The following is a 72,089-nucleotide window of genomic DNA, read 5'->3' as shown; positions in this document are numbered from 1 at the left end:
GCAAGGCATAAACAATAATCATAACCCAACATGAACAATCCCCAATATAAGTCCCATAGTCACATCCCCCAAGACACTCATAATCACAACTCATCCATATCACAACACGTAACACACTTTGTTGGCGCCACAGGACCAATCGCATGCCCATACATGAGGGTCAGCGCATATAGCTCTGACACGGCCCCGCAGCACCCTACCCCGTATCGCAACACGGAGGGGTCGATCGCAACCGACCGATGAACCGCAGCTCATCATAGTGTTTGATCGCAACCAAACAGTGGACCGCAGCCCAAGAGAATGTCATCTGACCGCAGCCAGGAAAAAGGACGAACCGCAGCTCGTATAGAAACGTTTGATCGCAACCAAACAGTGGACCGCAGCCCAAGAGAATGTCATCTGACCGCAGCCAGGAAAAAGGACGAACCGCAGCTCGTATAGAAACGTTTGATCGCAACCAAACGGTGGACCGCAGCCCAAGAGAATCAATCTGACCGCAGCCAGCTTCTGAACCGCAGCTCAGGATAACCAATCCGATCGCAACCGAATTGGGGTAGCACACACACATAACACATAGCAAGCACATGCAACCCACGTTACACATCGGGAAGGGGGATAAAGCGTATAACAAACCTATGCGTGATCGATCACATACTAAGAATAGTCCTAAGGGGTTCATACTTCTTTCACCTAGGTCAACGGGATACCAATTCAACTAGCATGCAATATAATAGACTCATAACCTGCGAACGGTACCCGAAACATCAAACTAGACATGGGCACGACAAACGGGGTCCGTTGGGACACCACGGGGATCGGGGAAACATCAAACGGGGAAGCCGGGGTCCCGGGTGGGACGACTTTCCAGCGGGTAGCCGGTGGGTGGTGGGCCACCCGCCGGTGGGTGGTGGGCCACCCGCCGGCTGCCCGCCGGTCCCTACTGTTCCGGGCAGCAGGTCGCCGGCGGGCAACTGCCCGCCCGCCGGCCACCCGCTGCCAGGCGGTGGTTTACGGCTATGGGTAGGTGGCGGGTCCCCTACCCCCCACTGACTCCTTTCACACACTTTACGCCCCGGGAACCGTTATGGAACCCGGAACCATACTTAGACACTTTACAACACAATTAACGACAACCCGTAGACAATTAACGAATCAAATACGAGGAACGAACGGCACATAACCTATCATGCTTTTCTAAGTATAATCAACACCCAAACATGCGATTTCCCCACCCGATAATCCAAGAATAAGATCATACGATACAACCTAGGGTTCTAATCACTTTTATATCAACAAGAATACGGTTCGTCTTCTAATTGCAAGATTCGGTAAGAATAACACATAATCATCAAGATCATCACCCAATTATCAAGAACAACACATAATCATCAGGAACTCCATATAATCATCAAGAATATCATAATTATCAAGAATCTCTCAATATCAAGATTATCAAGATCCCTCATGGGATCATCACATCAATCATCAACAATAATTATCACAAGTCATTAATACACAATAATATGGGGAAACCCTAAGGGGGAAATCATAGCTATGAAAATAGGTTTTGTTGAGACATGGGTTACCTCTTAGCCTTAATTAATTCCTTGGCTATGAAGGGTCTTTCTTTAAGCTTTCTTGCTTTCTTGATTTCTTCTAAGGAGATTCTTGGAGCACTTTGGGGTGGTGGAACGTTTATTGTGGTGGGGGGTTCTAGGTGCCTCTTAAGTCCCTTATTTATATATTTAGGAGTCCTGGTTAGGAACTAATATTATAGGCTTGCTAATTCTATTCCTTTTGGAACTAAGGATTGGGTTTAGGGATAAGGATCCATGGTCCATAGTGGACCATATCAATTAATTAAAGGGAATCCTAATCGTAGTCTGAATAGTAAAAGGCCTACTTCCTTTATTCCTAATAGATAACTAGGTCTAGGATTCCTAATTAGAATCTGAATAGTAAAGGGTTTACTTTCTTTATTCCTAATAGGCTTAGGACTCTAATTTAGGCAAGGGTCCACGGTTCATGGTGGACCTTTATTAATTAATTAAAGGAAACCTAACCGAATTAAATCATATTTAATTATTATTAACGGGATTAATTTAATAATTAATCCGGGATTGAAGGCCGTAACACGGGGTGTTACACTACAGGGTTAACGAGTCAAGAGAAGAACCGTGGTCCTATAGAGAAGGTATTCCACGGGGAAATTGTATACTTGCACGCCTATGTGTGTTGGGTTTTTGGGAGCGATTAGGTTTTACAGGGTTAAGAGAGCGGGTTTCAAACTTGAGGACACGGTGAATTCAGGAATTAGGATCAAGTTTTCGAGATTGCAACTTAGGTTGTGAGGTTGCCACTTGTATGGAATCGTTAAAACATGGGATTGAGAATGGGGTCTGAAGGGTAGAAAGGGTTTTGAAATAAGGAAGGGGCCGATTTTCCGAGGGAGGGAAAGGAATTCGGCTAGGATGGGTTAAGGTTTCTCGATCCCAAGTGAATAATCTGGTTAGATGCTTTGATCACGATGTGCCGACGAGCTGATGATCCTCCTTCCTTGGTGTTGGTGCTTGCTTGACTTTAAGATCCTTGTTAGACCTTGCTTCCCAGGCTAAGGTTTCATCCTTCTCTTCTTTCTTGAGGGAATTTCCCGTGGTGATTCAACACTTACTTCTTTAATGCGCCCAAGGTCTTGACCGAGTTGGGTCAACCAAGCCAATCTCTTAGGGTGCATTTCCCAAATTCTTCCCAAAGTCTCTTGGGAGTCGATGGATTTTGGGTTGAATTTCTCTTCTTATTGAATTTCATCTCCTCTTTAGTGGATGAAATTCTTAGTAAGACTTCATGTCTTACCCGAGGTTCAGCATTGTTGTGCCCTGTTTGTGTTATTCTTAATGATGAAGGTGTCCTTGCGTGCCCTTTTTCTTTTAAAGCGCAGTCGGTTACCAAATCTCGTTGTGGGATGACTCGGCGAATTTACGAGTCACCTCATCTCCTTGTAGGTCCTTAATGACCCTTGAAGTCTTGGCGCGAAATGTGTTCTTCACCCTTTTGCTTAGCACCATGGGATACGTAGTTCTTGATTCCATATAACTTGTAAGGAGTCCTCTAATTTGCTCGAACGATGTCCATGGTTTGGAGGAGTCCCGGTCCCTCCTTAGCATTTTGACTTTTAAGGTTTTCGTGGGTTCTTAGTACGAGTTCCCAACTCGTCTCCTTGGTTTGCGCAATCCTTTACGCCAAACATCCCTAGTCGGTTGTATCGTAGGATCCGATTTCAATTACTCGTGCAATGTAATTGATTGTGATTTCCTGATGGTGTCTCGTGCGTCAAGGTCTTTTACGTAGGACACTATGTTTAGGTGGTCCATGGTTCCTTACCCAAGACTCACATTCCTCAATCGAGGCACACAAGTGCGCCACAAATCAATAAAATGAGGGGTTAAGAAATCAGCACATTGTACCAGTGGGCGCGAGGTGGGCGGTCGTCCGCCTGCCAAGCTCCTGCCAAGGACCCGCCAAGGTCCCGTCAAGGACCCGTTGGGGACCCGCGGGAAAGTGACTAGGAATAGTCAATTCCTTCGGGAAAGACCCTAAAAAATGCACAGATTCATGTCCTGACAAGTCCCATGCCCTTGTGCACAATAAAAGGGACTTGGATACATAGGATGACCCATCGTACAATGTTCATTGATCCTTAAGCACGAGTTCTAGAGGTAGATATACATATATATATATATATCTATGTTTTCTTGGTCTGGGTTTAAAGGGGTGTAAGGAGTGCAAGGGCTAGGTTTCAAAGTCGAGGGGCGGATAGGGTCGATGTCTCAAGGTCGTAATACAGGAAGGAAGGTTGCCACCTTGTACGGGTTCGTCTGTAATGAGGGATCAAGAGCGAGGTTTGGAGTGATAGGACGGATTCTTTAACGAAATGGTACTTGATTGGCAAGGGGAGGGAAAGGGGCTAAGGACTCTTGGCTTTGAGTGATTATGCCTGTTTGGGGCTTGGTTTTGGCGTGCAGTCGAACTGGTGATCCCTTTTCCTTGGCTTTGTTTGATTCTAAGATTTTCGTTTGATCTTCTCTTCCCGTGTCGAAGTCCCCTTCGTTTCTATGGCTTCCAGGGGAATTCTCGTGATGGTTTCCGTGCACGTTCCCCTCGGATGTCCAGAAGTCTGGACCCAGTCGGTTTAGTGGGTCAAACCCCTAGGTCTTGACTCCTAATCCTTGCCGAGGGTTTTAGGGGTAAGGGGGGTTTCGGGTTAGTCTTTCTTGTTCTATTGGGTTTCATCCCTTCCTTGGTGGATGAAATTCTTAGCAAGGATTTATGTCCTCCTCGAGGTTCGGCCTGTTGCACCTATTTGACGATGTTTTCTGTAGCGAGGGCCCCTGACACATTGAACGTATTTGTTTGCCCGCTCTTGTCAACGCATGGCGTTCTTCGGTGGCGTACGTACAGGCTATGGTTTCTCGTGAAGCCTTCACGGTTTTCGTGCAAGGGTGGGGTGATACGTATTCGTAACCTCCACCTACTTTGCCGATTCCTATCTAACAACTTATTTTAATATTGAATCAATGAATGTCGGTTCTTCACGCCCCTGGGCAGGGTACGGGCCTTATGCTGCTCTACGTTTTTAACAGGGTTTCCAAACGGAGTGGGGATATGAACTTAGAGTAAGGGCAATAACAATTTAGGGTTTCCGAGGGTTTGGGTTAAGCGCAACAAAGGGTGAGCAAGGTCATGACGGTTGCGAATTTTCTCTTAAGGTAATTAAGGATTCGGGGTGGGTGTTTTCAACAAATAGGGGTATCAAGATGCTGGGGTTTCAGGGTGGATGATATTTTAAATTGGGGTGGTGGGGTCGCAAGGTGTCGCGATGTACTTACCTTGCACCCAAGGATTCGACTAATGGTGTCGTTCCTTTGCTACTTTAATAGGTGTCCTAGTTCTCCTTCCTGTTTGTTGTAGCCGCAACCCGGGTTCGCCGAGATAAGGCAACTTGTCGGAAGGTGCATGTCATTTGTCTGACTCGGGGGTTATCGTGGTTACCCTGGGTTGGTGCGTATTGCAGTCCGTCCCTTTTAGCAGTCCTGACTGTAATGCCTCTTCTTAGTAGTCATCCAAATCTTCCTTTTCTTTGGTCAGGGTCCTTGTCAAGTCTTTTGACGGGAGTTAGGACGAGGCGATTTATCGGGTAAGTGTACGTTACCCAGTTATGGAAGTAAACTTATCTATTCGCACCCTTACCTGGTGTGGTAAGCGTAGGGGGAGGTTCCTTTAAGTTAGAGAGGGATGAAGTGAGGGGAGGTTATGTGTAGGTTTCACAATCTCACTGCTCGTCCTAAGATTCCTGGATCCTATGTTCCTAAGTACCTAGAGTTCAAGCCTAGTGTCCTAAAGTCCGGTCTTAAGAGTCTTATCCTAGGGTCAAACTTAGGCTCTGATACCAACTGTAACACCCCAGATTTTCAAGACATTTAAAACTTATAATAAAGGTAGAATCTTATTAAATCCCAAGATATAAATACAAGCGTTCGGGGTGCTATGCCACACCTGGGCTAGAGAACCCAAGTGCACAGGCTAACTAACTAATATCCTCAAAGCGTAAATACGTAAATGTGGCACGCAGGCCAAAAGGGAAACTATCTACTTCTAAGTTCTAGCGCACTCCAGTGACTTAATCTTCTGTGCCTGAAAGCCAAATATATCTGTTCAGCGAGAGATGCTGGTAACCCACTCCAACGCGTTGAAATACAATTCATATAGAGATATATATAGATATACGAAAACCATTTTGAGCATGAAGATATATCCTACGAACTCTAGATTTAAAACCGAGAATGACTCGATAGATAAGGCCAGACACAAGCAACAGTTATAACGAGCATATGCAGTTCACCATAGATAAGACAGATAAGGCAAGGCATAAACAATAATCATAACCCAACATGAACAATCCCCAATATAAGTCCCATAGTCACATCCCCCAAGACACTCATAATCACAACTCATCCATATCACAACACGTAACACACTTTGTTGGCGCCACAGGACCAATCGCATGCCCATACATGAGGGTCAGCGCATATAGCTCTGACACGGCCCCGCAGCACCCTGCCCCGTATCGCAACACGGAGGGGTCGATCGCAACCGACCGATGAACCGCAGCTCATCATAGTGTTTGATCGCAACCAAACAGTGGACCGCAGCCCAAGAGAATGTCATCTGACCGCAGCCAGGAAAAAGGACGAACCGCAGCTCGTATAGAAACGTTTGATCGTAACCAAACAGTGGACCGCAGCCCAAGAGAATGTCATCTGACCGCAGCCAGGAAAAAGGACGAACCGCAGCTCATATAGAAACGTTTGATCGCAACCAAACGGTGGATCGCAGCCCAAGAGTATCAATCTGACCGCAGCCAGCTTCTGAACCGCAGCTCAGGATAACCAATCCGATCGCAAACGAATTGGGGTAGCACACACACATAACACATAGCAAGCACATGCAACCCACGTTACACATCGGGAAGGGGGATAAAGCGTATAACAAACCTATGCGTGATCCATCACATACTAAGAATAGTCCTAAGGGGTTCATACTTCTTTCACCTAGGTCAACGGGATACCAATTCAACTAGCATGCAATATAATAGACTCATAACCTGCGAACGGTACCCGAAACATCAAACTAGACATGGGCACGACAAACGGGGTCCGTTGGGACACCACGGGGATCGGGGAAACATCAAACGGGGAAGCCGGGGTCCCGGGTGGGACGACTTTCCAGCGGGTAGCCGGTGGGTGGTGGGCCACCCGCCGGCTGCCCGCCGGTCCCTACTGTTCAGGGCAGCGGGTCGCCGGCGGGCAACTGCCCGCCCGCCGGCCACCCGCTGCCAGGCGGTGGTTTACGGCTATGGGTAGGTGGCGGGTCCCCTACCCCCCACTGACTCCTTTCACACACTTTACGCCCCGGGAACCGTTATGGAACCCGGAACCATACTTAGACACTTTACAACACAATTAACGACAACCCGTAGACAATTAACGAATCAAATACGAGGAACGAACGGCACATAACCTATCATGCTTTTCTAAGTATAATCAACACCCAAACATGCGATTTCCCCACCCGATAATCCAAGAATAAGATCATACGATACAACCTAGGGTTCTAATCACTTTTATATCAACAAGAATACGGTTCGTCTTCTAATTGCAAGATTCGGTAAGAATAACACATAATCATCAAGATCATCACCCAATTATCAAGAACAACACATAATCATCAGGAACTCCATATAATCATCAAGAATATCATAATTATCAAGAATCTCTCAATATCAAGATTATCAAGATCCCTCATGGGATCACCACATCAATCATCAACAATAATTATCACAAGTCATTAATACACAATAATATGGGGAAACCCTAAGGGGGAAATCATAGCTATGAAAATAGGTTTTGTTGAGACATGGGTTACCTCTTAGCCTTAATTAATTCCTTGGCTATGAAGGGTCTTTCTTTAAGCTTTCTTGCTTTCTTGATTTCTTCTAAGGGGATTCTTGGAGCACTTTGGGGTGGTGGAACGTTTATTGTGGTGGGGGGTTCTAGGTGCCTCTTAAGTCCCCTATTTATATATTTAGGAGTCCTGGTTAGGAACTAATATTATAGGCTTGCTAATTCTATTCCTTTTGGAACTAAGGATTGGGTTTAGGGATAAGGGTCCATGGTCCATAGTGGACCATATCAATTAATTAAAGGGAATCCTAATCGTAGTCTGAATAGTAAAAGGCCTACTTCCTTTATTCCTAATAGATAACTAGGTCTAGGATTCCTAATTAGAATCTGAATAGTAAAGGGTTTACTTTCTTTATTCCTAATAGGCTTAGGACTCTAATTTAGGCAAGGGTCCACGGTTCATGGTGGACCTTTATTAATTAATTAAAGGAAACCTAACCGAATTAAATCATATTTAATTATTATTAACGGGATTAATTTAATAATTAATCCGGGATTGAAGGCCGTAACACGGGGTGTTACAACTACCACAACCAATACCATCATCTCCACCAGGACTGTTCCAATAAAAATTCAGGGCCTATACAATGTCTTAAATTGGGCCCCTTTTTTCAAGTAATTTGTATATATAAATAATAGTTGTTCATAAAGTTGTGTCTATTAGGACTCTATGTATATGAGTCTGTTTAGAACTTCTTATCCTTGTCACACTGTGACTCTCTACTTCTTATCTTTGTCACACTGTGACTCTCTATTGTATATATTCACATCATCTGATCTCATTGTAATCAAGTTCAGTAAATACAATACAATCAGTTCTCATCTGGTATCAGTAAGCTAGGGTTTTTTCTTTGTTTCTCGTCCCTATGGCTGACGGATCTGTTAATTCCTCCGAATGGACCGTGTCTGATGCTGTTATGTCGTCAAGTTCGTCGTCAATTGTGTCGCTATCCACCGCACATCACTTCATCAGTACCAAGTTAACGTACAAGAATTATTTGTTCTGGCGTACGCAAGTCGTCCCGTTTCTTCACAGGCATGACCTAATGGGGTTTGTTGATGGTACCAAACCCTCACCAGCTGTTCTTCTTGCTGCCGACGCCGACACCGCTGACGCCATGCCACGGCCGAACCCCGCCTATGCCGTTTGGATGCGTCAAGATCAAGCATTGTTGTCCATGCTTGTCTCATCCCTCTCCGACGAGGTCATGCCAATCGCCGTCGGACGTCGCACGAGTCGTGCCCTTTGGGAGGCCATTATTCAGACGTTGTCGTCTTCCTCCCGCGCCCGCGCGTTAAACCTTCTCGGCCAGTTGCAGGGACTGGACCAGGGTGATTCGTCGGTTGCAGATTACATCGGGCGAGCTCAGGTGATTGTTGAAGACCTCACCCTCGCCGGCCGCGTCGTCTCCCTCGACGATCAGAATCTCTTTGTTTTTCGCGGCTTGAGACCGGAATTCCGTGCCCTCACCGCGTCTCTCGCCGTCCGTGGGCTGCCGGTCACGCTCCAGGAGTTGGCGGCCTTCCTCGGCGCCCAGGAATTTATCGCCAGCCGTGGTTACGGTGGTGCTCCGGCGGCTCTTGCTGTTCAGTGCGGTGGCGGCCGATCGGGTCGCGGAGGTCAGAACCGTGGCGGCAGTCAACGAGCAAGCGGTGGCAACGGCGGGTCCAATCATGGTGGTGGCGGTAGACAGCAAGGTGGCCGTGGGCGTGGTGGCCGCGATCGCGGACGCAACAGTGGTGGCAATCAGGTTCAGTGCCAGATATGTAGGCGAACTGGTCACGAGGCTCATGTATGCTATAACCGGTATGATTCCCCACCTCAGGCCAATCTAACATATCAAGATAATTCAGATGTTGGTACTCCTCAGACATGGATCCCGAATACAGGGGCAACTAATCATGTTACTCCGGACATTGCTGCTTTAACCACCTCATAAGAATATGTTGGCAATGACACCTTGCGTGTCGGTGACGGTATGGGTTTATCTTTTAGTTATGTTGGCCATGCTTCTTTTAATACCCCTTCTAGATCATTCACATTGTCTGATATACTTCACGTTCCATGTTTGTCTAATTCTTTATTATCTGTTCAGAAGTTTGCATCCGATAATAAAGTCTTTTTTGAGTTTCACCCTTATTTCTTTGTTGTGAAGGATATCAATACCAAGGAAATACTTCTTCGGGGCAATAGTTCTGGGGGACTATACACACTTCCATTACCTAGTTCGTCTCCATCAACGTTTCTTTCCGCTCGTGCCTCGGCTTCCACTTGGCACAATCGTCTAGGTCATCCTCATAACCGTGTTCTTTGCCATATACTTTGATCTTGTTTAGTTAGTGGATCTCGTGATAATATTCGTTGTACTAATCCTTTATGCAATGCGTGTCAATTAGGCAAATCTGCCTGTTTTCCCCTCCCTCGTGTTACTTCCTCTAGTTCTCATGTACTAGATCTTATTTACACAGACGTTTGGGGTCATGCGCCCACTTTATCTACATTTGGCTTCCGTTACTTTGTGATCTTTGTGGATGACTATTCCCGTTATACATGGTTCTTCCCTATGAAATTAAAGTCTGATCTTTATGTCATCTTTGATAAATTTCGTACTCTTGTTGAACGGTCCTTTAATTGCAAAATAAAGGCCATTCAGTCTGATTTAGGTGCTGAGTACAAAAAGTTGCATTCTTTGTTTGTTCAATTAGGAATTCAACATAGACAATCATGTGCATATACACATGAACAGAATGGTCGTGTTGAACGAAAACATCGTCACATTGTTGAAACTGGTCGGCTCTTCTTGCTCATGCCTCTGTTCCTTTGAAATTTTGGGATTTTTCCTTTGAGACTGCTGTCTATTTAATTAACAGAATGCCATCTTCTATATTAAATAACTCTAGTCCTCATCTCCTGTTACATAAATCCCCTCCTTCCTATCTTTTTCTTCGTGTCTTTGGGTGTTTATGCTACCCTTATCTTCGACCATATTATCGTCATAAAATGTCATACAGGTCTTCTCCATGTGTCTTCCTAGGTTATCCTGAGTCCTTTAGGGGGTACAGATGCATGGACTTACATACTAATAAGATTTAAACATGCAGGCATGTCAGATTTGATGAAGAAGTTTTCCCCTTTGCTACTAAAACTTCTTTGCAGGATCTATCTACTCCGTTATCTAGACCTTGGGCGGAATCTGTTCTCAGTCACAGCACACCTATTCCTACTGTGTCCAATGATGAGCCGCCAGAACCGCCGCTACCAGCTTCATTCGAACCAGCCGTGGATCCCGGACAGGCTGCCTCGTCGGGTGATCCTGTGGAGCCTGTTGCTCGCCGGCGAGGCCGTCCACGTGGGCGGTCCATCAGGCCCAATGTTCGTACTCACTCTATGGCCACTCGCAGCAACGCAAATGCTCCTCTTTTTGCTCTAGCAGCTCAGTTGCATCCCACGGAACCCACATGTCACTCTCAAGCTGTCAAATATCCTGAGTGGCGTGAAGCCATGAACCAAGAATTCAATGCTCTCCTGCATAACCACAAATGGTCTCTAGTTCCACCCATTGCAGGTATGAATATTATTGGCTGTAAATGGGTGTTTCGTACGAAGAGAAAGGCTGATGGTGCTATTGAAAGGTATAAAGCCAGGCTGGTTGCGAAAGGTTTTAATCAGGTTCCAGGCCAGGACTTCTTCGACAGTGGTAAAGCCTACGACTGTAAGACTCCTTCTATCTCTAGCTTTATCATCTGGGTGGTCTATCAAACAGCTAGATGTTCATAATGCTTTTCTGAATGGTAATCTGGTTGAAACAGTTTATATGAAGCAACCCCCTAGTTATATTGATGCTAACTTCCCGAATCATGTTTGTTTGTTAAAAAGATCTTTGTATGGGTTAAAACAAACTCCCAGAGCTTGGTTTAATCGACTACATACGTTCTTATTATCAGTTGGTTTTCAAGCATCCAAGACAGATGTCTCTCTGTTCTATTACTCTAAAGACTCTGCTTTGGCTTATCTATTGGTGTACGTGGATGACATTCTTGTAATGGGAAGTGATCAGGGTATTATGTCTCAGCTCTTGTCCAAACTGTCTGCTACATTCAAAATCAGAGATCTTGGTGAACCAAATTTCTTTCTGGGTATTGACACAGTTAAGAGTGACAATGGGATTATTTTATGTCAACAATGGTATATGAATGATATTTTAAAATGGGCTGGAATGTCTGAATGCAAACCCCTTTCTACACCTATCTCTATCTCGAAAACTGTCCCCTTCAATTCAGATCTATATGATGATCCCACACAGTACAGTAGTCTAGCTGGAGCGTTACAATATCTCACTGTCACACTGTAACACTCCGTGTTACGGCCTTTAATCCCGAATTAAATATTTAATTAATTCCATTAATAATAATTTAAAAGGATTTAATTTGATTAGAAATCCCTTTAATTAATTAATGTGGTCCACCACAGATCATGGACCCTCGCCTAAACTAGAGTCATAAGCCTATTAGAAATAAAGAAAGTATACCTTTACTATTCAGATTATGGTTAGGATTCTCTTTAATTAATAAATATGGTCCACCATGGACCATGGACCCTTATCCCTAAAACAAGTCCTTAGTCCTATAAGCAATAGAATTAGTAAACCCATACCATTCAGACCCTAATTAGGACTTCTAAATATATATATATATATATATATATATATATATATATATATATATATATATATATATATATATATATATATATATATATATATATATATATATATATATATATATATATATATATATATATATATATATAAGGACATAGGAGGCACCTAGAAGTCACACCACAATAGATATCACTACACAAGAATTCCCAAGGGACGCCCCACCACCAAGCCTAGGGAGATCAAAACGGATGAAAATCTTAGGGAAGAACCTTAATAGCAAAGGGATGATTAATTAAGGCTAAGAGGTAACCCATGTCTTAACAAAACCTATTTTCTTTGTTATAATCTCCTTCCTTGGCTCCTTCTCAATGCTTGTGTCTCAAAGAATCGTTTATGGTATTGATGTTATGATCTTGATAATTGGTGAGATGATTTTATGTGGGATCTTGAGGATCCTGATGATGATAAGAGGTTCTTGATAATTATGTGATGTTCTAGATAAATCTTGATGTTTCTTGATGTTAAAAGATGAACTATGATCTTGATGATTTAAATATGATTAGAGCCCTAGGATGAATCGTGAAATTCGTATTGTGATATTCTTGATATAATTGGGTGGGAATTCGCATGTTCGGGGGTTGATTATACTTAGAAATCATGATAGGATGTGTGTTATATGATTCTTGCTTTTGATCCGTTAATTGTCTACGTGGTGTCACCAATTACGTTTAAAAGCGTCTAAGCATGGTTTCGGGTTCCACGAAGGTTCCCGGGACGTTTATTTTATTTTGATAAAGAGTCAGTGGGGGGTAGGGGGATCCGCCACCTACCCGCTGCCCGAAATACAACGCCACCGGCAGCGGGCAGACGACTGCCCGCCGGGCACCCGCTTCCCGGAGGTTTATCGCCGGCGGGTGATCCTCCACCCACCGGTTGCCCGCTGGAACTTGCCCAACTTGGGACTTCGGCTTCCCCGTTTGATGTTTCCCCGACCCTCGTGGTGTCCCGATGGACTCCATTTATCGTGCCTAAGTCTAGTTGATATTTCGGGTACCGTTCGTAGGATAAATAAGTCTTATATATCGCATGCTAATCGAATTGGTATCCGGTTGGCCTAGGTGGAAGAAGTATGAACCCCTTAGGATTAATCCAAGTATGTGGATGACCACGCATAGGTTTCATTATACGTTTTTCTTCATTTCCCCAATGTGTTAATGTGAGGTTGCATGTGCTTACTATGTGTTATGTGTGCATGATACCCCAATTTGGTTGCGATCAAATTGGTTATTCCTGAGCTGCGGTTCAGAAGCTGGTTGCGGTCAGAATTACACTCTTGGGCTGCGGTCCACCGTTTGGTTGCGATCAAATGTTTTACATGAGTTGCGGTTCATATTCCTGGCTGCGGTCAGATGATCACTCTTGGGCTGCGGTCCATAGTTTGGTTGCGATCAAACATTATGATGAGCTGCGGTTCATCGGTTGGTTGCGATCGACCCCTTCGGGTTGCGATATGAGGTAGGGTGCTGCGGGGCCGTGTCAGAGCTATATGCGCTGACCCTCATGTATGGGCATGCGATTGGTCCTGTGGCGCCACCAAAGTGTGCTTGTGTGATGAAATGCGAATTGAATGATGATATGAATGAGATAAAGTGAATCTGTGACCGTAGGATATATGCTAGTATCTTTATATGCTTGGTTATAACTGTTGAATGTGTTTATCCCTATCTGTCGAGTCTATTCCGGTTTTGAAACTAGAGTTTCCTAGGATATATCTTCCTGCTTTAAAATGGCTTTCTTATATATATATATATATATATATATATATATATATATATATATATATATATATATATATATATATATATATATACGCACTCAGGTGCGAATAAGTGCCTAGGAAGGAAATGCGAACGAATCAGCACGCGACACGTGTCCAGATCTAATAACTTAAAAAAAACGCGGTGGCATTTTCGTAAATAATTGAACATCGAAGTGCAAGTAAAATCTCTTATAAGTGCACCTATTTTCACCTATAAGTGCATGTAATTTTGCCTTGTTAGCATTCACTTTCCGCAACCATTCATGCACCTGGGTGTGCTTATAACTATATGTGCAACTATTTATAACTATAGGTGCAACTACTTATAACTATATGTGCAACTACTTTCACCTATAAGTGCATGTAATTTTGCCTTGTTAACATTCATTGATCTGAGTTCAGCGGGTAGTAATACTCCTGAAAACCACTCGCAAACATTCATACACCTAGATGCAACTACTTATACCTATGTGTGCAACTACTTAGAACTATAGGTGCAACTACTTAGAACTATAAGTGCAACTAAGTATTGATGCTCGGTGTAAATTTTTACTTGCACCTATAATACATTTTACATGCACTTGTAATACATTTTACTTGCACTTCGATGTTCAATTATTTACGAAAATGCCACCGCATTTTTTAAAAATATCAGTGTTTCTCATCCATTAGATCTGGACACGTGGACGAACAGAATCCATTCCTATTTCGCGCCTGGGCGAGCCGTTCGCACCCGAGTGCAAGTCTATATATATATATATATATATATATATATATATATATATATATATATATATATATATATATATATATATATATATATACTTATACGGTATTTCAACGCATTAGAGTGGGTTACCAGCATTATTCGCTGAATAGATATATTTGGCTTTCAGGCACAGACGATTAGCTCCGAAGCGCGCTAGAGAACCCATGGCTTAGATAGATAGTTTCATATTCGGCCTGCGTTCCATAATGATGTAATGATGTTGTTTAAGGATAACTAGATAGTTTAGCCAGTGCATCTGAGTTCTCCAGTTCAGATGTGGCATAACACCCCGTATTCTTATATTTAGTACTGCTCTGCTTGGGATTTAATGAGAATTTACCTTTATTATATAAGTTTTAAAAGTCTTGAAAATCTGGGGTGTTACAGTTGGTATCAGAGCCTAAGTCTGACCCTAGGATAAGACTCTTAAGACCAGACTTTATGACATTAGGCTTGAACTCTAGGTATTTAGGAACATAAGATTCAGGAATCTTAGGACGCGTGGTGAGATTCTGAACCTACCTATCGTCACCTAATCTCCCCTCAATTTACCCCACATTAATTTAAAGAATTTCCCCCTTCTCTTATCACATCAAGGTAAGGGTAAAACACACTAACTCTTCATTCCACATACTGGCCCTAGGAATTGGTGATGTCCTTGCATACTTTTACCTGCCTTGTTACTTATCACTCTTTGATTATCATACTTGTTTATTTGCTTAAGCATAAGTTCCTAATTGATTTTAGGCCATGTTAGGAAGTGCATATTATTGCTTAACTATTTGATCAAACAAGCGTTATTTGGATATCTGTAACTTGATAAAGTATTTTGGGAACTTACAATTAGTAACTTTATTCAACTTATAAGGGCTCAATTGTCCTAATTATAATTGACCAATATGGTTAACTCACTAAATAGCCCGATAAGTACTTACACGAGTTGCATGAAGGGAAATTTTGGGGAACATAGCTTTAACTAAGAAGGGGAAGAATGGGGCATGGGATCCTTATGATATTTAGTTGAAGCCTCCCATATTCCTTATTAATAACGTGATCCCTTGAGTTTTTTCCATGTATTCAAACCCCTTTCGTTGTTCACATAAGTATGGAATTCCTTGAACTTAAAATTGTGCATTCTCGGGGCTTTTCCCGAAGTGATTCCTCCTTCACAGTCACGTTTCAGTGGGGCCTTGGCAGGAGGTCGACCGCCCACCACGTGCCCACTGCCACATCCCAGTGGGGACTTGACAGGCGGTCGACCGCCCACCTCGCGCCCACTGGTCTGGTATGTTTTCTCGACTTCTCGTTTTTATTGATCCATTATGCCTTTGTGTGTCTCCCTTGATACTTCCTATGTGTTTAACATGATAACAATCTAATGCTTGAACATGAAATTCGAATTACCTTCCTAATTAATTTGTTTATATGTCACATAGAAATTATAGGGACTAATTCTATTTCTAGAAATCTAAACCCTCGGATACATTTGCGTATTAAGTTTCGACCTGAAAGTCAATATGAGTGAGACCGGTAGAAACCTAAAACAAGTGGTCATCTAGAAATTATCCTTGGAAAAATATATTTCGTCCCCAAACTATCTTAAAACTATCCCTCTAGACTTTGGTCCATGTTGCATAATAGACCACAAGCTTCCAATACCTTGTTTAGAACCTTTTTACCACTAAGATAAGGACCCCCTACACAAACATTTATACATAAATAGGTATATCACTACTATTCTAAATATGTTCCCCTAAAACTTCTATTTTATATATATATATATATATATATATATATATATATATATATATATATATATATATATATATATATATATATATATACATTCCTAAATGTATGTAGCAAATCCCCATTTACATTCATATGCTACACTTACACCAAAAATTATTATTATTATTATTATTATTATTATTATTATTATTATCATTATTATTATTATTATTATTATTATTATTATTATTATTATTATTATTATTATTATTATTATTATTATTATTATTATTATTATTATTATTATTATTACACCCTAACCCTAATCACCTTGCTTAAATCTTAAACCTTTCATGGCTGCACCATACACGGTACGTCCCTACATGCTTTATATATATATATATATATATATATATATATATATATATAGTAAACTTATGAGCCTATAGAACATCCTCCCTTATTCATACGTATCCATATAAATTGTTACAGTCATATTACATACAACAATATCCCTAGCCCAAACCATACACATGTACCCTAGCTACGATAATCTTATATACATCTATGGGTTTGCCTTAGCGTATCCTAACCCTGAAATATCATTCCGTACAAATTACATCGCTCTTATATATATACATACACATATCCTGAGATAACCATAAAATCTACTTTTCCCCCTCGCATGACCTCCCTGTTACCACTCCTACCTCCCCTAAATAATTAAAAACTTTTACCTCATCATCAGGTCATCAATTAATTTAGGAATTAGAAATTAAGGGTCTTCAACTCTAAAGTTGTTCAGATATTCTAGGCTTCTAGAGGTAAAAAGTACGCCTACTTAAAACCTAATTACCACCGAGAGAAAACTAATTTTCCTAAGTGCTTGTGTGCTTAAATTCTGTCAAGATTTCTCAAGATAAAACCTTTAGTACTCGTGAACCTAGGCTATCTTACTCGTACTTATTAAAGAATATTTGTATGCAAATTGCATGGTCCAATTATAGGTGGAAACTTATATTTTTCATATGTATTGCATGTCAAATCATATAGCTCGCATGTTTATGTCAAAACACACATTTACACACAGTCATGTACATATACACGCATGCTAGACAAAAACGGTATGTTATAAGGCATTCCACTATGCATATGTACAATATTATTAATTACAAGCAATCTGCATATAAGTGCCAATACTTGTTATGTGATCATCCGCCGTTATCCATGGAATACAAAATAAAGATCCTAATTCTATTGTCTCCCCAGAATTTATTTACCCCATAAAAAGCAAGAGTCTTCCTCCTAATTACTTACAATCTTTTCCTCATAATCTAATTTTCACTATTTAACTAATTATTATATGATTTATGACATTCCTGAATTTATATAGTTCGATTATGCCACGATATTAAGTACGTGAAATTAATTGTTAATCATGCACTAGACTAACATGTGGAATAATACATATGTGTGCTTTATGATTTCCATTGGACTAGTTATTATTTAAGACTTAAAATAGGGTCACATGCCTTCACACTCCATTCCCATAGACTTATGAAATTGGATGTTTAGCATAATTACGATTGAACACATATAGGCATGCCAACTTGCAGGTTTCGCATATAACATAAATAGTTAATTATCGTACATGTTACGCTTGTTGTTTTGTAACTGTGAATATTTGGTATAATCTGCTAAGCACAAAGATTAGACATAGATCCTACATATATGGCATCTAGGCTCACAATATACTACACTACATATTAAACGTCTGCATCGACTCATAAATGAGGTTCGCCTGTGTTGATATATGTGCATATATACTTTATAATAATTATGTGGCTATCCGAGTCTGCACCCGCATAGTATTTGCCTCTCATTTAGGAACATAAATAATTATACGATCGGCACAACTTGTGATCCTATATGTTAAATCATTATAAAATAATTAAATAAAGATCATGCCATGTGTAAAACTTCTATGTTATGTACTAGTCACCCATAAAACTTACATATTGTGTGTTGCATATTCGTGACCTTGTTATTTGGTGCATTTTGCCAGCACAATAGTCAGGCACAAACCCAGTGGATCTATATGTGTATGTGTATATACTTCCCATATAATACTTTCCTTATAAACTACTATATAAATTCGGGCTCTTTACCCCAAAAAGATTTCCATGCTTCGGGGACGAAGCTTCTTGTAGAGGGGGAGAGTGTAACACCCCGTGTTACGGCCTTTAATCCCGTATTAATTATTTAATTAATTCCATTAATAATAATTACAAAGGATTTAATTTGATTAGAAATCCCTTTAATTAATTAATGTGGTCCACCACAGATCGTGGACCCTCGCCTAAACTAGAGTCATAAGCCTTTTTTTTTTTTTAAGAGAAATAATTTTATTAGTTATATTTTCTTTATTTTAAAAATTCTTTTTTTTTTAAAAAAAAAAAAAAACTTTATTAATAAAATGGCCGAAGCCAATACAAAGAGGGCTTAGGCCCCACATGGCCTAAACCCTAAAACTAAACTAAGAAATGTAAAGTAGAATAAAATAAGATTACATAAAGAGGCCCCGGGGCTCTAGTATGCATGCCCCAAGTCCTATGCTAGCTATCACTAACTAAACGTAGGCAGGAATATGATTAAACAAATAAATAGACTGAGAAGCTGCTCCAAATACGCGCAGCCCAACTGCCTCACAGCCCATCATGTAGTACCAAAGCTCAAATAGCGAGGATAGATGCCTTGCGTGTGACAAACATGGCCCCTCCCAGCCAGTTGCACTACAGCGACTACACACCATAATGCCGCCTAGCCGGGCTGCACCACAATTGTAACACCTCCCGGAGCGCCATTGGCTGCCCTGTAGAACCAGACATGCCATACAACAGATAGTACCAATAGCACGCTGGTCTAAGTCAAGATATACAGCTAACAATGGCACGCAGGCCTAAGTCAAGATACAAAGCTTAGTGGCACGCAGGCCTAAGACAAAGGTACAAGGTAGATCCCAGGCCAAAATCGATCAACGCAGCGCAAGGCAGCCAATAGCAGAACCCCCGATCAGCACCAGCACGAACCAGAACCAACCCTAACGGGATTAGCTACTATGGGCCAGCAGCAAGCCTGGACTACCGCCAACGGATTTGAAAAACACCTACCCGGCCACCGTTCAGCCCGGGCTACGATGTAATTTTTACCGCTTGCATCGGCGTTGAGACCTGGTCTTTCCCAAAGATGCCTGCAAAGGCGAAACCAAAACAGCCCAGGACCAGTTCATGCCTCCGAGGCCAAAGAAACAGCACCTGCAAAAATAGAAACAAGATAGAACAACCAAGCATCCTGTTCCCATGACCCAACTTAATTCTACCTCGGGTGAGTGTTTAAGGTTATAATAGGCTGACGCGAACAAAAAATAAACCATAGCCCGTCCCCCCCGGAGTCCAGAAGGAACTCAGCTACTATTGGCCAGCAGCAAGCCTGACCAGGTCAACGGATTTGAAAATCCTGCCCGGCACACCGTTCAGCCCGGACTAGGGTGCCCTGTTGTATCGCCAGCACCTTACGTTGAGACTCAGCGCTGCAAGCAGGGCCTCACGGCCTCCCAAGAACCTCACACACTCACTATTTTGAGCTCCCATCCACTCTTTCTTTTCCTTTCCAACTCTCATTTTCTTTCCCTCCAATTCTTTTACACTCCAATTCTTTTCACTCTATTTCTTTTCAATCGTTTCTCATTTTCTCAAATCCATTTTCTTTTTTCTTTTCATTTTCTTTTCCTTTTCATTTTTCCATCTCTCTTTCTCTCTTTTTTTTTTCTTATTTTCCCTTCTTTCTTTTTCTTCTTTCTCTTTTTTCTGTTTTTCCTTTTTTCCATATTTCCATCTGAACGAGCAAAAGTACAAGTACAATCAGGGGGGATCATCAATATCAAAAAACACATAGGGCACATCATCATGTATCAGCAAGGCACGGACCCTACGTGGCAGATCATTGAGGCTCCGAAAGATGGCCTCCCCCGGCCTATCCATCGCCCAGTCAACTAGTGCCTGTGCAGGCATATTGGCCCTAGACGGGCACACAGCAGCAGTAACCACTCCACGGGAACACAAGAAACGGAGTCTGGTCACCACATCATCTAGAAGCCACGGCGGACGAGCAGAGATGTCAACGTAGCTGGCCAACTCCGCCCAAGTGGACTCTATATCAATCAAAGTAGTTCCCCCGGCCATGCACCATTCCAGGCAAGAGAAAAGGACCCGGAACATGCCCCGGGCGTGCTCCCCGTGGCCAGACCACGCAACCCCGTAACAAAAGCCACCCTCCTGGTTGCGCACCACTGCCGCAGCCCCCTCAGCCGCCGAAGAGCGAGAAAGATTGATCTTTAACGCCCCGGCAACCAGGGGAGACCACCTGACCGTCCTAATAACACGCCTCGGCACATGTGCCTCCAAGTATGCCACAATAGTCCTCCAGTTAGAGGGCAGGATATGCTGCATGGGCCAACGCCTAAACAGACATTCCGCCACCCCCTTTGCCACCCCATGCATCACCCGTGCAACGCTGGGTGTGTCTCGGCCGTACATGCACCCATTACGGTGCTTCCACAGCTCCCACAACACCAGATACGGCAACCTGCTAACAACAAAAGACAAAAGAGGGTTACGCGCCCCCGCCCGACCCCATCCTGCAATCAAAATCCTAAGACTCCGGTGTCGCAAGTAGAGGCCGAGGGACGCCAAAACATATTTCCAAACAGCTCTTGCTGTTTCCCCAGAATAAAAGATGTGATCAATAGACTCGGGGACCGGGGCTGGACAACACCGACACCTCGAGACGATCGCATGACCGAAACGGGCCAAAATGTCATCCGTGGGAAGCCGCCCTCAGAACACCCTCAAAGCTAGGAAGGACACTTTAAAAGGAAGGTGCTTGCGCCAACACTTAGCTAAGAGCGGGTCCGGTGCAGTGGGCAAAGCAGGCCTAAGAAAGGCCTTAGCAGAGGAATAAGAAAACATACCGTCGGACGCCACGGTCCAGAGTGGGATATCACGCGGGCCCTGCCCCAAGCGGGACAGGTCCGCCCTAATCCCTGCATATACCAAGTCATCGTGGTCTGTCAAATCAAGCTCGCCATCCCGCACATAGTCTAGAAGTAACTCCCTGGAGTAGGATACCCCCCGGTGTGGATAAAGCCTGCCAAGTGGGCCCAGCCCCGACCAGTTGTCCCACCAGAGATTAACCCGGCCTTGGAACAACCGCCAAGTGAGAACCCCCTCAACCTCATCACGCACCGCCAGCATCCTCTTCCAGGTGTGCGAATCTCTATTAGAAATAAAGAAAGTATACCTTTACTATTCAGATTATGGTTAGGATTCTCTTTAATTAATAAATATGGTCCACCATCGACCATGGACCCTTATCCCTAAAACAAGTCCTTAATCCTATAAGGAATAGAATTAGTAAACCCATACCATTCAGACCCTAATAAGGAATAGAATTAGTAAACCCATACCATATATATATATATATATATATATATATATATATATATATATATATATATATATATATATATATATATATATATATATATAAGGACATAGGAGGCACCTAGAAGTCACACCACAATAGATATCACTACACAAGAATTCCCAAGGGACGCCCCACCACCAAGCTTAGGGAGATCAAAACGAATGAAAATCTTAGGGAAGAACCTTAATAGCCAAGGGATGATTAATTAAGGCTAAGAGGTAACCCATGTCTTAACAAAACCTATTTTCTTTGCTATAATCTCCTTCCTTGGCTCCTTCTCTATGCTTGTGTCTCGATGAATCATTTATGGTATTGATGTTATGATCTTGATAATTGGTGAGATGATTTTATGTGGGATCTTGATGATCCTGATGATGATAAGAGGTTCTTGATAATTTTGTGATGTTCTTGATAAATCTTGATGTTTCTAGATGTTAAAAGATGAACAATGATCTTGATGATTTAAATATGATTAGAGCCCTAGGATGAATCGTGAAATTCGTATTGTGATATTCTTGATATAATTGGGTGGGAATTCGCATGTTCGGGGGTTGATTATACTTAGAAATCATGATAGGATGTGTGTTATATGATTCTTACTTTTGATCCGTTAATTGTCTACGTGGTGTCACCAATTACGTTTAAAAGCGTCTAAGCATGGTTTCGGGTTCCACGAAGGATCCCGGGACGTTTATTTTGATAAAGAGTCAGTGGGGGGTAGGTGGGGGTAGGGGACCCGCCACCTACCCGCTGCCCGAAATACGACGCCACCGACAGCGGGCAGACGACTGCCCACCGGGCACCTGCTGCCCGGAGGTTTATCGCCGGCGGGCAGCCGGCGGGTGATCCTCCACCCACCGGCTACCCACTGGAACTTACCCCACTTGGGTCTTCGACTTCCCCGTTTGATGTTTTCCCGGCCCTCGTGGTGTCCCGATGGACTCCGTTTATCGTGCCTAAGTCTAGTTGATGTTTCGGGTACCGTTCGTAGGATAAATAAGTCTTATATATCGCATGCTAGTCGAATTGGTATCTGGTTGGCCTAGGTGGAAGAAGTATGAACCCCTTAGGATTAATCCTCGTATGTGGATGACCACGCATAGGTTTCATTATACGTTTTTCTCCCTTTCCCCAATGTGTTAATGTGAGGTTGCATGTGCTTGCTATGTGTTATGTGTGCATGATACCCCAATTTGGTTGCGATCAAATTGGTTATTCCTGAGCTGCGGTTCAGAAGCTGGCTGCGGTCAGAATTACACTCTTGGGCTGCGGTCCACCGTTTGGTTGCGATCAAACGTTTTACATGAGCTGCGGTTCATATTCCTGGCTGCGGTCAGATGATCACTCTTGGGCTGCGGTCCACAGTTTGGTTGCGATCAAACATTATGATGAGCTGCGGTTCATCGGTCGGTTTCGATCGACCCCTTCGGGTTGCGATACAAGGTAGGGTGCTGCGGGGCCGTGTCAGAGCTATATGCGCTGACCCTCATGTATGGGCATGCGATTGGTCCTGTGGCACCACCAAAGTGTGCTTGTGTGATGAGATGCGAATTGAATGATGATATGAATGAGATAAAGTGAATCTGTGACCGTAGGATATATGCTAGTATCTTTATATGCTTGGTTATAACTGTTGAATGTGCTTATCCCTATCTGTCGAGTCTATTCCTATTTTGAAACTAGAGTTTCCTAGGATATATCTTCCTGCTTCAAAATGACTTTTCTTATATATACCTAATTTAGTTCTCGATTATAGTATTTTTTTTTCTTTCTTTTAATTTAGTACTAAACAACTTTTTGTGCTTAATTAGGTACTCCACTTTGATGATTTTACACAATTGAATCATCTGTTAAAATAGAGCACATTATTGTAAAATGAAATTGTAGTATAATTAAAATGATACTTTAGTATTGCTAAAATGAAACCAGTGTGCTTGAAAAAATGAAACTAAAATCCAGAATCATACAATAACATATATTGTCAAATGACCTGAAGTCCATTTAAAATAATACATCAATATTATTGTAATTAAACTAGTGTGTGTGGAAAATTAAACAAAAAATAGAGATCAAGCAATAATGTATATTATCAAATGAAACTATTGTATAATTAAAATGATACTTTATTATTGCTATAATGAAATTAGTGTGGAGGAAAAATGAAACTAAAAAACATATCAATAATATTGTCAAATGAAACTGAAGTGTAATTAAAAGAGTTAATACCCAGTTTGGTCCTCCAACTATTAGCTAATACTCGATTTAGTCCCAAAGTATTAAAAGTACCCAATTTAGTTCTCTTACTTTTAAAATCGCATCCAATGTGGGTCCTCCGTTAGAATTTCCGTCTATCCACTGTTATTTTGATGGCATAAGCGTCATTTTAGTTGAGGCCAAACCCGTTTCTTCCTTTGCTTGCCGCTGCTCAGCTGCCGAACGACCACCTGCTGCGCCGGAGCACGTCGGAGATGTATATGTTTCTAGAAACGGTAGAAAGAGAACAAAAATTGGGAAAAATCGTAATTGAAGACGTAGGGGCGATGATCGGCGTAGTCGCAACCGTAGACGAGGTCAAATGTCAACTGTTACGAAATCTATGGTTGTCATTGGCCCTCCCGAAATCTGTAAGCTTTTTCGATCCATTTTTGCATAACAACGACGGCATAGTTGAGCTCTAAGATTTCACCGGAACTCTAATGTCGCCGGTGAGTACCATATGCGGCGGCATGCTTTTCTAGTTCCATTACCAATTAGGGCTAGCACGGACTAACGGACTCAAGCAAAACGTCCTCCCTGAGACGTTCCGTTGTATTCTGGATTTTCCACCGCTTCTCCAACTAAGAGCATCCCTGGCAATGCACGTCTCCCTCCGCATCAAACATTCCTCGATCGCAATGGCGGCATGCTCTCCGCCTCCCTCCAATCGTTGATTCTTCTACAGAAAATGTACAGTTTTTCTTCTTCCGACGACTGGTGAGAATTGAGGAAAACCACGACCAAGACGAAGATGACGTCACCATACAAGGGTCACCGGAATTACATACTATAGGATCCGAATCCGGCTTCTCCAATTAGGATCTAAATAGATTGTAAAACATAGAAAATTTGTAATTCTTCTTCTTGCTATACTCGTTCCCCTCAACTATCTTCCGGTTAGGGCCGACATGCGGAGTAAAGTAGAATCTCTGGTCTGAAAAACCGCTCTGGTCAGACGTAACCAGCGGCACCAGCAGATCGACAAGCAGGCGACAGGGGCGTGTTCCGGTGCCCCTCTCTATAACGGTGGATGGATGGAAATTGTAACGGAAGACCAAATTGGGTATGATTTTACAAGTCAGAGGACTTAATTAGGTACTTTTAATAGTATGGGACTAAATTAGGCATTACCTAAGAGTCGAGGGACCAAAATAGCTCTAAAAAGGGTGATTAACTCACCTTTATGCTTCACTAATTTTGAGAATATAATTCAATGTGAAAAGGCTTTCAAATATTAACACTCATTCTACAGATTATTATATTGGTGTTTTTTGAAGAAGTGATCTCGCTGGAATAGACAGACTGGATCAAGGTCAATAGTTTTAGTATATGAAGTAGAATATGGCATGCACGTTCCAATCCTAAGGGAGATGTTTTGAAGGTTGTAGTTAGTTGTAGTGGCTAGTGGCCGTGTGTATACAAACTCCCTGTAAAACCTTGGTGAACATCTAGTGGATTGGGCTGATGTGAGTTGCCCCGCAGACGTAGGAGGTTTTGCTCCGAACTGCGTCATCAATATCTGCGTACCTGGTTTTTATTTCTTGTCTTCAATTTGTTGTTTCATTCTTCGAAATGACATAATTAATTGGTACGGTAGTTCATATTTTTAAAACCAAGTAGAACTTTAAGACATAACTTGCATTCAAGATTCACGACGTTATTTCAGCAATCCATCCTAGAGAAACAGTTTACAATGAGAAAATAAAAATGAAAGACATAAGAATGAAGGATTTTAATTTCCTAAAAAAAACAAACAGAATCCATAGAATATAATAGAGGACTAAGACCAATATTTCAATATGAAGGAATGGTAATAGGACATCATCACAAATAACAAGTCTGCTTCCATACATCACTTTATATTCTTGGATAGATTTTCTTTGCAGATTCCACGAGGGAAGAATAACAATTTTCTAGCACTATTAGTTGCAGTGTATAGATATTTTCAACCTTCAAAAAAAAAAGTATAGATATTTTCAAAATCACCTGGAATTTTTTTTTTGGGGTATACCTAGAGTTCTACCGTCGGACACAGTGACTAATTCCCTCGCTTGTTTCAAGTCCTAGCAAACTTTTAGGATTAGGCACTATAGGACTGGGAAATTTTCATGAGTTGCTTTCCAGTATTGTAGATTTGAGTCTGCAATAAGCAAGAACTTTAAACACCCAAACTTGCTGCCATCTTCAAGTTTCCACATTGGACTGCTAAAGGCAAATTTTGTTAGCTTGAGATCCTCGAGGTTTGGCAACCTTTCAATAATGTACATCAGTACATGTCCTCCCATGGAAGAAAAGTCCCACTAAGTGTCAACCTTTTGAGATTTTTTGGAAGATCAGTTGGTAAATAAAAGCAGACACTGACCACTTTAAATTTTAACTTAATTTCTAGAGTGAATCCAGATGGATAAGGCTGTCAAAAGCATTACTTGGCAGCTCATTGTCAATGAGAACCCATAGTTTCTTCAACTTTGGAATTGTTGTAAAGTCTATTGTTGTTGGGTCTTGGCCTTTAACTGTTGACCTTCTTTCATGCACAAGACATGAAAAAGATCATTAAGCTTACATGACTTGATTTTGCCATCATAGTTTTGATTGCTAACTTGTACTAGATTTCAATCAACAAGATTGTACAAACAACTCTCTGCCACTTCTTCCAAACTTTTATCCTCCTCTTCCATTAAAAATCCCTCGGTAACCCATAAATTTATCAATTTATTCACAGGAATATCAATGCCCATTGGAAAAACTCCCAAATCAGTGAAACAAACATTCAAGTGACTTAGCAAATGGTTGTTTTTCTTCAAAGAAAGCATACTTAAAAGCTCATTATCATGGTCGAATGAGCTGATTATCTTTTCAAAATCACTAAGCCACAATTGCAATGACTTGTTGACATGGACGCTTTTCGTTTACGGTTCTCTTTTATGTAGCGTCGTCAAAAGATTAAGATGTGCATGGGTCGTGTATGGAAAGAGGTAGAAAGAGTTAAAACGGGGAGTGAGAACCACCCCGAGTGTCGTACTCAAGGAGTTCTAAATTGGAAGTGTTGAGTGAGTGATTTGGTAGGGATTTTTGAGCTTGTAGGTTCTTGGGTCAAGGAGTTGCATTATCAAGAGGGTTGGTCACGAAAATTAAGCAATAAAACATTAACAAAGATGAAATGAAAGAGAAAACCGGGTTCGAATTGTGTGCGAAGAATATTGTGTGTTCGACTAAGCTAAAGGTGAAGTGGTAGGTTGATGGTGCGGCTCTAGTCAACAGAGACGGGTGTTAATGCGTAGCCTTACCGGTCTAAACGCCTCCTGCAGATAGAGATGCCACCCAGGTGTGCACTTCTTTTATGAGGCAAATAAGCAAACATCTTGCCTACACCCCTTTCCGGGCCACCATCCTACCGGATTTAGGGCGGGAAATGGAAGAGAAAGGATGCTAGGGTTGTGTCTCAATCTCTTGACAACACCACTCTTCCTAGATCTACAAGCATGTGGTGCGCACGCACATACAAGAGTCATTACAAGCATTCCTCTTCCAACAAGACATACAAGCCACAAATTCAACCACCACAACAATCACAAATCAAAACAAGTCAAACATCACAAATACAATCTACACAACAATCCTCACCCCTAGGAATTTAGCCAAGAATTGTAAAGATCAAGATCAAGCAAATAAGAGATAGATGAAACGTAAGATTAAGCAATAAAGAGTAGAGATTAGATTTCACCAAATCCAAGCAAGATTTCATCAATAGAGTGTAGGAAATGTAGATCCAAGCTATCATTCACTTGAATTCTTCCAACCTCCTTACAAATCTAATTAAATATTGGTTATTCTTCCAACCTCCTTACAAATCTAATTAAATATTGGTTAAACCCTAGAAAGAAAAATAGAAATGAACTACCTAGATCTAAAACTACCCTAAGAAAACTTCTCTCTAAAAATTGGTCTCTTCCAACGAATCTCATTTTTTTGCCTTAAATACTAACTTTTGGTTCGGCACCCTATTCACGCACGGCGTCACGCCGTGACGCCGGCGTGAATAAGGAATAATCCCTTCCGCCCAATGCTTTGTCCGGCTTCTCTATTTCTGGTTTACTTGGTCTTCACGCCGTGAGGGGGGGGGGGATGGGAAGTAATTCCCATTCTGTCCTTCTCTCGTGCGTAGTCCTTGTGTGTTCGGTCCTCGTTCGCGCCCCTTTCTCGGCCATGATCATTTTATCATTCTCTACCACTTTTTCTGTGCACAAATACCTGAAAACATATAAAATAAAATCGGGAAGGTATTTCCATACTAAATTGCATTTTAAGGATTTTCTACTCCAAAGCACAAGACTCTTATATGAAAATACGCACAAAACTCCTATAAAAGGCTCCTAAAAACTAGCATATTTTGAGGCATATCACAAGTTTCCACACTTTAGTTTGCTTGTCCTAAGCAATTTCACAATTAAGAACTGATAATCTCAAGATTTGCTTTTGAAACAAAAACTTTTGGTGCACCACATGCCTCTTTTAAAGAACACGTGCTAGACAAGCATAAGAATAGAATCCCTTGAATAATTTCAAAAATGTGTAAATCATGTACCCGTCAACAACTCTTGGAATATTTGACAAAATTTTCCCCTTAAGAAGGTAAAAACATTTAAACAAAACAAGGTGACTCACTTTATACACCACTAGTCAAGCATGCAATCCAAGGTGGGGAATTCACCTCTCATTTTACAAAGGCCTATAGCCGAGCCACACTAGTGGGAACGATGTGCACAACCCAACTGCCGTCCAACCTTATATCGCCAAGGTCCTGTACAAAAGTTAAGTGAAAGGTTTGGTATAGACCGCTCACCGACTTTAAGCCAATGTCCAGTCTCCTCCGGCACAGAGCTCTGTGTTTTAACCCGGGGAGACTTTTCATGGTCCCGACTTAAGCGTTGGTTCTCACCTGCCTCCACCCTTATGCCAAAGATTGATTCCCCGCGACATAGATCTCTATGTTTTAGCCTGGAGGAATCTTTCGTGATCCCGACATAAGCAATGGCTCCCTCTTTTCACTCATATATTTTTTCCTCTTTTTTTTCGTTGGGCAGCCATTTTTGGTCTTGCCTTTTTCTCTTGTAATCCCCTTCTTCTTTCACTCATACTTTTTCATTTGGAATTTTTTTCAATTTTAACCACAAGGCTCACCTTTTGCTCCATACCTCACCAAAAGATTAATCATTTCCGACCTTGCATTATTATCTTTAATTTCTACGGTTGGAAGGTGCACACTCCCACTTCGAGGGATCGTTTACTACGGTCTAAACAAAATATGAGGTGAACTATCAAATAAGCATGCAACAAATGTAACCCTAGTTGGGTTCTATACAATCCTTAAGGTGTAAGAGAAGTAATTTTCAAAGATATTCCAAAAATTTAGCTGAATAAGGAATCATAAAACACATTTCCAAAATAATGCAACCAATTCTACTCTTTTCTAGTCATATGCACTATCTAATGATCAACACATGGTATGCCAAAAATTTTCAAATTTAAGCACAACGTGCGTCCTTTCCACACATTAGAACAACATCGTCCTCGATGTTCATTACTGTGGATGCAAGGGTGGGAACTAGAACGGGCAGGTAAAACATAGTTTCCCTTTCCACACTTTAGAAACGTAGTGTGGGATGTCCTTGATTGTTCACAAACCCAAAAACTAAGCCTAAGGAGATTGTCCCTTTCCACACTTTAGGAATAGGCAATGGGACTCAAGGGACAACAAAGCGTGCAAAAGATTAAGTCTAGCTACTAGCACAGGAAAGTACTTTTCCACACTTTAAAAACAAAAACTGGGGTAAAGATAAAGGATTAGAGAAAAGAAACCTCCTTCATTGTAGGAGATATTCCTCAATCTTGTCATTAAGAGTCTTTGCGCCAGCCTTGCTATGGACAACACAAATTGGCAATGAAAGCGTTAGTGGCAAATGTTCAAAGCGGCTAAATAAACTGTAAGAATAGCACAACATTCTTACTGTTCCTGTTAAACACAATAGCTGGGCATACAGATAGATAGGCAAAAATGATTGATAAGAGGAAGTTCAAAATAATCATTTAGAGATAGTTAAGCTAATAAACTGAAAATAGAAATGTAGTTAAACGTGAAAAAGCAAGAAAGTAAAAGTACTCAAGTCGGCACCCCACGCATAGGGTACCTAAAGTTCTAAAATCCGAGAACCACAGTCAGATCAAGAATTCCAGAGTCAAATAAGCTCATGAACACAAGGAAACCCTTCAGACATTTGGAGGATCATTGCTCGGGTCCTGGGGTAGCTGGGGAAAATAGGCGATGAAGCGTGAATCCACATAGGTCTAGAAGCTGTCAAAGCGCGCATCAATATGGGACTGGAGACTGTCGAACCTGGTATCCACATGGGTCTGGAGGGCATCCCAACGAGCATCATTCCTCTTCGTCTGCTCAATACGTAGGTTGTACTGGAAACGGCGTAGTGTCGCCCAATCAACAACCTCCCCATATTGTTCTGGGATGTCATCATCGGCACCTGGTTCTTACGGTGCCTCCTCCTTGACTTGGACTCCCTGGTGTGCTACTACCCCAGCGTGCTCGAGATCAAGTCTCGTTAGAGGTTCCATTTTTGCCTTTACCAACTCGCGCCCTAGTGTTTTGTCCAATCCTAGTCCCTGACATAATTAGGTGAGGAATGGGCCAATGAAAATATTCACTGATTTGGTATGACTCTACGTCGCTAACCATTTTCTAGCAGCTAAACCCATATTGATATACTCCCCACGGTCCATGCTTCACAGAAAGAACAGATTAGTGCGATCGGAATCTCGCTCGGGATGTCTGCCCAGAGAAACGGCGGCACATGTTCGGGAGATGGTTTATCTAGATTATAGATGGAGTTGCGCACTCGTCGATCAGATTGGAGTTGGAAGAGTCAGGTCTGCCATCGCCCGCTTAGCGAGCCCTTAACTATTATGAGCGGTAATCGGATACATGTATGGCGATGCTCTGGAATTATTACGTGATGAATGTCTAAAACTAATGATTTTTCCTTGTGCATTTTAATATTTTTGCTTGTTACTCATTATATTATAGAGTCATTTTGGTCACTTATGAATTTATTGCGTGTGTTAGGTGATTTGAAAAAGAAATGGTTTTTTGAAGCATTCTATGAAGTATTTGAACAAGTTTTTGGTGTCACCTTAACACGAGGATACTTTTGGTTAACCAAAGTGATGATGTTTAGAGTTTAACACGTTTTGGGATGGATCATGGCGTGACCTGAGGCAGAGGATAGCACTTAAGTGATCACCGACACAATCGAAGGCGTACCCGGCTAGCCGCGTCGTGTCCACACCCGTAGTTACCAGGCAAAATTCACTGCATGGCCGTGGCCACGGCTGTGATCGCCAGGCAGTGTATTCTGCCTGGTGGCTACGGTTGTGGTCACCAGGCAGTGTATTCTGCCTGGTGGCCACAGGTGTGGCCACAGCCGTGGCCACTGGGTAGATGTTTCTGCCTTGTGACCACGGGTGTGGCCAAATCCCTGTTTTTTCTTGCAGCGCGATTTGGCTCTTTTTAAAGGGAACTTTTCCACCCTTTAAGAAACTTTTCATTTCTCTTTCACTCTATAACTAGGGTTAACTTTAGAATAGCTTAGATAGGTGTAGATTGGTTGTTTCTTTCCATTTCCAAGCTCAAGAACGTTGCAAATCTTGGATTTCAAGGCATTAATAGAGAAGTGTTCTTTTTATCTCTTCTCATTACTTTTAATCTATGCTTTCAATTTCTCTTTTAATATTGTGTTTCTATTGTTATATTATGAGTAGTTAAGTGTTTTGGGACTAGGATTTGGTTTGATTTCTTGCTATTGATGCCTATTTGAGTTGTATTGCATAAAGGGGATTATTTGGGTGCTCTAGGGTTAGTTGTGTGATTTGGGTTTGTTGTGAATTTGTGTATAATTGTTGGATCTCAATTATATGCTTGATTTGGAGTGTGTTTGTTGCTACGAGAGTAGAGCTTGTACACTAGCCACACATTCACACACTTATTGCCCCATACGAGAGTATTTCGGGTATTAAGGAGAGTTTATGCCTTGTGTTCTTGCTTGGGCAACCTTGGGTTGAATTGCCACGACAGTGGAGTTTAAGGTGAGGTTGCAAGTCCAAATAGCTACGAGAGTGGTATTTGGACACTTTTGTGCATCTCACTTACCGTATGCCTTGATTTAATTCCCTAATCTTTAGTATAATATTTGGCATCTTAGCTTGAATCAACCAAGTCCCGGTCCTTTGTTTTACTTGTCCTTTTTTTATTAACCTAATCATATCAAACCATCTCCTTATCGATAGGTCTAGCTTCTAAAAGAATAGTTTTAGCTTGTGCTTAACTCCGCTTTGCATCAATTCCTAACATTACAAGAGCCATCTCCAATGGAACGATATCTTAACACTGTACTATAATTTGATACTTGATGGATGCGTGGAAAATGTCCTCATCAAATTTGGCGCCGTTGCCGGGGATGGCTTGGTTTTGATTGTTTTGTGGTAGTTAACATTAGTGAATGACTATTCTAGGAGACTAGACCATTTTTTTTCTTTGTTTTAATTTTATTTTACTTTTCTTACCTTTTGCTCTAGTTTTCTTTGCTTGAAGGGGCATCTTTGAACTTATATGCACACAAGATCCAAAGGAGTTGGAGGTTTGCAACCACTTGACTTGGAAATTGAGAGAGGTGTCAAGCAAAGGAGAAAAGAACATCGTGCCATTCTTCAACAACAAAGAGTAGCCATGGAGAGCACAAGCCAAGGAGTTACATGTGATACTCCTGAACAAGAAGGGGAACACCATGTTCCAAATCCTCAAAATGATCCTAGGAGGGTTCCGATTCAAAATGACTATCAACAAGTCCCTATTGAAGAACATGCTCGTATTCCTTCTCAAGTGCCTAGTCCTCGACATCAAGGGATGCCTCAACAAGGCTTTCAACCTCATGAAATTCCACCTCTCGGAGATGCACCACAAGGGAATCATCCTCATGCTCCACCGCCATACCATTATCCATATCCACCTCCCCCTCCTTATCACTATGGATACTATTATCCACCGAGACCACCACCACAACCTCAAGTGCCCCCGAGCTCAAATGCCACAACCTAGAGGTCCCCAACAAAGGAGGAGATTGCTTGATTATGTTGCGGGGGATATTGATGAGGAGGATGGTATCTACTATCCGGGAGTGGAAGCGAATAACTTTGAAATAGCCGGCAATGATTTCCTTGTTTTCTAATAATCAATTTGGAGGCTCAAAGAGTGAAGATCCTACAAGTCACATGAGGCAATTTCTAAGGTTTTGCAAGACCTTGAAGATTAATGGAGTTTCAGTTGATGCCATCCGATTGAAGTTGTTCCCATTCTCACTTAGAGATGATGCACAAGTGTGGCTTGATTCTCATCCTGCCGATCATTTCCAAACTTGGGACCAACTTCATCATGAGTTTATGAGAGATTTTTATCCACCATCAAAAGCTTCAAGGTTGAAGAAACAAATCCAACAGTTTAGACAAATGCCTTCTGAGTCTTTGTATGAAGCATGGAAGAGATACAAAGATCTACAAAGACAATGCCCTCATCATAATATGTCTACTAGGGATTTGATTGTTTCTTCCTATGAGGGTCTTTCTGATAACTCTAAGGTCATTGTGGATTCTTCTTCAAATGGTACTTTCATGGAGCTAGAGCCCGATGATGCCAAAAATTTGCTTGACAAGATTTGCTCTAATACTGCTTATTGGTATAATGAGAGGTCTAATCAAAAGCTTGGAGCCGGGATTTATGAGATTGATCAAAGTTCTGCTTTGGCTGCCAAGTTAGATTCTGTTGTGCACATGGTTCAGAAGATTGCTCAGAATCAAACTCAACCACCGGTAGTTACCACCCCTCCGGTTCCTACTCATGTGCCAGTTTCTACCTCCACACTATCACCGGTATCACCTTATCACACTTATGCTTCTACTATATGTTGTGAGATATGTGGGGGTGGTCATGCTTTAGTTGATTGCTATATTCTTGAGACCGGTTCACAGAGCTCACAGGGTTCACATGGTACTATGATGGAGCATGTTGATCATGTTGGCTATGGGAGATCTTCAGGGCCCTATCAAAGGAATTTCCAACATCAAGGCAACACTCATCCTGGTTTTTCTTGGAGCAACCCATCAGGGGCTACTAATCCTGCGGGTGTTGCTAGAGGGTCACTGTAACACCCCGTGTTACGACCCCTAAAACCAATTAATCATTTAATCATTTACCCAAAAGAAAGAATTAAATTCCAGTAATTAATTAAGAAAGGTCCACCATGGTCCATGGGCCCTTATCCCTAAAACCAATCCCCTAGTCCTATAGGAAATAGAATTAGCAAACCCATACCACTTGGACCCTAATTAGGAATCTTAAATATATAAATAGGGGGCCTAGGAGGCACTTAGAACCCACACCACAATAATCTCTCACCACACAAGAAGTTCCAAGAAATCCCCTAGGAGAAATCAAGAAAGAAGGAATCTTAAAGAAAGACCCTTCATAGCCAAGGAAATTAATTAAGGCTAAGAGGTAACCCATGTCTCAACAAAACCTATTTTCTTTGCTATAATCTCCTTCCTTGGCTTCTTCTCTATGCTTGTGTCTCGATGAATCGTTTATGGTAGTGATGATATGATCTTGATAATTGGTGAGATGATTTTATGTGGGATCTTGATGATCTTGATGATGATAAGAGGTTCTTGATGATTATGTGATGTTCTTGATAAATCTTGATGTTTCTTGATGTTAAAAGATGAACTATGATCTCGTTGATTTAAATATGATTAGAGCCCTAGGATGAATCGTGAAACTCATATTGTGTTATTCTTGATATATTTGGGTGGGAATTCGCATGTTCGGGTGTTGATTATGCTTAGAAGTCATGATAGGATATGTGCTATATGATTCTTACTGTTGATCCGTTAATTGTCTACGTGGTGTCATCAATTGTGTTTAAAAGTGTCCAAGCATGGTTTCGGGTTCCACAAAGGATCCCGTGACGTTTATTTTGATAAAGAGTCAGTGGGGGGTAGGTGGGGGTAGGGGGACCCGCCACCAACCCGCTGCCCGAAAAGGACGCTGCCGGCAGCGGGCAGGCGACTGCCCGCCGGGCACCCGCTGCCCGGAGGCTTGTCGCCGGTGGGTTGTCCTCCAACCACCGGCTACCCGCTGGAATTTACCCACCTTGGGTCTTCGGCTTCCCCGTTTGATGTTTCCCCGATCCTCGTGGTGTCCCAACGGACTCTGTTTATCGTGCCTAAGTCTAGTTTGATGTTTCGGGTACCGTTCGTAGGATAAATGAGTCTTATATATCGCATGCTAGTTGAATTGGTATCCCGTTGGCCTAGGTGAAAGAAATATGAAACCCATAGGATTATTCCTAGTATGTGGATGACCACGCATAGGTTTCGTTATACGTTTCCTCCCCTTTCCCAATGTGATAATGTAGGTTGCATGTGCTTGCTATGTGTTATGCACTACACCAAATCAGGCATTTAGCGACGGTTTTTTTTGCGTTTAGCGGCGGTTTCAAACCGCCACTAGTATGTTTAGTGGCGGTTATTCAACCGTGTCTAAATAGTGTGTCGCGAAGCATTTAGCGGCGGTTTTCAACAACCGCGGGAATTAATGGAAAACTCATTTAGCGGCGGTTTTGAGTGCATTTAGCGGCGGTTACAAAACCGCCGCTAAATATATATATTTATTTCAAAAAATTTAACGGCGGTTTTGTAACCGCCACTAAATATATTTATTTATTTGAATAAATTTTAGCGGCGGTTTTGTAACCGCCGCTAAATATATATATTTGTCATTGTAAAACAACTTGGAGAGTATTTTCCATTTTCATTAGGCCAAAGGTCATCTCTTATACCCATTGACACTAAATCCATTCGAGCATTTAGATTATCTTTTGATCTTGCAGGGTCATTTAGCAAAGTAAACAACACATTGTCAAAAACATTTTTTTCAATATGCATGACATCAAGGTTGTGGCGCAACAAATTGAATTCCCAATAAGGGAGTTGGAAAAATATACTTCTCTTCTTCCATTGTTGCGTATCACCATCTTCAACTCTTCTCACTCGTGATCTTTTCCCCTTCTCAGTCATTTCTAGGTTTTTCCCAAATGTAATATTGATATCTGCAAGCTGATTCAAAACATCTGAACCTGACAACATCTTTGGCGGACTTCTCAAATCTTTGGTTCCATCAAATTTAGAGTTGTGATGTCTATACCGATGAGAAGACCCTAAGAACCGATGATGACCCATAAAACACCACTTCCTACTATGTGGAAGGCGATTTGGCAAAAAATCAAAGTTGCATGAGGGGCATGCTAGCCCTGTATGTGTATTCCACCCAGATAAGTTACCTAGCCCAGGAAAATCACTAATGGTCCACATTAGAGCTGCATGTAGTTTAAAAAACTGACCCTGTGAAGCATCAAATGTTTCTATTCCAAAACTCCACAACTCATTTAACTCTTTAATCAATGGTTGCATGTAAATATCTATATCATTCCCTGGCATCTTTTTCCCAGGAATAATCATAGACAAAATAAATGAGGTTTGTTTCATACATATCCATGGAGGCAAATTATAAGGAATTAAAATCACAGGCCAAAGTGCTATGTGTAGAACTTTGATGTCCAAATGGATTGAAACCATCCGCAGCTAATCCAAGTCTAACATTTCGTGGGTCAGCAGCAAATTCTACATGGACTTCATTAAATCGCTTCCATGATTCAGAGTCTCTAGGATGTCGCATCAACCCATCTTTGTTACTATTCATAGCATGCCATCTCATATATTCAGCAGTTTTAGAAGACATAAACAACCGTTGCAACCTAGGCTTAAGAGGGAAGTAACGCAACACTTTAGAAGGTTTCTTTTTAAACTTGCTACCACAACGCACATCACCACCATTCTTCCCGTTTGGTTGTTTCCATCTTGAAGTATGACATACTTTGCATGTTTCTGCAACTTTATCATCTCCCCAGTATAGCATGCAATCATTTGGACATGCATGAATGCTAACATAATTAAGACTAAGTCTATTGATGGTTTTTTTTGCCTCATAGAAAGAATCAGGAAGCCTTGCTTGTTCAAAAGCATCTTTTAACAATTCAAAAATCATAGACATTGCTTTATTGCTTATTCCACCCAAGCACTTGATGTGGTACAACTTCAACAAAAATGATAATTTTGAGTACTTGCTACACCCTTCATACAACTCTTGATTTCCATCTTTGAGCAATTCATAAAATATTTTACTGTCTTCACTATCCTCTCTAGGTAATACTCCATCCCCAAGTAGTGTTTGTTGTGATGTTGAAGGTTCATTTATACCATGTGAAATATGTGCAAAAGCATCATGAATGATATTTACTTCAGGATTCTCAATTTGCACATTAGGAGTGCTACTAGAAGTGTCTAAAGATCCCCCTTCACCATGCCAAATCCAATTAACATATCCAGGTACAATCCCATCACAAATTAAATGTTCTTTCACGTCAAATTTATATAACTAATACCTAAATTTACACTTCACGCAAGGACACAATATTCTTCCTTCAATACATCTATGCCCCAATTGCAAAATCAATTAATTTGTTTACCCCTTCTATATATTCCAAAGTATTTCGCTGCAAATTAACCCAAGATTTATCCATGCATAATCTCTATATGAAGGATTTTTCAAACTTTAGTAGTTTATCATACAAGATTTACAAAGAGAAAGAAAGATGAATTGTCATATGTATAGAATGATAAGACCACATAAATATATGCATATAGGGAGAGAAAGCGGAGGATATATAGAAAGATTAATTTTAGGGATGCATCCTGTTTTCTAATGTGAATTGCTTTATATGTTGTGTTGTGTTGTTCCAACATTGAGATGTGGGTGAAAAGATGGAATAACCCTAAAAATAAATTAACTTATGATTTAAGATGGTTAAAGAAAACAGCTGGTAAAATGGTTACTAGCATTTTATCTTATGATTTAAGTTTCGTTGTTAAAATAGCGGCGGTTAGTATAACTGCCACTAAATAAATATTTAATGGCAGTTTTATCGAACCGCCGCTAACTAAACGTAGCTAAATGTCTAGTTTTTTGTAGTGATACTTGCTACACATAGAAACCAGAATTAGGTTAACAATCAGAGGAGAAATAAAACCATGTATCAAGATAAATGAAGAACATGCAGAGAGAATTTACTTCAAAGAATCACAAATAATTAAAAGGAACAATTGCTAAAAAATGGACTACTAACTTGAACAAGGCAACAGATTCATGCTTATATATATATACAGAATTTTGATGCAAAAAAGGGAAGGAAACTCACTCAAGAATGTATTCAGGTTCATGCATAAAGTTTTTCAACCCTGCTTCAAACACATTACGTGCCACCTGCAGGAATACACAAAAATTATAAAATACACAAAGGGGCCAAAACATAAAAAGAACCAAAAAAAGTTTCAAACCTCATTTAAAACTTAGACACACTAGAATTGAGAATTTGAGGAATTAGTTCACCTTAGCATATATCCTTGTTAAGACAGAATTCAACAGTAATAAAAGAACAGATAATCTTACCATATAACCTTAGTCTGTACTCTGTAGAACAAACACAGATAACTAAAAATGAAACAGATAAGAAGATAACTTGAGAAGTGGCAATAAAGATGCAATCTTGGATAACTTTTGTATTCCAAGTCTATAAGCAGTAAAAAACATTAATAAACCCCAAAGAAGGAATAATTCAACAGTAAGATTAACAACTATAAGTCTTGTTTAAATCACAATGATTTTTTCCATTAAAAAAAAAAAAAAAAAAAAAAAAAAAAAAAAAAAAGGAATGTAATAATGAAAATTTATGAACCAGAAAACGAAATAAATAGAGAGAATTTCTACAACTAAAATCACAATCAAATATTCAATTGAATCCTTGAGCTTATTAAAATTGTGCAATTAACATATTCAATGTCATTTCTATGACAACCAACTGCAATTTTAGCCTCTCGAAATGCTAGTACAACTCACCATTAATAACAAACACAAATTATTCAAAACACAATCAAACTTCAGCTCAAAAACAATATGACAAACACCTTGAGTGCAATTTCTACAAAAGACTAATCTATGAACAATCCTGAAAACTAGCAGAAGAATTCAAGTTCCAATCGAGAGAATCAATCAAATTGCAAAAAACATTCAAAAAGAAATTCACAATAATCCTCAAAAATTAAAAATAATTGATATAAATTCACAACATTTAGAATAATATAAGCAACATCAAAAACTAAATTCATAAATTCATACAGACACACTGTTTGAGAACAAAATCAGTGAGAAATTCACAGGAGTCTACAAACCTTACAATGGACTAATCCCCTTTTTCTGCAGTCATAGACTTGGTCAGAAGTCTTAACGGACGGCTTTACAGAGGTCGAGCAGTACCCATTTGGTCAGTGGCGGTGGAGACGGAGGTCGTAGGAGATGCCAACTGCCGAACTCGGGGAGTAATGGAGGCTGTAGTGGTGGAGCGATTAACACGTCAACTAATCGCTGCTGCAGTGGAGCCGTGCCTCTGTGGAGCACACACTTTAGAGAGACTGGTGGAGACCGGAAACTGGAGCGGTGGTCCGTTGGAGGTCGGAGGAGATGCCGTCGAGCAAACGGAGGAGACGTCATGGAGCAAACAAAGGAGACGCCGACACGGATGTCGCCAGGTCGGAGCAGACGGAGTTGCCGAACGCAGGTGAGGGCTAGGGGTTTCAGATTAGGAATTCTAGATTTTATAAATAATTTGTTGATTTTTAGCTACGATTAAGATCATCTTTGTTAGAATATACATTTATTTTAGCTGAGTTTTAGTGGCGGTTAAAAGAACTGCCACTAAAATATACAATAAATTAAAAATAAATTAACATTTCTTAAGTTTAAGTACAAAATTAGTGGCGGTTTTTATAACCGCCTCAAAATAGTTATTTAGAGGCGGTTATAAATAACCGCCGCTAACTATATGTCACTAAAAAGCTGATTTGTTGTAGTGATGTGTGCATGATACCCCAATTTGGTTGCGATCAAATTGGTTATTCCTGAGCTGCGGTTCAGAAGCTGGCTGCGGTCAGAATTACACTCTCGGGCTGCGGTCCACCGTTTGGTTTCGATCAAACGTCTTACATGAGCTGCGGTTCATATTCCTGGCTGCGATAAGATGATCACTCTTGGGCTGCGGTCCACTATTTGGTTGCGATCAAACATTATGATGAGCTGCGGTTCATCGGTCGGTTGCGATCGACCCCTTCGTGTTGCGATACGAGGCAGGGTGCTGCGGGGTTGTGTCAGAGCTATATACGCTGACCCTCATGTATGGGCATGCGATTGGTCCTGTGGCGCCAACAAAGTGTGCTTGTGTGATGAGATGAATGATGATATAAATGAGATGAAGTGAATCTATAACCATAGGACATATGCTAGTATCTTTACATGTTTGGTTATAACTGTTGAATGTGATTATCCCATAGGATATATGCTAGTATCTTTACATGTTTGGTTATATCTGTTGAATGTGCTTATCCATATCTGTCGAGTCTATTCCGATTTTGAAACTAGAGTTTCCTAGGATATATCTCCCTGCTTCGAAATGACTTTTCTTATATCTATATGTATATATACTTATAATGTATTTCAACGCGTTGGAGTGGGTTACCAGCATCTCTCGCTGAACAGATATATTTGGCTTTCAGGCACAGACGAGTAGATCCCAGAGCGCGCTAGAAGATCGTGGATTAGATAGATAGTCTTTCATTTCGGCCTGCGTGCCATAATGATGTATTGAGGATATTAGTTAGTTTAGCCTGTGCATCTGAGTTCTCCAGCTCAGATGTGGCATAGCACCCCGTACACTTGTGATTAGTATTACTCTGTTTGGGATTTTATGAGAAATTATCTTTATTATATAAGCTTTAAAAGTTTCAAAATTTCGGGGTGTTATAGTCACCTCCCAGGTTTCAAGGTCAACAAGGTTACAAAGGGAATTATCAAGGGACTCAGCAACAGTGGAGACCGAATCAAGGATATCATGGTCAAGCAAGTTATCAAGGCCATCAAGGAGGGCCTAGTCAATTTGGGTATCATGGAAATCAACCTCATCCACCAAGACCAACAACTGAGGCACCTAAGGGGCGAAGTTTGGAGGATTTGTTTCAAGCTATTCAAAATTTGAATGCCAAAGTTGATCAAGTGGTTGCTCATAACAAAATGCTTGAAAACCAAATTGCAAACCAAGCTTCACCATCAAGAAACAAGGTTATTGGAAAGTTACCGGCATATTCTGAAAATCCCAAGGATCAAGTGAATGCCATTACAACTAGGAGTGGAAAACAACTTCAAGATCCACCCTTAGTACTTGAGAAGAAACTAGAAGAAGTGGTGGAGGAAAGAGAGCCCGAGGAGAAAGTGCTAGAGGATGCTCAAGATTTAGAAGGTGAAACACTTCAAATGGGAAATGGAAACAAGAATAAGGAGGTTGAGAAGTACACTCCCCCTCTACCATTTCCTCAACGCTTGAGAAGAGTCAATCTTGATGAAAGGAAAATCAAATTCTTTAATTTGATTAAGCAACTTGACATCTCCATCCCCCTTCTTGATGTCGTGACTCAAATTCCTTCATATGCTAAATTCTTGAAGGAGATTCTATCCAATAGAAGGAAGTTTGAAGGGCAAGCCACCATAGCCATGAGTGAGGAATCAAGTGCCATAATTCAAAGCAAGCTACCTCCAAAGTTAAAAGATCCGGGAAGTTTCTCAATCCCTTGTGTGATTGGAGGTGCGGTAGTGAGTAGGGCATTGTGTGACTTGGGGGCTAGTGTTAGCCTCATTCCTTATTCACTATGTAAGAGGTTAAAGTTGGGCGATCCCAATAGCACTTCCATGACTATACAATTGGCGGATCATTCAGTCAAGCACCCCGTTGGAATCCTAGAAGATATACCGGTAAAAATTGACAAGTATTTCATTCCGGGAGACTTTGTGGTCTTGGAGATGGAGGAGGATGATAGGATTCCAATCATTCTAGGGAGACCTTTCTTAGCTACGGCGGGTGCAATGATTGATGTGAAGAGCGGCACTTTGGTTATTGAGGTTGGGGATGACAAAGTGGAATTCAATATCTTCAAGATGGCTAAAAATCCTTCTTGTGCTGATGAGTGTTTTAGAATGGATATTATTGAAGATTGTGTACAAGAGTTTGTAAACAAACATGTCAAAGATCCTCTTGAAAAATTCATTTGGTGATGCCATAGAGGAAAGTCATGAGATGGAGGAGATCAATGAAAGTGTGAAATTCCTGGATGATGATACTACTTTGACACCACATGAAGGCCCGATCATTGAAGAACTCGCTTTTGAAGTAGGGAAAATTTTGCTTAAGAAGAAGGATGCTCCAAAGGTTGAGCTCAAGGCATTACCATCAAATTTAAAGTATGCCTTCCTTGGTGAAAATTCTACTTACCCCGTAATTGTCAATGCAAGTTTGGATGATGAGAAACTTGACAAATTGTTTCTTGTTTTGAGAAAGCATAAAAGTGTGATCGGGTATACTATTGATGATATTATTGGGATTAATGCCTCTTATTGTATGCATCGGATTTATCTTGAAGAGGGGCACAAACCTTCGGTTGAGCATCAAAGAAGGTTGAATCCTAATATGAAGGATGTGGTGAAAAAGGAGATCATTAAGTTGCTTGATTCGGAAATCATCTATCCGATCTCCGACAGTAAATGGGTGAGCCCGGTTCATGTGGTGCCTAAAAAGGGGGGCTTCACCGTTGTGCCAAATGAGAACAATGAGCTCATTCCTACACGTTTGGTCACGGGGTGGCGCATTTGTGTGGATTATAGGAAACTCGACAAAGCCACGAGAAAAGATCATTTCCCCTTGCCTTTCATTGATCAATTGTTGGAGAAAATGGCTAAGCATAACTACTTTTGCTTCTTGGATGGTTTCTCGGGATACTTTCAAATCATGATTCATCTGGAAGATAAAGAAAAGACACATTCACATGCTCTTATGGTACATTTGCTTTTAGAAGGATGTCTTTTGGGTTATGTAATGCACCGGGCACTTTTCAACGGTGCATGATGGCTATATTTTTGGATCTTGTTGAAGAAATCATGGAAGTCTTCATGGATGATTTCTCGGTTTATGGCGCTACATTTGATGGTTGTTTGGCTAATTTGAATAAAGTATTGGAGAGATGCCAAGAGGCCAATCTTATTCTTAATTGGGAGAAATGCCACTTCATGGTGACCGAGGGAATTGTCTTGGGGCACAAAATCTCCGACAAGGGTATAGAGGTTGATCCGGCAAAAATTGAAGTTATTGAGAAGTTGCCACCACCCACCACTGTTAAGGGTATTAGAAGCATTTTTGGGGCATGCTGGTTTCTACCGCCGGTTTATACAAGACTTTGCAAAAATTGCTAAGCCCCTCACTCACCTTCTTGCTAAAGATGTTGAATTTTATTTCGATGATGCTTGTCTTGATTCTTTTTGTAGGATAAAAAGGCTCTATGTGAAGCACCGGTTATTCAACCACCTGATTGGAGCTTACCCTTTGAACTCATGTGTGATGCAAGTGACTATGCGGTGGGGGCAATACTCGGGCAAAAGCAAGGCAAGGTGTTGCATGTCATTTATTATGCAAGCCACACCTTAGATGATGCTCAACTAAATTATGCAACCACCGAGAAGGAGCTCCTTGCGGTTGTCTTTGCCATTGAGAAATTTCGGTCCTACTTGGTTGGAAGCAAGTTCATTGTTCATACGGACCATGCCGCATTGAAGTTTTTATTTGCTAAGAAGGAGGCCAAACCTAGGTTGATCCGGTGGATTTTGCTTTTACAAGAGTTTGATATTGAGATCCGGGATAAGAAAGGTTCCCAAAATGTCATTGCGGATCACTTGTCAAGACTTGAGTCGGGACAAGACAAGAAACATCATGCTAAGGAATTACCTATCAATGATTCATTCATCGGGGAGTATTTATATGCCGCTCAGAAATTTTCTCCATGGTATGCCGACAAGGTGAACTACTTGGTTAGTGGCTATGTTCCCCCGGAGTTCTCATATGATCAAAAGAAAAGGTTCATTCACAATGCAAATTCTTATTGTTGGGATGAGCCTTTGTTGTTTAAAAGATGTGCCGATGGTGTTGTGAGAAGATGTATACCGGAAGATGAGTTTGAAAGTGTTCTTTATCATTGTCATTCCTCACGTATGGAGGCCATTTTGGAGCTAATAGGACCGTGGGGAAGGTGCTTCAAGCAGGATTTTATTGGCCTACTCTCTTCAAGGATGCTCAAATGTTTGTGAAGAAGTGTGATAGGTGCCAACGCACGGGTTCTATGGGGCAAAGACATGAAATGCCACACCCCGGTATTCTTGAGGTTGAACTATTTGACGTTTGGGGTTTGGACTTCATGGGGCCTTTCCCAAGCTCATATAGCAATACCTATATTCTCTTGGTCGGTGAACTATGTGTCAAAATCGATTGAAGCAATAGCTAGCCCCACCAATGATGCTAAAGTGGTGATCAAGTTTGTCAAGAAATTTATTTTCTCAAGGTTTGGAGTTCCGAGGGCATTTATCACCGACAATGGTACTCACTTTTGTAACAAACCACTTGAAATGGTCTTGCTCAAATATGGGATTCACCACAAGGTGTCCACACCATACCATGCTCAAACTTGTGGTCAAGTGGAACTCTCAAATAGGGAAATAAAGTCAATCTTGGAGAAAATGGTGAACCCGTCAAGGAAAGATTGGGCAGTGAAGTTAGATGATGCATTGTGGGCCTACCGAACGGCATACAAGACTCCAATTGGTACATCTCCATTCAAGCTTGTTTACGGGAAATCATGTCATTTGCCCATAGAGATTGAACATAAAGCTTATTGGGCCATTCAAAGTCTCAATTTTGACCAAAAGCTTGTGGGTGAGAAGCACCTCCTTCAATTGAATGAACTTGAAGAGTTCCGGTTAGATGCATATGAGAATGCCAAGATTTACAAAGAAAGAACAAAAAAATGGCATGATCGGAGAATTTTAAGAAGGGAGTTTGCACCGGGAGATGGTGTCCTTCTTTTCAATTCACGCCTCAAACTCTTCCCGGGCAAATTAAAGTCAAGATGGTTTGGACCATTCAAGGTTGTGGAAGCTTATCCATCGGGAGCGGTGATTCTTACATCAAATGATGGAAAACAATTTACGGTTAATGGACAAAGTTTAAAGAGGTACTTTGAAGGTGATGTGATAGAGGCTAGTGCAAATTTGAGCCTCGATGAGCCATCGGTGACTTGACCACTTGAGGTATCGTCGGGCATACGACGTTAAAAATAGCGCTACTTGGGAGGCACCCCAAGGGCTTGCATATCATATTTTCTCTTATTTTATTGCATATCACGTTTAGTTTTCCTTGTGTTTTATTTTTGTTTTTAAATTTTAAGTGCTTGATTAGTTTTTATGCTTAACGTTATTTTAGTCTCTTATCTCAAAAAAAAAAAAAAAAAAATTATTTTTTTTATTCTCTTTTCTTCCCCAATCTCTCAACCCTCTTATTTCCCTCTTCTCCCAAAACCTAATTTCTTTCCCTCATCTCCCAACTTCTACTCTTTCTTCTTCTTCCTTTTCTTGAAATTTATGTGGGTGTTCAAATTTCTTCATTTTTCCTCCATCTTTGGGCAAGATTAAGTCTTGGGTGTGGTTGCTTGTTGCTATTTGCTTCATTTGTCAACATATTTCGAATTTCTATTCTCCACCAAGCTTAGGTACGAATTTCTTTTTTTTTTTTAAGCTTTAATCCTTAAATAGCTTAGGTCTTGATGACCATTTGTATATATTTATGCTCTATTGTGCTTAAATTGTTGAATTTTTTGGACTCTAATGTTTATATTTTTGGGACCCTCTTGCAAAATCCGAATTTTCTTTTTTATTTTTGATATTCTTATGATTTTTCATGCTCTTTAGCTTTTGGAACTAGTGTGTATAGCTCTTTGGTGCTTAATTCTTTAATTGTTAAAGCTTAGACTTTGTCTCTTGATACACACTTCGGCTTTACTTGCATTTTTGGCTAACATGATGATGAATGGTTTTTAATTCACATATATTTTGATGAATGGATTTTGGTGATTTTATTTTTCTTTGAATATTGAATACTTGTGCATAATGAATTCTCTCTTTTTCAAAGTTCCAATTTTTGTTTATGCTTAAATGCTTAACTTCTTTTGAAATTGATTGCATTTGGAATTTGGTGGTATTGCTTTTCTTTATATGATGTCTTTGTAGAAAAAAAAATGCCATCAAAGAAGAAGTCTGCTCCCCCTAACAAAAAGAAAAGGCCAAGAATTGACACGGGGGAGTCTAGTAAAGTAAAAGAGGGGGAGCACATATATTCAAGCCCGAGAGGAGGAATCCCCACATTTTGACAATAAGGAGTTAGAAGAAAAGTATGAAAACTGGAAGAAGAAAGGTTTTGGAGAAGTAAGATATTTGCATCCGCCCGTGCTTGTTCAGTTTGGCATTAAGGACAAGGTATTTGAGCTCGTTGAAGGCCTACCAGAGTGGGAGTATTTTTTCCTCCATTTCCGTGAGCCCACTTATGCCTTACCCACTTTGGAAATCCTTGCAACACTTTCTTGTCCAAGAGAGGCTCATAAACCAAGTAAGAAGGACATCAAATTCACGGTATTTGGGAAGGAATTCCAACTTAGTGCAGATGACTTGGCTATCCACTTGGGTTTTTACACGAGAGAGGAGTTCGACGAGCATAACTCCATGAAATCATTGACCGATGTCCCCAATCCTCCAGACCGGCAAGCATTTTCGAACCAAATTTCTCTTCAAGGCTATGAGTATGATCCGGGTATTAGCAAGCAAAGTGAACTTCCACCAGAGTTGAGGATCATCCACAATATTTTTGCCCACTCATTCACAGGCCGAAAGTCTTCTCTAGGGGTAGTGAGCAAAATTGATCTTTTATGTCTCTACAGCATTGTCAACAAGGTTCCAATCCATTTGGGTGTTGTTATGGCTAGCATGTTCCACAAACACACAAACAAGGATCTAGCAATACCGTACATTGGACCTTTTGTTACGAAGCTACTAAAGAGCTTGGGTTTTGAGAAAAAATTGGAGGAATTGCAGCCCATTGCACATATCATCCCTCAATCCGAGCGCTGCCTCTTGAATTTAAAAATCTCACGCCCAGTACCTGACCGTGTGCATGAGCAAGAAGTCTCAGCTCCCCCCCCCCCCCCCCCCCCCCCGAAGCCGACCCATTCATGTGGCGGACTCTTGTGAGCAAATGCAAGCATTTCAGCAACAGTTGTTTGATGGCCTTAAAGCGGACATGAATTTTAGATTTGATGGCTTCCAATCCACAGTGCTCTAGGAACTACAGTCCTTACGCGCTTCCGTGGGAAATCTTGAGACTCAAGTCACAGAAATGTGGACCCAGTGGCAGGACTTCAGAGCACATCACTACCCCACTCAAGGGCCTCCGGAGCACTGACTCCCTTCTCTTTTATTTTAAATTTGCTTTACTGCACTTTTATTTTATTTTATGCTTTCTTTAGTTGGATTTACTTAACACATTTTGAGCCCACGTAGGTTGCATGAACCCCCTCCTACTCCCAATGAATCATTTCAGGGAACTAGCACTTTCCATCATCTTCATCCTCGCTTTTGGATTATTTTTTGTGAATTGTTCATGCTAGAAGGATGGATTTTTTTTGTCATTTTTGTGAATACTTTTGTTTCTTGGTGTTACATTCCTTTTGATTATTGTTTCTAACTTCTCTAACACCGGGGACGATGTTTTTGTCTAAGTGTGGAGGGTTCACTTTGGGCTTTATTTTTGCTTATTCTTGCTCTTGAGCCTTGGAAGAAAATTGTTCTTTTTAGAATTTAGTTTTCTTTAGGTTGTTCTCCTTGCATTTAGTTTCCTCTAATAGTAGTTGTTGAAATCTCCCTTTTTGCTAAAATCATTTAGGATTTCACCTTGTAGCTTCTTGTAGTTGTGATTACTCCGCTTTGTTGGTTTGTGGTTTGGCTTGGTGGAACTTGTTACAACTCAACTTGTGATTGAGAGTCAAAGTGTAGCGCATGATTGATCTATTCTCTTGCCAATGACCTTGTTAACTCCTTAATAATTGAATAAATTCTTGATCTTGTGTGTTGTGCATTGCTAGTGAAGGCTTATGTGAGATTCCGGTAATGGTTGTTTTGCTAGAACTTGCCTCATTACTCTCCAAGTGAAATCTAAGGTTTGCATGTTTTGAAATGATTTAGGCCATTTTTGTTTAGCCCAAGCCTTTAAACTTACCCTTATACATATTTGTTTACCCCTAGTTGTCTCAGTTGAGCCTTTTGTGTTTGTTCAATAAGTGCTAAGCACTTAATCCCCTTTGTGTTTGTTTTTTCTTGTATTAACCCTTGTCATTTAACCCTTAAACCTTAGCCAAAAATGTTTCCCTCCACCCTTGAGATAATAGAACACTTGTTCTTTTTCATGGAAGTGATTCTTTTTCTTTTAGGAGCTTGTTTTGTTAGCAACTCTCTCTATAATCTTGTCTAAGTGTGGAGGTCTTGATTCATTAAAAAAGTTGGTTTGTTGTTATAAAATAAAAATAAAAATAAAAGTGTAAAGGGAAAAAGTGGAAATGAAAAACAAGAAGTTGAATAAAAGTTTGATAGTTTGCGTTGAAAGTTGTACTCAACCTCCACTACTTAAGAGTGTTGCTTTGTGTTTAGTTGTTAGTTGCTCCTTAGTTCTTTGTTGTCATACATCTTCCAATATCAATTGTGAATAAGTGTGAAGTTCTCTCTTTTGTTTGATTTTCTTACCCTTTCTTTGTCAACCATTCACCCTTAGCCCCATTACAAGCCTAATAAAAGTCCTACTTGATCTTAGCATGTAATCTTAGAGTTGAACTAGTGGGAGTATGAAGGACAAGCTTCAATAGAGAAGTGTTCTTTTTATCTCTTCTCATTACTTTTAATCTATGCTTTCAATTTCTCTTTTAATATTGTGTTTCTATTGTTATATTATGAGTAGCTAAGTGTTTTGAGACTAGGATTTGGTTTGATTTCTTGCTATTGATGCCTATTTGAGTTGTATTGCATAAAGGGGATTATTTGGGTCCTCTAGGGTTAGTTGTGTGATTTGGGTTTGTTGTGAATTTGTGTATAATTGTTGGATCTCAATTATATGCTTGATTTGGAGTGTGTTTGTTGCTACGAGAGTAGAGCTTGTACACTAGCCACACATTCACACACTTATTGCCCCATACGAGAGTATTTCGAGTATTAAGGAGAGTTTATGCCTTGTGTTCTTGCTTGGGCAACCTTGGGTTGAATTGCCACGACAGTGGAGTTTAAGGTGAGGTTGCAAGTCCAAATAGCTACGAGAGTGGTATTTGGACACTTTTGTGCATCTCACTTACCGTATGCCTTGATTTAATTCCCTAATCTTTAGTATAATATTTGGCATCTTAGCTTGAATCAACCAAGTCCCGGTCCTTTGTTTTACTTGTCCTTTTTTTATTAACCTAATCATATCAAACCATCTCCTTATCGATAGGTCTAGCTTCTAAAAGAATAGTTTTAGCTTGTGCTTAACTCCGCTTTGCATCAATTCCTAACATTACAAGAGTCATCTCCAGTGGAACGATATCTTAACACTGTACTGTAATTTGATACTTGATGGATGCGTGGAAAACGTCCTCATCATTACGGCCGCTAGCCGCTCAGGACGTTTGAACGAACCCAAGTTCTGGATGGACTGGCAATGATACTCTGGCTTTCTTCATAATAATCTAACCCATTAAAAATTAGAATTCTGGAAGTCAGAGATCAGCTTGGAGAGCTTGGAGACGTACATCACTGAAAGATCAGCGAGCCGTAAGGTCGGGTTGACAAACTCCAGTCCGGTCAAACATGCGCATATATGATCGGTAAATATGTATATATATGTCATATGCTCGGAGAAGATCCAGTCCGGGATGCTGTACGGACGACCATGTTGTTAACAACTGGAACTACGCTGTTCCCAATACTTCGGGCTCGGAGAATTGATCTGATGACCAGGAACGTTGTGCACCGGTGTTTTCAGCCACGATCGGGAATAAGCCAAAGTGAGCCCTGGAATGTCCGAGGAAATCCAGTGAAACCCGTGTTGGAATAAGGGACTACATTGAAGATGAGAAGCAGAGTGAGCAGATTGAAGAAGAAGAAGAAGATTGTATTGTTATGATAAAAGCAAGCGATTACAGAGAAGACAAGAAGACTATATATGAAGCGGTTGAAACATAAAGATAGGAGGATTAGACAATAATAGCCCTATGCTATTTATTTTTATCCTCCAACACCCCCCCCCCCCCCCCCATAAGCTGAGCGTGTAGATCCTACATGCCCAGCTTAGATTTCTACTGCAGCACCAAGGTAGTGAGGACTGCTACTGCAAATCTAGGCTTCTCCTTATAGTTTTGAGGTGATCCTTCAAGCCCCCTAATAGTACACTCTTGGGTTTACATGATCCTCCCTGTATCAAAGGTTCTGGTTGCTCATGGATTTCTTTCTGCATATAGTGCTCATATTTTCCTTTATTTATCTGCTCCACTTCCATCTCAAGAATGGACAAGGTACGTTGAACAGAACCAGACCTAGTAAGAGTACCACCATGCTGTTTCTTGGTCTGGTTAAACTTATAAATTGACACACCTCCATCCTTAATATGAATGACTTCACCATCCTCAATTACCAAAACCTTCTTGGTGTGTTCAACTAAAGCATTGGCATCACTAGACAAGAATAACTCTTTTGGTTGCCCATTGCTTGAGGGAAATTTAGGATCACTAAATGATGCTCCAATGGCAGCCTCTTCTTCAAAGTCTTTCACACCAAGAACAAGTGGACTACCACGTTTGCAGGCAATCAACTCATTTGGGTAATGCCGACTTTTAAATATGAGAGCATAAGCTCCTTCTAGATGTCTCATTACTTCAAGCACAACTTGACTGAATGGCACACTTTCACCACCTTCTTCATTAGCTTTATCAAATACAAACTTTGCAAGCTTTGGGATCACCTCTTTATCTGTTTCTGATTCAAAGGTGAAATCATGTCGGATGAGAGTCTCTTTCAATGCCTCATAATTGGTGATAACATCATTGTGAACAACCCAGAAATCAACCATTCCCAGGACAAGACAAATTCCCAGGAATGGGCGATCTTGCTCAATATAAGTACAAACAGCTTCAACCATACACTCGGGAATTTGAAGGAAATCAGCATTTAAGCCATGTTGATCGAGAACTCTTGGAATTAAATGCCGCATTGCTATTTTAAGTTTTTCTTCTGGTGTATACCCAGGCAACTCAATGACTTCCATTCTATCCAAGAGTGGAGGAGGAATAGGTTGCTTCCTATTTGCAGTTGCCACAAATATTACTTTTGAGAGGTCAAATGGAACGCTCAGATAGAGATCATTGAAAGTTTTGTTCTGTTCAGGATCAAGGACCTCAAGAAGTGCTGAAGCAGGATCCCCCCGTACATCAGATCCTACTCTCTTCAATCCATCAATTAGACGCCCTGGCATGCTTCCAATATACGTCCTCCTGTGTGCTCTTATATCAGCCTCATCCTTGACACCACCAAGAGAAATGCGTACTAATTTCCTGCCCAAAGCAGCAGCAACAGATAATGCTAGAGATGTCTTCCCAACACCAGGTGGACCAACAAAACACAATATTGGACCTCTTGCATCTGATTTCAGCTTGCGAACAGCTAGGTACTCTATTATCCTCTGCTTAACCTTGACCAGACCATAGTGGTCACTGTTAAGACGCTCCTGGCGGAAGACGAGAGGAGCAGGGACAGCAGCGGAGGTCGCATCAATGGAAATCCCGGCGGAATCGTAGCCGCGGTACTCCAAGCGTCGCAGGCCATTGAAGAGAACTTCTAAAATGTAGCGCCGAAATGTCCGACGAACTACTTGAATCGACTTCATCTGTTGAACGGCTATGGAGGTCAGCTGCTCCGAACTCAGATTCCTTTGCGGAATCGTTGCCGATGTTGATCGAGCTGACGATCGAGCAATCAGATTATCCACACCTTCTGGATTTTGGCTTCTCTGCCGCTGCGAATTCAGATTCCTCTGCGGAATCGTTGCCGATGCTGACCGGACTGGAGATCGAGTGATCGGAATTGACGGACATCCTTGGATCACCTTCCGCTGCGGATCGGCTACGGACGTCTCCGAACTCAGAATCCTCTGCGGATTCACTAGGATTGCACAGGGGCTATCGTTGCTGTTGATAATCAAAGGATTGTCTACTTCCTCGAAGTAGTTCCTCTGAACTTGGTGAGAGATTCCTCTGCGGAATGAATGAACTCGCGATTCAGATGTCGGCGTCGCTTCATTGACTTCTCCGGCACCGGAAAGTGCAACAGCGTAGGTGAACTTCCGCTGCTCTGATACCATGTTGGAATAAGGGACTACATTGAAGATGAGAAGCAGAGTGAGCAGATTGAAGAAGAAGAAGAAGATTGTATTGTTATGATAAAAGCAAGCGATTACAGAGAAGACAAGAAGACTATATATGAAGCGGTTGAAACATAAAGATAGGAGGAGGATTAGACAATAATAGCCCTATGCTATTTATTTTTATCCTCCAACAACCCGAGTAATTAATCCGGATTGCTCAGCTTGGTGACGCCTGCTCGGCGTCGCTCGTGCTTTGACTAACAATCAGGAACTCTTTGCTCTCTGCCACTGATTCCTCTACCGCAATCGGAACCGAGGACGACAACCGGAGATGAAATACTACGCCCGGGAGACCAACCACAGAGAATAGGATGTGACAGAGCCTTTATCTTCCCACTAGCTCGATTTCCACGCCCCACCAACACCTTTAACCAACCAAAATGCATGCAATATTTAATTTCTAATTTCTTTACTTTGCCTTTTTACCACTGGACCGCTTACCCCCACCAATGAGAAGGAAACTCTAACACCACCTTCTTTTTTTTTTTTTTTTTTTTAGGAACGTCAATTTCTCCAGTTATTCTGTTCGTACACATTCATACACTTGGGATTCTTTTGCACTTCTCGGCGGCGGCGTGGTGGCGCTGACAACCTGGTGGAGCTCTTCTCCAACGGTGGCAGCAGCGGTGATGGAGGCAACACCTTAATCGGGGAGAGCGTGCTCTGTTCTTTTCCAGAACTAGAGTTTCATTCAAACATAAGGGTCATGCAGGCCACGCATCTCCAGCATTGCCGGAGATATATCTCGGCGGAAAAATGGCCAGGCAGCAGCTGCTCTTTGATTTCTCCGCCACGTTTCTCACACAGTTTACACGGGAGTATCGGAAATAGAGGTGGAAACCACATGCTTGTGATCTTCCAGACAATATGAAAATATAGCAGAAGAAAGTAATGGAGATTTTCTACCAACCAACTTGCATGCGCCCCTCCTATCTACTGCATCACGTACCGCCCACACCCACCACTGAAGGATAAGTTTTGGCCCCAAGACTTCTCCTTTTCCACCTTCTAGAAGCGAAGCAAAGAATTACAGGGGATAAATGGCGGTTCTTGGACTTGAATAAATCTGTTAACGGCGACGACGTCGCGACCAGTAGGGACGGCGGCGGGTGGCGGAGATGCGGAGTGAAGATTTGACGGATGGTGGATCATCGACATGCAGAGACCAGCTACTTATATTTTACTGCGTGGAGTTCAATGCATGTATTGTCGTAGAGAAAATTTTCTGACTTGGTCTTCATCCCCATGATAAAAGTGCAAAAGATGGAAAAGATACCCCAACAAGTAGAGTAGTGTAGTGGTTGGGGGTGTTTGTCCAATACTTGAAAACCTGGGTTTGAATCCCTCCTCCCTGTTTCCAGAAATTTTCCATAGATGTTTCTTTGATGGTTCGAAATGATACGGGTAATTCCCGTATACGTAGGATGTATATATAGAGAGTATATTGTATGTAAGCTCAAAGATCCTTTTATTCATGTTCTTCTTCTATGCTTGTAGAGAGAAGGGAGACGAAAGAGTGTCTAGAGACAGATTAGAGCTAGTGGAAGTGAAGGTAAGGAACCTCTAACTTGGAGGGCTAAGGCCCTATTTATAGGGTCATGGAGCGTACGGGGAGCCTAAACCCGGGGTATATTCCCCATCAGCCGGCTAGCGTCTAACTTAGCCGAGTTAACTCGTCCATTTCGGTCGAGTTAACCCAATCAGCTCGACCTGGCTATTTTTTTTTCATTATATATATATAAATAAATAAATAAATAAATATATATATATATATATATATATATATATATATATATATATATATATATAGAGAGAGAGAGAGAGAGAGAGTTAGGATCATATGAGAACATGTGTTTAGGTGAGAACGTGAGAACACATCATGTGCATCCATCTAATATTTTTTAATGGTCTAGATTAGATTAAGTGTGTGCGAACGCGCATTAAATGTGTGCAAACACACTAAATCGCGTTTGCACACATTTAATGTGCGTTCGCACCCACTTAATTTAATCTAGACCATTAAAAAAATATTAGATGGATGCACATGATGTGTTCTCACGTTCTCACCTAAGTATATGTTCTCACTGGAACCCTACCCTATATATGTATATATATATATATATATATATATATATATATATATATATATATATATATATATATATATACCCGTAGACTAGTTTGATACTTTGAATCTTTGGATAATTGAAGTATTTGAGTATTTTTAATTTTTAATATTATTTTGATGTTATGACTTATGAATTATCATTATTTCATTTATTTGGATGTATTATTTGATTGAATGTTGAAAACAACCCCATTAAAATTGCCAACTGCAAGTCTGTCACTGTTTTTTTGGCGCCCGCCTAGCGCCAGCTATATTCCGCCTAGGACGCTTAGGAGCTAGGCGCTGCCCGGGCGCCCGACTAGCGCCTAGCGCTTACTGCAACCATGATTAATAACATAACATAATTGCATATATAATCAACATTTTAAGTCTTATATATAATACTTTATAACATAAATGTAATACACATTTTGCAGGAAATGCATAATACTTTGTAACATAACAAAATTGCATATATCATTAATACTTTAAGCCTTATATATAATAATTTATAGTATAAATGCAGTATTTTATAGAAAAAGTATAATAGACAATTTACAAGAAACAAAGTGTCATTACGTCGCAAAATTGAAAATATAATCAATACATTAAGTCTTATATATAATACATTAATACTTTATAGCAAAACTGTAATAGACTGTTTGAAGAAAATAATATCATATTGCTAAGCTCATATATACCATAAGATTCAAATTCTACTGACTGACTCATCTCAAGGAGAATTTGCCTTTGAAGTTACTTTTGTGATGTAACCTTCCAGTGTCACCTTTTGTGTGTACTTTTCGAAGTATCGTTCTGGAACGTATTAATTCTGTTTATTATGAATTAGTTTTGAATTAATTCTAATCTTAATTTTCATATTAAATATGTCTATTATGAAGGTTACAAAACTGATTTTAAATCAATGTTAATGTCATGGTTTAAATGTTATTTAACCTTCCTTCTTCTATAAATACCTTAGTTGAGCAGATGGATTTTACAAGCTGCACACAAACCTGCATATTTTCTCTCCAGAAAACAACTTATGCTCTTCTTCTTCTAAATTTTTGTGTTCTATCCTTGCTTTAGTTTCCTGGGCTTATATAATTTGTTTGAGTGCTCAAACATTAAGTCGTAGTTCGTTTTATCCCGAAAAATCTATGCTATAACACTCCTATGACCAAAAAGAGGTAACAAATGAAGTTTTAAGAAAAGTGCAAGTACCATGGGATTCGAACTTACCGTTTACGCTTTTGTTTTAATTTATTGTGCTTGTTTTTCCGAATTGCGGAGTAATATTTCGGTAACACATCGCTCAACCCATTGAGCACGAGTTCATCTAAAATGGATCATTTTGCTATTGACTAAAGATATTTTTCGTTAACTCCATTTTTCTTGAAATGACTTTCGATAGTATTTTTTAGATTTTCAAAAAATTATTAATGAAAATAACAATACAACCGTTTAATTAAATTAAGGTTAATTGTAATACATAATTTATAAATCATCTTCTTCTCCCAAATCTAATGAAAACAACACTACAACCATTTAATTAAATTAAGGTTAATTGTAGATTGAATACATAATTTATAAATCTAATGCATGGTTTGGTGCAGAGTTTTTGAGTAACGGAAATAACATAAATATTATAACCGCATACATATCAACTTCAGAAAAGAACACATCCAATTTGTTTCCCGATCAAACTGAAAGATACCATGAATATCAATTAAAATCTCCTATTGATTATTTGATAAAATGAAATCTTATTAAGCAAGCAATATTCAACCAAAATACCCTCCCCCTCTCCCTCGGCACCCTGGGGCAATCCCTCCTACGCACCAACCTCAATCAAAATCTTCATCAAAGTTATCACAACCAGCAGAATTCTGTATTTTCTGTTGGGTTCTTTGTACATTTCGAATCTAGCTTGGATATTGAACAATGGGTTTCTTTCTGGGTATCTTCTTTGGAGCTGCATTGGGCTTTGGATTGATAGTTATTTTTGCTAGATATCAGAATATCAGATCCCTTAAAAGAAATGATTTGGTATTTCTCCTTCCTTCATGATCACATAACATATATATATTTGTATAGAATACGTTATTTCCTCATGAATGCTTGGGTTCTGGTTTTATTTTCTTGATTATCATTGATTATTTTGATCTGGGAGAATCAGTATCAGTGCAATATTTGGTTATTCTTTTTTGGGGTTATTTCTATTCTTGAAAATTTTTCAAATCTATGTTAGGCTACCACGGTTGCATCATTTGCAAGAATGACAGTTCAAGATTCAAGGAAACTCCTTCCACCTGAAGTGTACCCTTCTTGGGTTGTGTTTTCACACAGGCAAAAAGTGAGTTTCAATAATATACTATCTTACCTGCTTCAATTTGGTGTCAGAACTAACCCCATGGGTTCGAATTTCCGCATAACCCTAAAAACGAGACTTGGAGCCCACCGGCTCGCACACCTGAGGGCCAGCATATAATATATAAACATAAATATGCAGTCCAACTATTAGTTTAGGATTTTAATTGAGATGGAACACATGCTTCAATTCGTGTACTTAGATAAGTTATTTGCATAATCAGTAGTGCTACTATGATTTGCCAAAGTGTTTTTTGTTTTGGCTAATTGCAGTTAAATTGGCTTAATCGCCAGCTTGAGAAACTATGGCCATATGTTGATCAGGTAATTGTGATGCCATATTTAGTCAGATTTAATTTGTTTTCCATTTTCCTGTTTGATTTAGTTTAAAGCTTTTATGTCAAATTGGTAGTGTAGGCAGCATCAGAAATAATTAGGAACTCCGTTGAGCCAATTCTTGAGCAATATCGACCAGCTATCTTAGCTGCTCTGAAATTTTCGAAGTTGACATTAGGTACTGTGGCTCCACAGTTCACAGGTAAGCTTGTTGAACGTGAATGGTGATGCTATAAAAATTAATCTGAAAAGAAACAGTAAAAAAAAAAGACTTCGATAAGAAAGTTTGGTCTTTGCATTTCAGGTGTTACAACTATGGAAAGTGATCCTAAAGAAATCGTTATGGAGATGGAGATGCAATGGGATGGAAATCCCAACATTGTACTTGATATAAAGACTTTAGTCGGCGTTGCACTGCCTATACAAGTATTCTTATGAAATGTTTTCTGTACATAATTCTAATTTCTGACATGTTCACCGTAACTTTAACATCATAGGATTTCTCGTTTCATGTCTTTGGAAATGTTTCTCTCATTCTTCTCCAGCATGCTTAATTACAATCTATTAATTTCGTATTATCGTACTCTGATTGTTATATGTAGGTAAAAAATATCAGATTTACAGGTGTTTTTAGGATAATATTCAAACCACTTGTTGGTGAGTTCCCTTGCTTTGGAGCTATTTGTTTCTCCTTAAGGGAAAAGGTGAGTTCGAATATGTTCTTTTAACCCTTTTTTACTATCTATTTCAAGACTCACTAACTTCATATCATAGAAAACATTGTAGATCGAACTTATCATCTTTGTTTCAAAAAAATGCTAAAAAGATACTTAATTGGGGATTGCCTGCAGAGAAATCTGGATTTCACACTGAAAGTCATTGGCGGTGATATCGGATCCATTCCTGGAGTATCTGATGCAATAGAGGTGGGAAGTTTTTCTCTCTCAATGTTACGAAAGAAACTAACGTTTTCTCTATAATGTCTGTCGCATTTCGTTTTCTTCATATAGACTACAATAAGGGATGCAATTGAAGATTCTATCACCTGGCCAGTCCGTATAATCATACCCATATTACCAGGGGATTATAGGTATGCTAAATTGTCAATTAAAACTTTTCTCTGCAATGTGTTATCAAATATACAGCTAGTATTTTGAAACATTTGTTTATACCTCGATGATTATAGTGATTTGGAATTGAAGCCGGTTGGAATGTTAGATGTGAAGCTCATCCAAGCTAAAGAATTAACAAATAAAGACCTCATCGGCAAATCTGATCCGTTTGCAGAGGTGTTCATTCGTCCACTACGTGCCAGGATGAAGAACAGCAAAGTTATTGTAAGGAGGGAGCTAAGTTACTTTGTCAACTAAACTTTTTCTGTTATTCTATTCCATGATTTTAACCCATCTTTCTTCCTTTTTTTGTTTGTTTGTTTTGCTCTGAAGAATAATTCATTAAATCCGATATGGAATGAGCATTTTGAGTTTGAAGTTGAAGATATATCCACTCAACACTTAACGGTAAAGGTTTATGACGACGAAGGTGTTCAGGCTTCCGAACTCATTGGTTGTGCTCAATTTCCATTACAAGAACTCCAGCCCGGGAAAGTGAAGGTTGTGTGGTTGAAACTGTTGAAGGATTTAGAAATACAAAGGGACACCAAAAATCGAGGCCAGGTGAGTGTTTGATGGGCTAATTCTTGAACTGCTGATGTTTCTGGAGTCGGGTGCTGCTAACAATGAAAATATAAGAGAGAATATATGGGTTAGACTAGCTAATTGATTGGATTCAATGTTTTAGTGTGGTTTGGCCCATGTGTATTATAGCCCAGTTGAAGCCTGTTCGGTCCACTTTGTGTATAGTTTCACTTTTGAACTACATATGTACAGGTTCACTTGGAACTGCTTTATTGTCCTTATGGCACTGAGAGCGTATTTATGAATGCTTTTAACGCGGACTTCAGACTGACTTCCTTAGAGAAGGCTCTTCGCCCCGGACCAGATCCTATTGAACAGTCAAAATCGGGCTCACAGCAGAAGAAAAGTGACATCCTCTTCAGAGGAGTGCTCACCGTGACAGTAATATCAGCAGAAGAGTTGCCAGCTACTGATATATCAGGAAAATCCGACCCTTTCGTTGTAATAACAATGAAAAAATCTGACCAAAGGAACAAAACTAGAGTGAGTTGTTCTATTCGCCCTTTCCATTTGGAGTTGCTACTTTTCAATCGTATGTTACGTTGCTGCCTTCGAACCCATGACCTTTGATCTGGCTCTGATATCAAATTGAAGCATGTGCTCCATCTCAACTAAAAGCCTAAGTTGATAGTTGAATTGCACATTAATGGTTATATGCTCAACAATGATAACTAATATTCCATAATGTCAGGTTCTGAACAACACATTGAATCCCGTTTGGAACCAAACATTTGACATAATCGTCGAGGATGGATTGCGCGACTTGCTAATAGTGGAAGTTTGGGACCACGACACCTTTGGAAAGGTAAGCATTTTTCTTCCTTATATGCTTTTTGGAGATTCAGTCCTTGCCATTCTACTTATCAAATAACACCATTTTTTGCAAGGAATAGCATCATTCTGCTGTTGTAGTAGCCATATATAACTTACATTTTTATCAGGACAAAATCGGTCGATGCATTATGACACTTACAAGAGTCATACTGGAAGGGGAATTTTCAGACAGCTTCCCAGTAGATGGAGCCAAGACTGGGAAGCTAAACCTGTATCTTAAATGGACGCCGCAACCAATACTCCGGGACTTATGAGTATATATATATACACGAGGGTATAAAGTGTGGACAAAATTTTTTGTTTTTGTTAGGAAAATAACAGAAGTTCATATATAGGAAACTGCAGGCATGCCCAGATGCTAAGAGGTGCAGTGAAGCAGGCAAGAAATAAGAGGGAGCAATTAAGAAATCTCTCTCCAACAGGAGAATTTTAGAGTCAGTGCTTTTTCTTGTTGTAACAGTAGATGTGTAATGTACAGAAGTAATATAATAGATAGAATCAAATCATAATATGTAGCCTTAGATGATTTTCTTTGTTGTTAATCACAGCCCATTGCCCTTATTGTGGAGAATGTTTTGTAATATCTCACATTTCTTGCTTTTGATGTTTGAGTGATATGATGCAGGTCGGGAGGGGTGTTCATTCGGTTAATAATTGAACCGAATTTTTAAATGCTTCAACTATTAACGGAACCGAAATTCTTACTTCTGAATTAACTGAACCTATGTTAATCAGTAGGTTAAATGATTAGCTAAAATATTTTAGTCCAATTTAAAAAATCTTAAAATTTATAATTTCACACTATAAAGTAGTCATTACGTCAATACATAAATAATAAATTTTGAAAAAACTAATTTGATATGGAGTAGTATTTTTTTAGTTGAGTGACCCAATTGCATTTTCACGTTACGTTTGATGGCTAATTTGAGTCTTATTCCTTCTACATCCTTTTGATCCAAGAAGTTTTGCCAAAACATTTTCCCGCCCAAATGATACTACACTGTTTTGACAATAACAGATTTTTGGATTTCATTTAATGAGGTTTATAATTAAAATCCACATTGGGATAAGACTGAGCCGATTTTTTTTTTTTTTTTTTTTTGGGTTTTGACAATAAATTTGAATTGCTTTGTAATTTACCAAGTCAGTAATCACCAGGTCATTAAATGCAAAACTATTCTCAAAGTACAGTGATAACTAAATTATAAATAACTAATAGCAATAATAACACCTATATATATACTTACTTATTACAAATCATATTAGAGATAATACTAGATATAAAAGATCCTCTGCCCAAGACAGTGGCTGCTCTTGATAAATGTTCAAGAGCAGACATGCCATCATTTAAAACATTTAATAAAATCTTAGAATTCCCATACAGTGTCTGCTATTCATAAAGGTCTAATAGCAGCCCTCCCCTGATTTAAAATCCTATAAAAGGCCAACTTCACGCTGCATAACTTCCTTCCCAAAATCATATCACTCTTCTTGGCATTTCAAATCAGTTTTGCTTCCACATCATGCCTTCAATGTTTGTTCCTGTTAAAGATATCAAACTTGAACACCAACTGAGGGCAATAAGGGTTAAAGCTGTCAGGGTATACGAAGTTCCTGAGGTTAGGGGAGATGGTCATACAACAAGAGTATGGAATGTTTGTTGCACGATGAAAAGGTACTCCCTTTTTTTTTATGCAATCTACGAAAAAAAAATATTAGTTCTTTTTTTTTTGTGCAATTTATCACTGCTATCTACGAAAAAAATATTAGTTAAACACCTATTCAGTTTTGTTTTTTGTTCTTGACTGGGAGAGTACATACATACCACCATTCAAAAAAAAAGATGTGGTCAAATATAGAGAAATACTAAGATGTTTGTTGAATAAAGTATGTGGTCCAACAAGTTATGCAGATATTAAAACTGTTAATGGTGTGCAGTATGATTCATTCCGAGATGCGTGTTATGCAAGAGGTTTAGTAGATGATGACAATGAATATGTTGACGCAATAGAGGAAGCAAGTCATTGGACGTCTGGAGATAATTTGAGGAGATTGTTTGTTACATTGCTAATGAGTAGCTGTATAGGAAAACCGGAAGCAGTATGGAATGCGGGGTGGCCACATTTGTCTGACGATGCACAATTTCAACTCCGTAAACAGTTGCAAAATACAGGTACACATACTTTCTAAACACTATTTTTAAAAATTGTCTTCAAAAAATACAGTGATGTATAACTAACTAGACTGAATGAGTACTTTATGATATAAACATTTGTAGATTTAGTGTTAAATGACTGTGAAAAGATGGAACTTTGCTTTAGTTGAGATTGAAAAGATGTTGTCAATATTGGGAAAGAGTTTGCGGGACTTTCCAGACATGCCAACGGCAAATTTTGAGACCTACACTGTAATATCAAATAGATTGATACAAGAAGAATTGGCATATGATTGTGTTGCTCAGGAGAAAGAGAATCAGGAATTGGTAAGTCAGTTAACAGAAGAACAAAAGGTCATATACAATGAGGTGTTAGCAGATATTGAACGCAAAGGTGGAGGGTTTTTCTTCATTTATGGTTATGGAGGTACTGGTAAGACGTTTTTGTGGAGAGCATTGTCGTCTGCTTTAAGGTCTAAGAGGGAAATAGTTTTAAATGTTACCTCGAGCAGCATAGCTTCTCTTTTGTTACCAGGTGGAAGGACTGCACATTCTCTGTTCGCTATACCGATATCAATTAATGAAGATTCCACTTGCAACATAAGTCATGACAGCCCATTAGCTGAGCTTATTGTGCAAAGCAAGTTGATAATATGGGATGAAGCTCCAATGATGCACAAATTTTGTTTTGAAGCCCTTGACCGAACTATGTGGGATTTGTTGCGCTCCAAAAATTAAAGTAGTTTTGATATGACATTTGGTGGTAAAACAATGGTCTTTTGTGGCGATTTCATGCAAATTCTACCAGTAATTCCAAAGGGTATAAGACAAGATATTGTTGGGGCGAGCATAAATTCCTCATATCTGTGGAGATCAGCTAAAGTCTTTAGACTAACTAAGAATCTACGCATAAGAACTGTACAATCACAAATTGAGGCTAAAGAGATTGAGGAGTTTTCAAACTGGATAGCTAATATAGGTGACGGAACAGTTGGTAATTCAAATGATGGTGAAGCAGATATTCAAATCCCATATGAGTTTTTGGTCAAGTGTGATGATGATCCTATTGCTAAAATTGTTGATAGCACTTTCCCTCTATTTAGACATGGTATTGAGGATCTGTCGTATCTCAAGGATAGTGCTATTCTGGCTCCAACATTGGATGTGGTAGATAGCATTGACTAATACATGAATGATCATAATCCGGCTGAGGGTAGGACTTACTTGAGTTGTGATTCTGTTTGTAAGTCTGATTCAAATGTAGATATGTTAGCGGATTTGCACACTCCAGAATTCTTGAATGGTCTGCGATGTTCTGGAGTACCCAATCATGCTTTGACTTTGAAAGTTGGGTTACCTGTTATGCTTCTGAGAAATATTGATCATACCCTTGGATTATGCAACGGTACAAGGTTGATTGTTACGAGGTTAGGTGATCACGTATTGGAAGCCCAGATCATGTGCGGTACAAATGCAGGAACAAGAGTATTAATTCCCAGAATGTCACTCACACCGTCAGATCCAAGGTTGCCGTTCAAATTTCAACGAAAGCAATTTCTTTTGATGTTATCATATGTCATGACAATCAACAAAAGCCAAGGACAAACACTTTCAAAAGTGAGATTGTTGTTGAAAAGACCTATTTTTAACCATGGCCAAATGTACGTAACTGTTTCAAGAGTTAGTAACCCAAGAGGTTTAAAAAATTTGATTTGTGGCGAAAATATAACATCTTATAGTACGACAAAAAATATGGTGTACAAAGAAGTCTTCAACAATGTGTAATAACATTACAAAGTTTATCATTTTAAATTTATTACATTTTCAAAAACTATATTCTATACTTTATATTCCATATACTATACATATTGTCGTGCATCGCACAGGTGCAAATACTAGTAATAATAAAATAATATTAAAAAAATACTCTATAATAAAAAGTAAATTTAAAAAAATAAATGTGAAATGGGCAGCAAAAGCTGCTATATTGACAATACACATATAAAAAATTGTCATTACCCATTCTCTCTCCACTTGCTAAGTTAGCTAATTCTCTCTCACTTTGCTATTCACTTATGCTGAAAACCAAAAAAAAAAAAAAAAAAAAAAAAATCTCTTTCTTGCCACATCATTTAACAAGACATTCAATTTCTGAGATGAAGTTAGTCTAACAAATTTTCTTTTTTTATTTTTTGTTGTCCGCCTTTTTTTTTTTTCTCTTCTCACCTCTCTTTCCTACATACCCAACAAAAATCAACCCAAAAGCCAAAAAATTGAGGTTACGTTTGGTTTTTAAAATAAATAATAAAAGAAAGTAAGAAACACAACAAACACCAACTACAAAGAGAAAAGTAGTTTGTATATATCACACCATGGCATTCCACCACAAATGTTACAATTTAACAAACCATGGATCTAATAAATGACAATCAACTTGACATCTGTGGGAACAAAAATTATACTAAAAATGGGATGAAGAAAATATCACTGCTTCCATAGATCCAATGATGAAAACATCTCTACCTGTTGAATGCTATAACCCCAAAATCTTCGAGAACCGCTCAGATAGATTAGCTATTACAAATCCTGCAAATACCTGCAGAAGAAGAAGAAGAAGAAGAAGAGAAGAAATATGGTCAGAGCAGATTATAAAGGAACATTCTAATGAACAGATATAATAAGAATAATGAACAGTTTTTGTCCTATGGCCGGCCCCCTTCACGCTTTCTGCTCACCAAGAGCACATCGATTATTATGCAAAAATTTCCGGATTTTTGAAGTTTTTGGTATTAAGTTTCGAGTGAACGACATATTACCTGAACCGAACCAAGAATGTAGATTGCGGAATAATGCCGGCCATGAATTACCATGTCAGCTACCATAGCAAGTGGAATTGTGAGAGACATTCCCAGGGTTGCCACCAATGGAGTTGTCCAAACAACACATAATGCCCTAAAGATACGGCGGGAGTTAGCTTCCTTAAAAGGCATAACAGCACTTAAACTTTTCGTTGCGTTATAGAGTAGATTAAAGAAAGAAAAAAAAAAAAAAAAAAGGCGAGGTCTGGACAATGAGATTCATACCAAAAGTAATCAGAAATAACACTTCCGACAAGTCCATTGGCAATCACAACTTCGTCCACCTTAGCAGAATGAGGAATCGTAAACTTGGGTTCAATGCCCAAGGCTGTCAGTGGCCATACTGAAATACAATTTGGATTAACGGTTATCTTGTGAAATATAATAAGGTACAGTAGCAGATATTACACAATCAGGCATAAAATAATGTATATCATGAGGCTTGAAAAAATTGAAAGAAACATCTGCCATCCGAACCACAAAAAGGAAAGGGCAGAACTTCTAGCAGAAGGCGAAGAAAACAGTTAAAAGTAACAAAGCCCAAGTTATTAAACATAATAGTTGATTTAGATGTTATTATCAACCCAACTATTAAACATCTTTTTGTTTTGGGTGACGAGGGAAACCCGCAGCCACTACCCGAGGGTGTGCTGGGTAAATCTCGCCATGTGATTCTAGCCAGCAAAAGACAACAAGGAGGTAAACCAGCCTAAGTTACCCATAATTGACCGGCTCAAACCAAGAAGGCTATTAGGCCGCTCCCGCTGGAAGTTAAACTTGTAACCTTGTGATTATCAAGTCACCAGCCTGACCAACTTGGCCGGGGTTGCCCCTTTCGACTTTTTCTATCTTTTGCATAAGTGGGCTAATTCCATACATTTGAGTATTATGCACAAAGACCAAAAAATTGTTTCCATCAACTAACTATTTACTAAATCTGATTAAGGGATATACGATTTCTTTGAAATTCAAGTTACAGAAAAGATTTAGAACCTGAAATCTTACCAAGCCACCAAAGTGCCACTAGGGAAAACAATCCAATATATCCAAATAACTTTTGCATATCAACCCTTTGTCCCTCTTCACCAGCAAACTTCTTAAGAAGTACTGCAATATGATTTTTTTTTTTGTTTATTATCAAAGCTCACTTCTAGTAGATGCGACCATTTACGTAAAGAAAAGTAAGAGAACATCTAACCTGTAAACAGTCCATATGTTACAGCTGATAGAAGGCCAAAACAATCCCCAATCAAGGAGCGTTTCCCGCTTCTTTAAAAGAAACAAAAAGTTCAACGATAAGTCAATGCCCTGAAAGCATAAAATACAATACGTAAACTGATAAAGAAACAGCAGAGACTAAATATTAAAAGCAAGATTCTTTTCCCAGACTAGATATGCAATCCTAACATTGATGGACTAAGAATGTTATAACCGAGCCATTATACTATAGACATTTCAAGTGAGGTGATATCTCTAAACTGATTCTAACGTTTGTTTCACATGTTGAGTCTGAAATCATGTATAGCAGACCACATAAAATCACCCAAAACGAAAACATCAAGACAAATAAGGCTTTAATTTGAGTGCTGCTTAACAAAGATGTTAACTAAACAACCTTGACGATCTTTTTAACAGAAGTAATGCAATGAAAGAAGGCATAGTACGTCAAATTGTAGAAGTTACAGAATGACGTACAAGGAAGGAGTTAACTCAGATTCATCAGTGGCCCAAGTTTTCCCTAAAGTGGTCATGACAACACCAGCCAAGCTGACAAACACCGCAACTACCTTTGCCATATTTAAGGAGTCTTGCCCCAGGAGTACACCAAAGAAAAGAGTGAATAATCCCGAAGTAGCAGATAATACTGTTGTACTTGCCACACTGGTGTAGGAAAGAGCAGCATTTGATAAGTACTGCAAAAGGATCAACACAAATAAACATACACATTTAGGGATGTCAAACTTTAAATTTCTTTATTATTCTCTTTCTCTCAATCACCAAAGGGATTAAGAGGGAGTTGGTGGGATGCCAACTTGAAACTAGATTTTTTTTTTTTTTTTTTTGTCAGACCACGAGGTGTCCTGAGCAGGCCCTAACTGTAGGAGGCACCTTTAAGTGCGTACCATACTCGGACTAATCCCTGTTCGCACCGGGCCGGCCCAATTAAGGGCAAAGTGCTGGCCAGATTGGTTTTTCCATACGAGAGGGGGTTTGAACTCCCGACCTCTCTTAAGGGACAAGAGTGCACGGCCACTCACGCCAACCAAGCTGGTTACCTGAAACTAGATTTGAATCACTGATTCATTTTCAATATTAAATTACTGAATATGTATCCCAGCAGAGTCTACAAGTTATTTGAACAAATATCGGTTTTCAAGGAAAGAAACAACTTAGGAGCATACCTCAGTAACAAACCAGATAGGGGCAATATAAAATCCATAGCGAGCAATTTCTCTGGTTGTGACCTGTTTTTCTTGTTTGATATGATTGCCATCACCAGCGGAGCTACTAATCAGTGGCACTCCTTCTTGCTCACCAGAAAGATTTTGATCACTGTCTTTTCTACTCAAGGATCCCTGAATTTCAATCTCAAAGACTTTCTCCCCGACATACTTCAAAGGAGAGCTAATGTTAGCATGTGATGCATCATTGCTTTCAATGCTCTTATCACTTTTAGTACGGCGTCCATTAAGATAGCCACATATGCAGTCCTTGAGAAAAGCTACCGGGAGATAAATTACCAGCAAAGAAGCACCAAGATATGTCACAGCAAATGGCTGCTTATAGTCCGTGAAAATGCCCTGTATATGCACACGCAAAAATTCTTTTTATTGTTGTGACATGCTAATCACACCATTACATTCACCAAGATACCCTTTGCTAATTCGTATGGCTATCTCTAAGGAGCTAGCATGACTTTAAAAATTAGCGTTAGTGTGTTACACTAGTGTGAAGCATTGTGATCCATGTTTATCCTTTACGGGTATTGTACAGGGAAGGGAAGGTGCAGATAGGCTCAGAGAGAAACTAGGTACAACAGAAACAGGAACTTATAACCACTAGGCTGTAAATTGGTACAACTGCAAGGAATGAAACGATACTAACAGATAGAATAAGGTATGTAAAAGGCTTAAATCTTTTCATCTAACTTCAATTTCTAAATCCCCATCTGTGATCTAAAAGGTCAACTAGATAATTTAAAGACAAACAACAAGAAGTCAGCAGTTGAAACTGTTAACTATACTGGAATAATAGATCTTGTCTGATCTTGAACTGCAGTCTAGGTTTCAAGGAACTATAACATATCACCCACTAGCCATCTAATAGCATCCAAGCAACCATAATTAATAATTCATCCAAATTGCTCTTTGAAATCGTGTTGAACAGATAAAAGTATAAAACATGTTTTCCCAACAAACCCCATCCCCACAAAATACTTCTAGTTCCTTAGCGTTTACTTCTATAGCTCTTCTCGCCATTTCTAACCATAAATCTAAGTTAGAGTTACAGTTTCATTTCAACACGGAATCTTGTTCCAATAATCATGCAACTTGCAGAGAAAAATGCCCCCTTATGAAACATAGAAATATAACTATTAAAACAAAAAGGAAAAGCTTCTGAAAGTTAAAAGGAAGAGTTCTGACCTGGGTGACTTCAGCAGAGGTAACCCAAATGACAACAACTGCACCAATAAGGAACAAACCGGCCTTGTACCTCCACCCCATCACAAACACTATCAATAAATACCCAGATTGAAATCTTGTTTTCTCGCCAAGAAAACAATAAAGATCTGACCTTTTTCACCTCAAAGCCTCGGATCTTTGAGCCAACACTTCGGTTTTCTACTTTTCTGCTCTACTTTTCTATTTTTCTCCTTCAGAGAATTGAAACGCAACGAAATGTTGGGGGCACCCCTCACCTGTGAGTGAAATTTGACCTGCTAAAAGCACGTCGGTGGATTACAATACAAGCGTTTGATGCCGATGTGCCAACGAGGGAAAAAAATTTTATGTGTATTCAAGAATTTCTTATTTCTTCTTTTTAACAAACAGACAAGGAAAGCCTGCTAAGATTAGAAAATAAAAAATAGAGGGAAATTTTAATCGAATTGCTTCGATAGAAGAATTCGGAGAATTTGTCCCACAGTTCTGGATGGAGGAATTTGCAAGCAATAAAGTTTCTTTTTAATTAATGATACTTCTCAAATGCTAAATTATGTATATGATACGTTATCACTATAAAAAAAAATCAAAACAAATATTTAAAATATAATATTTGAAAATGATTTTTTTCCCTTTAAAAGGTTGTTATGATTATGAAATATAACTATGTGCATCTTGAATTAATTTATTTACTAATTTAAAAACATAATAAGGGATAGTCCATTTATTTGATTTTTTTATTAACTTTTTATACGTTATGTTATAATGAATTGTAATATACAATTTTTTAGATGAAAATATCTTTACATTTATAACTTTTGTTATAAATTTACTAATTTAAAAATATAAATTCCTGATTTGTTTTTTTTTTAATTATGCTATAAGAATTGTAATATATAATTTTTAGACAAAAATATCTCTACATTTATAACTTTTGTTATCTTTTCCCATTATTATTACCATCCACATGCATACATAATATATTTTCGTATATTCTTCATGGTAATAATGTATGTAGATATTATATATTGTAAGAAATAAGTTTGATTTCATTTAGATTTTAATTAAATGTTACCATAATTATATTTAGTAATTTATCGTATCTAAAATTCTTACCTTAATAATATTAATCATACCGTAATTATTACTCAAATTATCAACTATAATTTTAATATAATATGAATTTTACAACTATGAATTAAAAAAATATATATACTATTATTTTTTAAAAATATTTTAATATACTAAGATTTTAACATTGAGTATTAATATTGGGCATATATTTTTGTGCATATAATATACTAGTTTAAAATATAATATTTGAAAATTGTTGTGGATTATAATGTTTCTTCTGTACTTGATCTTCGGTGATCTTCGATTTGAACTTTTTGTTACGCAATATGTGATAAAACATAGAGAAAAGGTAAAAACTAGAGTTGAGAATATAGAAAAAAAGCTAAACGGGAAATCCCCATTCAACCAAGAAGAGTACACACAAAGTATATAATCCTGAAAATCATGAAAGTAACTAACCACTAAGATAATGACCACACATTTAAATTAATTACAACACTCCCCCTTGGACATTATCTTTCCATAATCATTCCTCGTTAAAAACCTTGCTAAAAAACCATGTGGAAACAACGTAATCAAGAAAAAGAATACATGACGTATGTATAGTCATGTGTTACACTAATTACCTCATTAAAAACTTTAGATTAAGAAAACTCAGTGGGAAAAACTTAATTAAAAGAAAAAGAGTACAAATAATTGCCTTCGGCGCTTAATCTTCAAGATTGTAATGACCTTCTAGGCCAATTGATTAAGAACATCTAGAGGTTGTCCCCCCCCCCCCACCCCTCTCCCCCCCCCCCCTGAAGGTAACAGTCTTCCAAGCATCCCAATTTTATGAACATATCTTTCAAAGGTGGATGTAAGCAGGGACTTGGAACAATAATTTTGCCAGTCTTCTCAAGTTCATGCGGATAAAAGAACATAGGTGTAATGTGTTTTGTAAGGTTCCCCTTAATGTACCCATTACTCATCTATGTAACACATGTCGCATTGTCTTCATACAGGACAGTGGGAATATAATCTTTGCTTTATGTACTGCACGAGCTATTGATCTGATGTATCAGGGACCTCAACCATATGCACTCTTGTGAAGCCTCATATAGAGCAATAATCTCTGAGTAATTAGATGAGATAGCAACTAGGGTCTGCTTAACATTTCTTCACAAAATAGGTGTACCTCCACAAAGGAAAACATAACCAATCTAAGATTTGACATTATAGGGATCAGACATTTAGCCAGGCATCTGAATAACCCACAATGTAATATCCTGGTTTTTCTCAAAATAGAAACCAAGATCTTTTGTACCTTGGAGATATATGAGGATATGTTTTACCCCCTTCCAATGTCTTCGGGATGGGAATGCACTAAATCTAGCAAGTAAATTTACTACAAAAGCAATAACTGGTCTAGTGTAGTTAGCTAAATAGAGTAAAGCACCAATAGCACTTAAATATGGGACTTCAGGTCCTAGCACATCCTCACCATCCCCTTTAGGCCTAAATGGGCCTTTGTCCACTCCAACGGACCGAACCACCATCGGAGTACTGAGGGGATGTGATTTTTCCATATAAATTTTCTCGAAGAGTTTATTTATATAATTTGACTGGTGTACAAAAATTCTATCAAGGAGATGCTCGATCTGCATGCTGAGACAAAACTTGATTTTCAGCAAGTCTTTCATTTCAAATTCCAATTTTAAGCATGAATATGCTTCCACAAGATCCTTGTGTGTCCCAATAATGTATATGTCATCAACATAGATAGAGATAATGCAAAAACCATCAAATGACTTCTTAATGAAGATACATGGACAAATATCATTATTTGCATACCCCTTCTTCAGGAGGAATTCACTTAATCAGTTATACCAAATTCTACCCAATTGTTTAAAACCATACAATGATTTTTTAAGTTTTATACCATACATGTTATGATTCTTTTTCTCCCTCGCAATAGGGTTTTCAATGCCTTTGAGTATTCTCATGTATATATCATCAT

General features: G+C 39.6%; 5 protein-coding genes and 1 long non-coding RNA gene across 6 annotated transcripts; 4 read left to right on the top strand and 2 right to left on the bottom strand.

The window, feature by feature from the left end:
• Nucleotides 1–17,918: 17,918 nt before the first annotated feature.
• LOC109169496 lies at nt 17,919–33,069 on the top strand. The gene is made up of 3 exons (XR_002052230.1): nt 17,919–17,931; nt 27,518–27,523; nt 32,989–33,069. It is a non-coding gene; the product is annotated as an uncharacterized LOC109169496 (long non-coding RNA).
• A 6,843-nt stretch (nt 33,070–39,912) lies between these two features.
• LOC109169433 lies at nt 39,913–42,688 on the top strand. Its single transcript, XM_019318314.1, has 2 exons — nt 39,913–40,148; nt 41,401–42,688. The coding sequence occupies exons 1-2, from the start codon at nt 39,913–39,915 to the stop codon at nt 42,686–42,688; spliced, it is 1,524 nt and encodes a 507-aa protein (XP_019173859.1).
• Nucleotides 42,689–50,906: 8,218 nt separating this feature from the next.
• Nucleotides 50,907–54,378, bottom strand: LOC109169431 (lon protease-like). Its single transcript, XM_019318313.1, has 2 exons — nt 53,908–54,378; nt 50,907–52,948 (listed from the first exon to the last, which is right to left on the bottom strand). Exons 1-2 carry the CDS (start codon nt 53,915–53,917, stop codon nt 50,907–50,909), a joined length of 2,052 nt encoding a protein of 683 aa, XP_019173858.1. The 5' UTR covers nt 53,918–54,378.
• Nucleotides 54,379–56,802: 2,424 nt separating this feature from the next.
• LOC109169325 (synaptotagmin-4-like) lies at nt 56,803–60,883 on the top strand. The gene is made up of 13 exons (XM_019318203.1): nt 56,803–57,153; nt 57,356–57,460; nt 57,748–57,798; nt 57,892–58,012; nt 58,115–58,236; nt 58,413–58,514; nt 58,662–58,736; nt 58,821–58,900; nt 58,997–59,147; nt 59,256–59,486; nt 59,700–59,990; nt 60,199–60,312; nt 60,449–60,883. The coding sequence occupies exons 1-13, from the start codon at nt 57,049–57,051 to the stop codon at nt 60,593–60,595; spliced, it is 1,695 nt and encodes a 564-aa protein (XP_019173748.1). The 5' UTR covers nt 56,803–57,048; the 3' UTR covers nt 60,596–60,883.
• Nucleotides 60,884–63,267: 2,384 nt separating this feature from the next.
• LOC109169430 lies at nt 63,268–63,681 on the top strand. Its single transcript, XM_019318311.1, has one exon. The coding sequence runs from the start codon at nt 63,268–63,270 to the stop codon at nt 63,679–63,681; it is 414 nt and encodes a 137-aa protein (XP_019173856.1).
• A 1,153-nt stretch (nt 63,682–64,834) lies between these two features.
• LOC109169561 (uncharacterized vacuolar membrane protein YML018C) lies at nt 64,835–69,527 on the bottom strand. The gene is made up of 8 exons (XM_019318427.1): nt 68,999–69,527; nt 67,757–68,155; nt 67,050–67,267; nt 66,553–66,623; nt 66,360–66,461; nt 65,580–65,697; nt 65,313–65,448; nt 64,835–65,092 (listed from the first exon to the last, which is right to left on the bottom strand). Exons 1-8 carry the CDS (start codon nt 69,077–69,079, stop codon nt 65,030–65,032), a joined length of 1,188 nt encoding a protein of 395 aa, XP_019173972.1. The 5' UTR covers nt 69,080–69,527; the 3' UTR covers nt 64,835–65,029.
• Between the last annotated feature and the right edge of the window lie 2,562 nt (nt 69,528–72,089).

Source organism: Ipomoea nil, unplaced genomic scaffold, assembly GCF_001879475.1.
Source record: "Ipomoea nil cultivar Tokyo-kokei standard unplaced genomic scaffold, Asagao_1.1 scaffold3314, whole genome shotgun sequence".
NCBI lineage: Eukaryota > Viridiplantae > Streptophyta > Magnoliopsida > Solanales > Convolvulaceae > Ipomoea > Ipomoea nil.
Note: the sequence above shows the minus strand (reverse complement) of the source record. Positions and strands in the feature narration are given on the sequence as shown.

Excerpts from the sequence above, each read along its gene's own strand:
- LOC109169561 (XM_019318427.1), bottom strand. The coding sequence starts at position 69,079 with ATGGGGTGGAGGTACAAGGCCGGTTTGTTCCTTATTGGTGCAGTTGTT. Across the intron at positions 68,156-68,998 it reads CCTCTGCTGAAGTCACCCAG|GGCATTTTCACGGACTATAA; the intron begins GTCAGAACTCTT and ends GTGCATATACAG. Across the intron at positions 65,449-65,579 it reads GTTATTTCTGATTACTTTTG|GGCATTATGTGTTGTTTGGA; the intron begins GTATGAATCTCA and ends CCGTATCTTTAG.
- LOC109169430 (XM_019318311.1), top strand. The coding sequence starts at position 63,268 with ATGGTCTTTTGTGGCGATTTCATGCAAATTCTACCAGTAATTCCAAAG.
- LOC109169433 (XM_019318314.1), top strand. The coding sequence starts at position 39,913 with ATGGAGGCTGTAGTGGTGGAGCGATTAACACGTCAACTAATCGCTGCT. Across the intron at positions 40,149-41,400 it reads GACGGAGTTGCCGAACGCAG|GTTTCAAGGTCAACAAGGTT; the intron begins GTGAGGGCTAGG and ends GTCACCTCCCAG.
- LOC109169325 (XM_019318203.1), top strand. The coding sequence starts at position 57,049 with ATGGGTTTCTTTCTGGGTATCTTCTTTGGAGCTGCATTGGGCTTTGGA. Across the intron at positions 58,237-58,412 it reads GCGTTGCACTGCCTATACAA|GTAAAAAATATCAGATTTAC; the intron begins GTATTCTTATGA and ends TGTTATATGTAG. Across the intron at positions 58,901-58,996 it reads ATATTACCAGGGGATTATAG|TGATTTGGAATTGAAGCCGG; the intron begins GTATGCTAAATT and ends CGATGATTATAG.